The sequence below is a fragment of the Salvelinus namaycush genome, chromosome 12, assembly GCF_016432855.1.
Source record: "Salvelinus namaycush isolate Seneca chromosome 12, SaNama_1.0, whole genome shotgun sequence".
NCBI classification, from domain to species: domain Eukaryota; kingdom Metazoa; phylum Chordata; class Actinopteri; order Salmoniformes; family Salmonidae; genus Salvelinus; species Salvelinus namaycush.
This window is the reverse complement of record NC_052318.1, coordinates 42,371,627-42,443,715: the sequence shown is the minus strand read 5'-3', so window position 1 is coordinate 42,443,715 and position 72,089 is coordinate 42,371,627. Positions and strand designations below refer to the sequence as shown.

General features: G+C 43.6%; 3 protein-coding genes across 3 annotated transcripts in view; all 3 read left to right on the top strand.

The window, feature by feature from the left end:
• LOC120056603 (LRRN4 C-terminal-like protein) overlaps positions 1-1,602 on the top strand; it is a 5,169-nt gene extending 3,567 nt beyond the window's left edge. Inside the window, exon 2 of the mRNA XM_039004802.1 lies at positions 300-1,602. Within this exon, the coding sequence (XP_038860730.1) occupies positions 305-1,051 (747 nt within the window). The 5' untranslated portion in view covers positions 300-304 and the 3' untranslated portion in view covers positions 1,052-1,602. The remainder of the gene's footprint in view (positions 1-299) is intronic.
• Positions 1,603-30,595: 28,993 nt separating this feature from the next.
• LOC120057261 (zinc finger protein 316-like) lies at positions 30,596-33,671 on the top strand. The gene is made up of 2 exons (XM_039005811.1): positions 30,596-31,776; positions 31,937-33,671. Exons 1-2 carry the CDS (start codon positions 31,062-31,064, stop codon positions 32,908-32,910), a joined length of 1,689 nt encoding a protein of 562 aa, XP_038861739.1. The 5' UTR covers positions 30,596-31,061; the 3' UTR covers positions 32,911-33,671.
• Positions 33,672-37,446: 3,775 nt separating this feature from the next.
• Positions 37,447-71,295, top strand: LOC120057260 (latent-transforming growth factor beta-binding protein 3-like). Its single transcript, XM_039005810.1, has 29 exons — positions 37,447-38,089; positions 51,950-52,231; positions 52,497-52,660; positions 52,786-52,891; positions 55,336-55,425; positions 55,653-55,769; positions 56,222-56,383; positions 56,505-56,636; positions 57,146-57,159; positions 57,835-57,904; positions 58,051-58,137; positions 58,284-58,412; positions 59,804-59,935; positions 60,036-60,164; positions 60,296-60,415; positions 60,912-61,034; positions 61,596-61,718; positions 62,274-62,393; positions 64,089-64,217; positions 64,405-64,575; positions 65,120-65,203; positions 65,342-65,470; positions 65,596-65,733; positions 65,857-65,997; positions 66,515-66,643; positions 67,622-67,783; positions 68,314-68,403; positions 68,545-68,676; positions 70,227-71,295. The coding sequence occupies exons 1-29, from the start codon at positions 37,849-37,851 to the stop codon at positions 70,400-70,402; spliced, it is 3,822 nt and encodes a 1,273-aa protein (XP_038861738.1). The 5' UTR covers positions 37,447-37,848; the 3' UTR covers positions 70,403-71,295.
• Positions 71,296-72,089: the final 794 nt, after the last annotated feature.

The following is a 72,089-nucleotide window of genomic DNA, read 5'->3' as shown; positions in this document are numbered from 1 at the left end:
TCAAGGCAAAGGGTGGCTACTTTGAAAAATATTAAATATATTTTGATTTGTTTGACACTTTTTTGGTAACTACATGATTCCATATGTGTTATTTCATAGTTTTGATGTCTTCATTATTATTCTGCAATGTAGAAAATAGTAAAAATAAAGAAAAACCCTTGAATGAGTAGGTGTGTCCAAACTTTTGACTGGTACTGTACAGATATACATACAGATGTATGTCTCCATCCGAATACCTTTCATAAGCAGATCCTTTGTCAAACCCTCTCTAATGGAGTGTTATTTTCTATCATCTTCAGATACCATGTCCGCCAATAAGGATTGTCCACCTCCACTGATAATCCTCTTACTGGCCCTTCTTAATGGCTCCTCCTCCTTTGCCGCACCTTCTGACGTCTCATGGACCAACCACACAGCCACCCTGCCTCTGAGGCCAAACGGAGACACTTACGACCTGTTGCAGCTCCACTCAGACGACTACTACGATACATTTACGGATCCACCCAGTCACCCCCCACCTGCCCCCTCACAGGGCACCAATCCTCAACCCTGTGACTATGACCCCTGCCGGGAGCAACAGCCTCCCTGTTCCCAGCTAGCAGCCTCCAGCGGCTGCCTGTGTCCGGGGGTGAGTGGGCCCCATGCGGCCCCAGAGGCTCCCTACCTGAAGAGACTGTCTATGGACGGTTCAGGAGTTGTGGTTCAGTGGTGTGCACCATTGTCTTTCGTGACCCATTATAAGGTGGTGGTGGGTGCGCTGGAGCCCTTGGTGTTTGGTGTAGACCAGAGGAGTGGTACTGTGATGGGGATGGGGCAGGGGGCAGAGGTGTGTGTGGTGGCGGTGAATTATGTTGGAGTCAGTGAGCGTCAGGAGGGGTCCTGTACGATGTACGAGCCCCCTGGGGACAGCAGTGTGGCCCTCAAAGCTGGGCTGATCGGAGGGGCCCTGGGGCTCCTGTTGCTCCTCTCACTGGCTGTCCTGCTCTGGAGGCACAGGGCTCGGAGAAAAGCAGATGCCAGGATCACCCAGGCCACAGAGGAAACACTATGAGAGGACTGAGGGTGGGCTATGGTAGAGGTTGACTCAGGGGTGGCTATCTAGGGCTGAGAATAGAGACATTTTATTCCTACTCTTATGGTTAAAAATAAAAGCTATGCAGGAAGGCTCTTTAGTCATAAGTGTCACACCAAGTTGACAGATATTTAGGAGACCTCATGAGCTCTCCTAACCAGTTAAGAGTTACCAGCAGATGTCTTGATAATAGAACAATGCAGTGAGTCAGTGGTTCCTCCTGCGCCACATGCAATTGCTTTGGAGTTGTTAAAAGACTGTTTTGATATTTCTATATGATCAATCCATAAATAATCTAGACCTACATGCAACAATACCTCTCGCGCTTTTGACAATGATTTCACATGAGGCCAATTTCACAAATACTTAGGCTCATAAATAAACATGTTTTTCTTTCAATTATTTAACTACCTACATCATGTTATTTCAAGTTATCCATTTGGAGAGCAACATCACCTTGAATTTTAGGATTCCTTTAGGTATTAAAAAAATATCTATATAAAACATTGAATTCAGCCTTTACTACTCAAGCCCATAGAAAGGCATTGAATAACACATTCATGAATGTTAAAAAGACAATAAAAAAATATCTTATAAAGAATACAGTTTTGAAGTGTCTATCTAGGAGATATAAGAAAGCTCAGGAAATACACTACATGGTCAAAAGTATGTGGACACTCAATAAATCAGTCAATGAATCAAATGTATTTATAAAGCCCTTTTTACATCAGCAGATGTCACAAAGTGCAATACAGAAACCCAGCCTAAAACCCCAAACAGCAAACAATTCAAATGTAGAGGCACGGTGGCTCAGAAAAACTCTCTAGAAAGGCAGAAACCTAGCAAAAAATCTAGAGAGGAACCAGGCTATGGGGGTGGCCAGTCCTCTTCTGGCTGTGCCTGGTGGAGATTATAAGAGTACATGGCCATTTAAGGCCAGATTGTTCTTCAAGATGTTCAAATGTTCATAGATGACCAGCAGGGTCAAATAATAATCACAGTGGTTGTAGCGGGTGCAACAGGTCAGTACCTCAAGAGTAAATGTCAGTTGAGACAACTGTACAATCATCAAGATTAATTGTCAGATCCAACAGCAGATCTCTTTGTTTCTTGGGACCTAGAACTAGCATCTCTGTTTTGTCCAAGTTTAAAAGCAAAACATTTGCCACCATCCACTTCCTCATGTCTGAAACACAGGCTTCCAGGGTAGACAATTTTGAGGTTTCACCATGTTTCATCGAAATGTGCAGCTGTGTGTCGTCCGCATAGCAGTGAAAGTTGACATTGTGTTTCCGAATGAACTCACCAAGAGGTAGAATATATAGTGAAAACAATAGTGGTCCAAAAACGGAACCTTGAGGAACGCTGAAACTTACCATTGATTTGTCAGGGGGCAAACCATCCACAGAGACAAACTGATATCTTTCAAAGAGAGGCAAGAACATGTCCGTGTAGATCACTTAAGGTTTCTAATCTCTCCAAAAGAATGTGGTGATCGATGGTGTCAAAAGCAGCATTAAGGTCTTGGAGCACGAGGACAGATGCAGAGCCTTGGTCTGGCGCCATTAAAAGGTAATTTACCACCTTCACGAGTGCAGTCTCAGTGCTATGATGGGGTCTAAAACCAGACTGAAGCATTTCGTATATACATTATTTGTCTTCAGGAAGGCAGTGAGTTGCTGCACAACACCTTGTTCAAAACATTTTGAGAGGAATAGGAGATTCGAATAGGCCGATAGCGTTTTACATTTTCCAGGTCAAGGTTTGGCTTTTTCAAGAAAGGCTTTATTACTGACACTTTTAGTGAGTTTGGTACACATCCGTTGGATGTGTTATTATGTTCAACATAGGAGGGCCAAGCACAGGAAGTAGCTATTTCAGTAGTTTAGTTGGAATAGGGTCCAGTATGACGGTTTGATGGTTTAGAGGCCATGACTATTTTCATGAATATGTCAAGAGATACAGGATTAAAAAAACTTGAGTGTCTCCATTGATCCAGGTCCTGGGAGTTCTGTGCAGACTCAGGACAACTGAGCGTTGGAGAAATACACAGATCCAAAGTGGAGTCCGTAATGATCGTGATCTTTTCATCGAAGAAGTTAATGAATTTATCACTGCTGAAGTGAAAGCTAACCTCTTTTGTTGAATGCTGCTTTTTAGTTAGCTTTGCGACAGTATCAAAAATAAATTTAGGATTGTTCTTATTCTACTCAATTACGTTGGAAACATAGGATGATCGAGCAGCAGTGAGGGCTCTTCGATATTGCACAGTACTGTCTTACAAGCTAGTCGGAAGACTTCCAGTTTGGTGGCGCGCCATTTCCTTTCCAATTTTCTGGAAGCTTGCTTCAGGGCTCGGTATTTTCTGTATACCGGGAAGCAAATGTCTTGTGACAAATATTTTTTGTTCTTAGGGGATCGACTGCATCTAGGGTATTACGCAAAGTTAAATTAAGATCCTCAGTTAGGTGGTTAACCGATTTTTTGTACTCCGACGTCCTTGGGGATTAGGATATTGAATTTGAATTGAATATTTTTGAATTTGTAATGCACAAATTTAATCATTAAACTGGTCACAACATCTGGGTACTTTGACAGCCAGGAAAAGTAAAAGAACAATGATAAATCTTACTCCCTTCCAACAATGATAAATCTAACTCCCTCCACTCGGGCTCCCGAGTTCCGCAGCGGTCACATGCTGACCAGACTGGACACGTCGCGTGCACGAGCGTCGCAAAATAAGTTTCGAAATCCATCTTTTCAATTATTGCACACACACTGCTCGCGCCAGCCAACGAGCGTCTGCGATGCCAAGGGCTAACACGGAACCCAAACTGGCTGTGCGCGTGCGCCATCGTGCATACATTTATTTTGTCCCACTACACCAAACACACAGGTTAAAATATCAAAACAAGGGGCCTCCCGGGTGGCGCAGTGGTCTAGGGCACTGCATCGCAGTGCTAACTGCGCCACCAGAGTCTCTGGGTTCGCGCCCAGGCTCTGTCGCAGCCGGCCGCGACCGGGAGGTCCGTGGGGCGACGCACAATTGGGCTAGCGTCGTCCGGGTTAGGGTGGGTTTGGCCGGTAGGGATATCCTTGTCTCATCGCGCTCCAGCGACTCCTGTGGCGGGCCGGGCGCAGTGCGTGCTAACCAAGGGGGCCAGGTGCACGGTGTTTCCTCCGACACATTGGTGCGGCTGGCTTCCGGGTTGGAGGCGCGCTGTGTTAAAGAAGCAGTGCGGCTTGGTTGGGTTGTGCTTCGGAGGACGCATGGCTTTCGACCTTCGTCTCTCCCGAGCCCGTACGGGAGTTGTAGCGATGAGACAAGATAGTAATTACTAGCGATTGGATACCACGAAAATTGGGGAGAAAAGGGGATAAAAAAAAAAATGATAAAAAAAAAAAAAATATCAAAACAAATTTGGGGACAGGTCGAAAAGCATTAAACATGTAAGGAAATGTAGCTAGTTAGCTTGCACTTGCTAGCTAATTTGTCCTATTTAGCTAGCTTGCTGTTGCTAGCTAATTTGTCCTGGGATATAAACATTGAGTTGTTATTTTACCTGAACTGCACAAGGTCCTCTACTCCGACAAATTAATCCACACATAAAACGGCCAACCGAATCGTTTCTAGTCATCTCTCCTCCTTCCAGGCTTTTTAATCGTTGAACTTATATGGTGATCGCATCTAAACTTTCATAGTATTACCAGACTACCGGCAAAACAGTTTGTCTATTCAATCACCCACGTGGGTATAACCAATGAGGAGATGGCACTTCGGTACCTGCTTCTATAAACCAATGAGGAGATGGGAGAGGCAGGACTTTCAACTCGATCTGCGTCAGAAATAGAAAGGAGTTCTATTTTAGCCCTTGGCATCGCAGACGCTCGTTGGCGCGCGTGAGCAATAATTGAATAACATGGATTTCAAAAAAAGAATTGCGCCGCTTGCGCACGCGAAGTGTTCGGTCTGGTCAGCATGTAAAATAGAACTCCTTTCTATTTCTGACACAGATCGCGCTGAAAGTCCTGCCTCTCCCATCTCCCATTTTATGTTTAATTTAATTTCATCAGAGGAACCAAAACGGCACAAAACAGGCTTCTTATGAAGGTATGTAACTAGCTGTGCTAGCAACTGTTTACCCCATACCATGGCCTGGTTAGCCATATCCAGATGTTGAGATGTGTTAACATGTGGCCATACAGTAACATATGAACACTGTTTTTTTGCAACCAGGCTGTGCCCTGCCTCCTAGAGTTTGTTTAACAGACAAATAAAGATACACACTCCAACTCAGTTTAAAGTGGGGAAAAGTAGCACAAAGAAATGTGACATCCTCCAACAGCTACATAATTTGGGCAGCTGTAAAGACCAATAAGCTTGAAAATTTGCTGACACTTGTTAAATAATAGTCAGATGAATCTAACCAAGCCAACCCCCTATGTATGTTAATTTGGTTGCTGATCCAGCCTCTCCAACTAGTGTGTGTGTGTACATAAAATATTATAATTATATATTTTTTCTTCTCCTTCGCCACAGCTGCAGATGTAAAGGACAAATTTTGCGTCATGATTAATCTACAGCAGGCAAGTCAAGTAGATGGAGGTCTTTCGACGGTCAGACGCGGAGGCTGATGCTGCTTACACTCTACGATGGGTACACTTCACCCATCTGGACTTCCTGGGGGACACTTTTAGACCATGGTAAAGCTAGGACAATATGGCCACACCATCTCCAACTACAAGACCAGTAAGTGTTCCTTGTCAAAAATCCCAAGGTTTACACCAGTGTCTCAATCCATTCCAAAGGGACCAAATAACCAAGCAGCTGAACAGTCGGTCATTCCTTATCCTCTGCTTCCACCTTGTGGTGCATTTATTTATATATCATTTACGTCGCTTTACAATAAGATTGACAAGCTAAAATGGAGGCTTTGAGTTATGATTTCATTAAAGCTGAGATCTGCAAAAGGTGAAACAGCATCACTGGTCGCTTCAGGTACATTTCCTATTGTTATGTTCATCAAACAAAGGAGAGATACACCCGGTGTTGTGGTAAAAAAAAAAGTTATAGTACGTACTCTGCTGTTCTATCAGTGTGCAATGATGTACAATGATGTCCAGGTGGGGAAAAACAGGGTTTCTTTGTTTAAAGTAACATCTTTGTTATAATATCGCAAACGGAAATGGCAGTTTCACACCACAACTTATTTAAATCCGACCCTTGAAGTCCTCTAAGAATGTATTGACAAACACGGATTTAGATCATGTGATTAAACTACTGTTATAAGATGCCTTTAGAAAAAAAAGTATTTGACACAAACATCATTTGTTTTGCTTTTCAGGAACATGATAAAATGTACAATGAGCCCAGAAGACACCCCCCCTCAGTGCAACCATCAGTCCAAGCCCCAATGGACCAAGCACAAAGTGGGTCAAGTCCAGATGGAGAGACACCCCAGTCCTCCAGAAGGAGATTCCATCCCAGTGGGAATAATCAGGCAAAGAAGGAGGTATATGCCAAAGTTCTTGCTTACCTACGAGAACCAGCACCCACAGCCACAGAGTCTGATCCATCTGCAGTTTCTGGGATGCTACCAAGACTTCAATTGATGGCCAAAAGTAGACATCCAGCAACTGCTGCTAAAGTATCTTTTTCAAGATTTAAATAGCGAGTGAGAATTGAGAGAGCAGAGATATTGAAATGGTGAATTATGTTTGTATGTATTCATTGTGCATACATTATTAAATCGATTAACCTACAGTTCTGACTCATTACGCTATACTTTTTTATTTTAATGATAATGGATAAGTAACAATAAAATAATGCATGAGATGGAATTCAATAGATGATCAATATAGGCTACAAAAAGTTGACATGCTAGTTTCTGAAACAATTAGGGCTACAGCAAGATGGTGTTAAAGTGTGACAATGATTATCGGAAAAGGTTCCACTGCCAGCTGACTGCACCCTCATGCGAGTTGAAGTAGTCCTTGTTCTCGTCTCTGAAATTCTTGGCTTCACTGGTGTAGTTATTGCTGGAACCTACCCTGATATCCAACATGGACTCGGTAGGAGCCTTGGAGTGCCACTGGCTGGCACCACCACTCCACTGCCCACTTCTTCCCCGTACAACTGGAGGTGAGTTCAAATCCAATTATTTGTGGATTTTGATGTGTGCTTGGGGTTATTATCTTGCTGGAAGATAGACTTGCGGCCAAGTTTCAGCCTTGGCAGAGGCAACCAGATTGTTGGCTAAAATATCCATGTACTGGGTAAAGTTTGAGGGTGTACGATGTTGTAATTGTGATGGCAACCACGTTCCCAATTCCCCAGAGTGTCCGGTTTGGGTAAAGGAGTATGAAGTGGCAAAGGTCAGGGCTATACAGCAGGTCTCCTACACAGAGGCACGTGAAATAGTTGGAGTGAGTGGAGCTGAAGATGTGGCTGTGGATGCTCCGCAGACCGTGGAGATTCGGTGTTGTTCAACAGTTGAGGGAAACTAATATGCTGATTGTGAAGAAGGTGGGTGTTATGGTGTTTATTGCGCATGTGATTAATTGTACTGCACAAAGGAACAAAAAGTCTAACAAACGGGACATAATAGTATCTGCTGCTCAAAGGTTTTTGGGTTGTCAGGACTTCACTGCCAAAACATGGCAAAGAATACTGTCTGAAGATGCTCTTCTTTCTCAGGCCCCAGAGCCTGTAGGGATGGGCGTTGGCAGTTGAATCTGAAAAAAGGAGTACATTGGATTTAATTATTTGGGCTGGTATACAGCCAAAACAGTAGCTGGCGGCCAGGGTTGGGGAGTAACGGATTACATGTAAGGGATTACAAAAACGGGTAAATGTAATCCGTTACGTTACTAACAAAAATATTGTGAACTGATTACAGATACTTTTGAAAAACTAGATTACTTCGAAGATTACTTTTAAATTCAGAAAGGATGTTTGCGAAAAAACATATTTGACACTTCTGTTTTTTTATGACATTCAAATCAACATTGAGAAAAGGCGCAAATGTAAGTTTGTTCCACGTGATCGTGTCTGACCCCAAGTCAGATGACACACCAAATGTGTTTGATGGATCGCGGGAAAAGAGCAGGAAGAGGCTTTTGTAGGCTACAGACCAAGCTACGTCTTCCAATGGTGCGACTGCTGTCGGCGTCCAAAGATTATCCAATTTCAATAAACGCTTGGATGTAAGGATGAGAGCAGTGTAGCCCCGGAGATACGGATATCACTTATTGATATGTACATAGCGCATTGGTGTGACTCACACTGCTGCTCTCTCATTTAGCTATTTGCGCCTTACGGGTTGTTGTGGATGGCTGTTCAGAACTCGAAATGTGTATTTGAACTCGATGGTTAAATTCAAGAAGTTTAAGCTGCCTATCAATGCTTGTTTTTGAAACTAGTGGACAGCCAGTGAAAAATGCGCTCTTGCAACAGCTGTATAGTGCGGATCCCAGCCTGTGGAATAAAAGTGGGGCTTTTATTGCGCAATCTAATTCATTCTGATAACAAAAAAAATTCCGTAGGCCTAATGGACATGCTCAAACTCCCACACTTTTGAGAGATTTAAAGGGGCAATCTGCAGTTGCTCCATCCATTTTTGTATTTATAAATTATATATATTAATGTAAAGATAATTTAATCATATTATATGTAGTAGAAAGCGATGGGTTGGAAGAAGCCTACACAACCAACACATAAAGTAAAATGTAACATCCATATGGCCAGCTATGTAAACTTTATCCTGTAATAGATGTTGTTCAATTGGTAACGAACATTTTTGTCTTCTGACACGCTGCCCAAACCGGACGCGTGGCGTGCGCGAGCATTGCTAAATAAATGTACACATACATGTTATTCAATCATTGCACCCACACTGCTCGTGCACGCCAACGAGCGTCTGCGTTGCCATGCGCTAAAATAGAAGTTGCTTCTATTTGTGACGCAGAATGAGATGCAAGTCCTGCCTCTCCCATCTCCTCATTGGCTTTTAGAAGCATATATCCACGTGCCATCTCCTCATTGGTTATACCCATGTGGGTGATTGAAAGATGAACTGAGGTCGGTTGTGGTAATACACCTTATTATGAAAGTTAGTTGCCAATCGCCATATAAAGTCCAAAGAAGAAGCCTGGAAGGAGGAGAGATGACTAGACATGATTCGGTTGACCGTTTTTATGTGTGGATTAGTTGTTGGAGTAGAGGACCTTGTGCATTTCAGGTAAAATAACAACTCAATGTTTATATCCCAGGACAAATTAGCTAGAAACTGCAAGCTAGCTAGCTAAATTGCCATAAATGTTTCATGCTTTTCGACCTGTCCCCAAATTAATATAATTGGTTCAGAGTTTGTTTTGGATATTTCAACCTGCTTGTCGTGATCGTGTTTGGTGTGGGGGGACAATCAATTCGCGCGTGATGGCGCACGGTTTGGGCATGGTGTAATGCCTCTTAAAAGGGAAAGTAATCTAAAAGTCACAAGGTAATCAGATTACGTTACTGAGTTTGGGTAATCCAAATGTTACATTACTGATTACAATTTTGTACAGGTAACTAGTAACGAACGGGTTACATTTAGAAACCCTGGTGGCGGCTGGTGGCGGCATGCATCTACAGCATTTGTTTGCAGACCGCAATAATATAAAAAAAAGAAGACCCCGTACAGTCGGTGGCGGCAATACACCAATAGGTGTTGTCTGTCATAAAACTTTAAAGAAGAAGAAACTTGCCAGAAGTAAACATGGATAGTACAGTAGTAACCAGAATGCAAAGCTGAATCAATCAAATTTTATTGGTCACATACACATGGTTAGTAGATGTTAATGCGAGTGTAGCGAAATGCTTGTGCTTCTAGTTCCGACCGTCCCGTAATATTTAACAAGTAATCTAACAATTTCACAACAACTACCTTATACACACAAGTGTAAAGGAATGATTAAGAATATGTACATATAAATATGTGGATGTGCGATGGCCGAACGGCAAAGGCAAGATGCAGTAGATGGTATAGAGTACAGTATATACATATGAGATGAGTAATGTAGGGTATGTAAACATTATATAAAATGCCACTGTTTAAAGTGACTAGTGATACATTTATTACATCCAATTATTAAAGGGGCTAGAGATTGAGTCTGTATGTTGGCAGCAGCCACTCAATGTTAGTGATGGATGTTTAACAGTCTGATGGCCTTGAGATAGAAGTTGTTTTTCAGTCTCTCGGTCCCAGCTTTGATGCACCTGTACTGACCTCGCCTTCTGGATGGTAGCGGGGTGAACAGGCAGTGGCTCGGGTGGTTGTTGTCCTTGATGATCTTGGTCTTCCTGTGACATCGGGTGGTGTAGGTGTCCTGGAGGGCAGGTAGTTTGCCCCCGGTGATGCGTTGTGCAGACCTCACTACCCTCTGGAGAGCCTTACGGTTGTGGGAGGAGCAGTTGCCGTACCAGGCGGTGATACAGCCCGACAGGATGCTCTCGATTGTGCATCTGTAAAAGTTTGAGTGTTTTTGGTGACAAGCCAAATTTCTTCAGCCTCCTGAGGTTGAAGAGGCTCTGTTGCGCCTTCTTCACCACGCAGTCTCTGTGGGTGGACCATTTCAGTTTGTCCGTGATGTGTACGCCGGGCACCTTAACTTTCCTACCTTCTCCACTACTGTCCTGTAGATGTGGATAGGGGGGTGCTCCCTCTGCTGTTACCTGAAGTCCACGATCATCTCTTTTGTTTTGTTGACGTTGAGTGTGAGATTATTTTCCTGACACCACACTCCGAGGGCCCTCACCTCCTCCCTGTAGGCTGTCTCGTCGTTGTTGGTAATCAAGCCTACCACTGTAGTGTTGTCTGCAAACTTGGTGATTGAGTTGGAGGCATGCATGGCCACGCAGTCATGGGTGAACATAGAGTACAGGAGAGGGCTTAGAATGCACCCTTGTGGGACCCCAGTGTTGAGGATCAGCGGGGTGGAGATGTTGTTTCCTACCCTCACCACCTGGGGGCGGCCCGTCAGAAAGTCCAGGATCCAGTTGCACAGGGCGGGGTCGAGACCCAGGGTCTCGAGCTTAATGACGAGTTTGGAGGGTACTCTGGTGTTAAATGCTGAGCTGTAATCGATGAACAGCATTCTTACATAGGTATTCCTCTTGTCCAGATGGGTTAGGGCAGTGTGCAGTGTGATTGCGTTGTTTGTGGACCTATTGGGGCGGTAAGCAAATTGGAGCGGGTCTAGGTTGTCGGGTAGGGTGGAGGTGATATGATCCTTGACTAGTCTCTCAAAGCACTTCATGATGATGGAAGTGAGTGCTATGGGGCGATAGTCATTTAGCTCAGTTACCTTAGCTTTCTTGGGAACAGGAACAGTGGTGGCCCTGTTGAAGCATGTGGGAACAGTAGACTGGGATAGGGATTGATTGAATATGTCCGTAAACACACCAGCCAGCTGGTCTGTGTCTCTGAGGACGCAGCTAGGGATGCCGTCTGGGCCGGCAGCCTTGTGAGGGTTAAAACGTTTAAATGTTTTACTCACGTTGGCTGCGGTGAAGGAGAGCCCACAGTCTTTGGTAGCGGCAAGTGTCAGTGGCATTGTATTGTCCTCAAAGCGAGCAAAGAAGTTGTTTAGTTTGTCTGGGTGCAAGACATCAGTGTCTGCGATGGGGCTGGTTTTCTTTTTGTAATCCGTGATTGATTTTAGACCCTGCCACATACGTCTCGTGTCTGAGCCGTTGAATTGCGACTACTTTGTCTCTATACTGATGCTTAGCTTGTTTGATTGCCTTGCAGAGGGAATAGCTACACTGTTTGTATTCGGTCATGTTTCCGGTCACCTTGCCATGATTAAAAGCAGTGGTTCGCGCTGAATGCTGCCATCAATCTGCGGTTTCTGGTTAGGAAAGGTTTTAATAGTCACCGTGGGTACAACAACACCAATGCACTTGCTAATAAACTCGCTCACCGAATCAGCGTATACATCAATGTTGTTGTCCGATGCTATCCGGAACATTTCCTGTTTAAGTTTCTGTCTATAGGCTGGGAGCAACAAAATGGAGCCGTGGTCAGATTTGCCGAAAGGAGGGCAAGGGAGGGCTTTGTATGCGTCGCGGAAATTAGAGTAGCAATGATCCAGAATTGTGCAAGCCCGGGTCGCGCATTCAATATGCTGATATTGTTAAAATCCCCAGCTACAATAAATGCAGCCTCAGGATATGTGGTTTCCAGTTTACATAGTCCAATGAAGTTATTTCAGGGCCGTCAAGGTGTCTGCTTGGGGGGGATATACACGGCTGTGATTATAATCGAAGAGAATTCTCTTGGTAGATAATACGGTCGGCATTTGATTGTAAGGAATTCTAGGTCAGGTGAACAAAAGGACTTGAGTTCCTGTATGTTGTTATGATCCCACCACAACTCGTTAATCATAAGTCATACACCACCACCCTTCTTCTTACCAGAGAGATGTTTGTTTCTGTCTGCGCGATGCGTGAAGAAACCGGGTGGCTGTACCGACTCGTATCCCGAGTGAGCCATGTTTCTGTGAAACAATTTTTTTTACAATCTCTGATGTCTCTCTGGAAGCCATCCATTGCTCAAATTTCATCTACCTTGTTGTCAAGAGACTGGACGTTGGCGAGTAGTATACTCGGGAGCGGTGAGCGATGTGCTCGTCTACGGAGCCTGACCAGAAGACCGCTCCGTCTGCCCCTTCTGCGGCGCCGTTGTTTTGGGTCGCCTACTGGGATCTGATCCATTGTCTTGGGTGGTGGTCCAAACAGAGGATACGCTTCGGGAAAGTCGTATTTCTGGTCGTAATGTTGGTAAGTTGAGTAAGGAAATGTTCAGCCTATAATTAGCTAATTGGTAAATGTATAACTAAACCATACATTTGATTAGGTAGCCGATTTTGGGTTGATAGCAAGCAAATGTTATTAGCGGGCTAGTTTTGGGATGAAAATTGCTAGTTAGCTATGCTAACTGACATTAGTTGATACTTGCAAGCCATTATATCATTATGTTTTACAGGTTGCATTTGTCTAATATGTCACTCGTTTAAATGTAGAAGGGTTGTATTAACATTTTAAAATGTGTGTAATGATTTATCCGTCCTATTCATGTTAAGCGCAAACAATGTCCAAAGTTTTGCGCTAGTTAGACTTCAAGACAGCACCCTACGCTGGTTGGATAGCCCCGTTTCGAATTGAACGAATCCTGATCTATTGTTTTACATAGGACCGTCCCAGCATTTCTGTTTCATCAAGCCAGCCAGTCAGCTCTTCTGGGTTCAGAAACACAGGACCTACCTTGCTGAGGGAACAGCCTCTTTATTAACGGTGCTTTGTGCGAGCAAAACAAAACAGCTTTTCCAGTCCTTTTCCAGGACTTGAGAGCTGGTGTCAGCCAGACTAATTTATTGGGGGACTAAGTCTAGCCGAGGGAGCACCCTGAAAAATCTGAATTGTATATGTATATACTGGACAAAACTATAAACGCAACATGTAAAGTGTTAGTTTCATGAGCTGAAAACAAAGGTCCAAGAAATTTTCATTTGCACAAAAAGCTTATTTCTCTCAAATTGTGTGCATAAATTTGTTTACATCCCTGTTATTAAGCATTTCTCATTTTTCCAAGATAATCCAAGAAGCTGATTTAAACAGCATGACCATTACACAGGTGCACCTTCAAATCAAATTTGATTTGTTATGTGCGCCGAATACAACAGGTGTAGTCCTTATCGTGAAATGCTTACTTACAAGTCCTTAACCAACAATGCAGAATTTATTTTTTTAAGTAAGTAAATATTTGCTAATAAAATAAACTAAAGTAAAACAATAAAATAATAACGAGGCTATATATAGGAGGTATCGGTATCGAGTCAATGTGCGGGGGTACAGGTTAATTGAGGTAACATGTCGGTAGGCGTAAAGTGACTATGCATAAATAATAAACAGTGAGTAGTAGCAGCATAAAAAAGGGGGTCAATGAAAATAGTCCGGGTAGACATTTGATTAACTGTTTAGCAGTCTAATGGCTTGGGGGTAGAAGCTGTTAAAAAGCCCTTTGGACCTAGACGTGGCGCTCCGGTACGTCTTGCTATGTGGTAGCAGAGAGAACAGTCTATGACTAGGGTAGCTGGAGTCCATTTTTAGGGCCTTCCCCTGACACCGCCTGGTATAGAGGTCCTGGATGGTAGAAAGCTTGGGCCCCAGTCATGTACTGGGCTTGACGCACTACCTGGGGTGCAACTTTGGTTTTAGAACTAGGGGGGGACATAACTTGGCGGGGGGTCCTCCCATTTTTGGGGGCATCTAAAGCTAATTTCCTGCATTTCTACACAATCTAATATAACCCTTCCAGCCGTCTATTTAGAACAACAAAAAGTAAGCAAAAATGCCCACAGTCATCAAGCTAAAAAATCCTTATTATCAAATCAAGTTTCAAATCAAGTTTATTTTATATAGCCCTTCGTACATCAGCTAATATCTCGAAGTGCTGTACAGAAACCCAGCCTAAAACCCCAAACAGCAAGCAATGCAGGTGTAGAAGCACCATAAATATGTGTAAGTGATTGATAAGACTGAACTATATTTTTGTTCACTATAATTCATATCATAGGCCTAATAGTACTGTAGAGCTCTTTTTACTTGCAAACAATATAGTTGGGTCACCCTGTCCTGCCCCTGTCCTGTCCACGGCCCTGCAGCACCCCAACCCAACACACCCCACTCAGCTTTAGGATCTTCGTGAAACATTCATTATTGGTTTCATGGGGTTTAGGCCAAGGCCGGAGTGACAACCAACAGTACGGCAGACCCCCGGGGCCAGGACTGAGCAGCCCAGCAGCTAGGGATTGCCTAATAGGTATCTCCTCTGACGTGGGCATGTTTTCAATACAGACTGCTTTTGTCGTATATGGCATCCGTACCTTTTGAAAGTTGCACATTATACCCTTAATCTTGTAATAAATCGAGTGATGCATAACTTGACATTTCTTCCAGTCATTGTGGGAGGATAACCAACCTTCCAGTTAATGGCACTCCATTTCTTAGTCACTATAAATGCTTGGTTACACAGTTTCTTCTGATAAGTCTCCAGTAACCACATTTCCAAGCAAACAAAAACAGGGAGAAGGGAAAATCTGTAGAGATGCTGAGATAAAATAACATACTCTGCCAAAATTCAGCCAGCCTTCACAAGACCATGACATATGCAAATATGTCCCCTTTTGTGTTTTACACCTCCAGCAGAATAATACCATTTCTGAGTGCATGATATTCAGTTTCACTGGCATATAGTATGTTCTATGGATGGTCTTAAACTGCAGTAATTTATGTCTGAGATGATATGAACGTGACTGGACATTTAACATATCTGTAGCCATCCATTCATCATCATCAATAGCGTCTCCCAGGTCTTCCTTACGTTTTTGTTGTACATGTTTTGTGTCATCGGGAAAATCATTTGTCAACCCTTGATACAGTTTGGAAATCACCTTTAGAGGTTTGTCAGACTGGCTTAAAAATTGTTTCAATCTTTAAAGCTTCTTGCTGGTCCAGTGTTTGCTGCACATAGAGAGTAAAATGCTGTATCAGCAAAATGTCACTTCTACGCCGTCACAGACTGGTCTTCCCTGGCTGCCTGACCCTGAAGAGACCCCTGTCACAGACTGGTCTTCCCTGGCTGCCTGACCCTGAAGAGACCCCTGTCACAGACTGTCTTCCCTGGCTGCCTGACCCTGAAGAGACCCCTGTCACAGACTGTCTTCCCTGGCTGCCTGACCCTGAATAGACCCCTGTCACAGACTGTCTTCCCTGGCTGCCTGACCCTGAATAGACCCCTGTCACAGACTGTCTTCCCTGGCTGCCTGACCCTGAAGAGACCCCTGTCACAGACTGTCTTCCCTGGCTGCCTGACCCTGAAGAGACCCCTGTCACAGACTGTCTTCCCTGGCTGCCTGACCCTGAAGAGACCCCTGTCACAGACTGTCTTCCCTGGCTGCCTGACCCTGAAGAGACCCCTGTCACAGACTGTCTTCCCTGGCTGCCTGACCCTGAAGAGACCCCTGTCACAGACTGTCTTCCCTGGCTGCCTGACCCTGAAGAGACCCCTGTCACAGACTGTCTTCCCTGGCTGCCTGACCCTGAAGAGACCCCTGTCACAGGCTGGTCTTCCCTGGCTGCCTGACCCTGAAGAGACCCCTGTCACAGGCTGCTCTTCCCTGGCTGCCTGACCCTGAAGAGAACCCTGTCACAGGCTGGTCTTCCCTGGCTGCCTGACCCTGAATAGAACCTTGTCACAGATTGGTCTTCCCTGGCTGCCTGACCCTGAAGAGACCCCTGTCACAGGCTGGTCTTCCCTGGCTGCCTGACCCTGAAGAGACCCCTGTCACAGGCTGCTCTTCCCTGGCTGCCTGACCCTGAAGAGAACCCTGTCACAGGCTGGTCTTCCCTGGCTGCCTGACCCTGAATAGAACCTTGTCACAGATTGGTCTTCCCTGGCTGCCTGACCCTGAATAGAACCTTGTCACAGACTGGTCTTCCCTGGCTGCTTGACCCTGAAGAGACCCCTGTCACCATCTGATCCTGCTCAGATGAGGCATTACAAAGAATTACCTTGGTGTACATTTATACATTGATTCTATTCATGTATAATATAATGGTTCATTCATTGAAATTACCATTATTCCCAGATCCCAGACTGTAGCCTACCCATTAACTCAAGATGGAACTTTGTATGAATTCACTGATTGTTATAATATACTGCAAAATACACCTGAGCTCCATAGACTGGTCTTCCCTGCAGGAACAGCTGTCACCATCTGATCCTGCTAAGACATGATGAGCACTGGCATTGCACCATGACAGTGAAGGCTGTAGAGCTGTTTATACCAGTTCAGTGTGAAAAGTAGGATACCTAATCAGTTGTACAACTGAATGCATTCAACTGAAATGTGTCTTCTGTATTTAACCCAACCTCAGAGAGGTGCGGGGGGCTGCCATAATCAACATCCACATCTTCGGCACCCAGGGAACAGTGGGTTAACTGCCTTGCTCAGTACAACAGATTTTTACCTTGTCAGGAATTCAATCCAGCAACCTTTCAGTTACTGGCCCAACGCTCTAACCACTAGGCTACCAATTAGCTAGGGAAACTGACAGATCAATAACATTACATCGCTATACTGACCAATACAATCTCACATTGTGCTTAAAAAACGTAATAATATCAGTCTTGGTTTCATGGTTTGGTTCAGGTCTATTGTGGTTGAGGCAAAAATAATAGCTAAAGTTAGGGATCTAGCTAACATTAGCAAACTTTTGGCTAGCTCTAGCTAATGGTACATCATCAAATTTACTCATGTTGAAACGGGACAAAACAAAGGCATTTCCATACACTTAACAGCTGTTAGATACTGCTACCTGACAGATAGCTAGAGCTGAACTGGCTGTGGTAGCTACTAGCTAGCTAACTAGTTGCTAGTTCATTCACTTCAGTCAAAAGGGGATGAAACATTAGCTAACGTTGCATGTCAGTTACACTACTAGCTCAGCACAGGGAATAAAAACTTTTTTTCTGTCAGCAGTTACCTTGCCAGCTAGATCAGTCAACAAAAGACTAGCCAGTTTCTGCTCTGCTTGCTTTTACAACTCAGAGAAAAAAGCGCAACACAGACAACAGCTGCCTCGGTTCATCTCTCCTGTGCTGGTCCTATACACCAGCCTTTCAGAAGCTTTGCCTTCACGCAGCCAGGCCGCACGCTCTATGGTGTCCATGTGGTCCTAAATTCTGCCGGCTGGAACTGGAAAACAGCCTACCAGCTCTGAAGCGTCCACATGGTCCTAAAGCACACCGGTGCCGCGTTGTACATCACAGTGCAATGATAAAACTGGGGGCGACAAATATGCAATTTCAGAATGGGGGGCATGCCCCCGTCCCTAGTGAAAGTTGCGCCCCTGCACACTACCCTCTGTAGCGCCTTGCGGTTGGATACTGAGCAGTTGCCATACCAAGCGGTGATGCAACCAGTCAGGATGCTCTCGATGGTGCAGCTGTAGAACTTTTTGAGGATCTGAGGACCCATGCCAAATCTTTCAGTCTCTCTTTTCAGTCTCTCTTCACGATTGTCTTGGTGTGTTTACGCCATGATAGTTTGTTAGTGATGTGGAAAGGAACTTCAAGCTCTCGACCCGCTCCATGACAACGCTGTCAATGTGAATGGTGGCGTGCTCGGCCCCGCTTTTCCTGTCGCCCACGATATGCTGGGGAAAATAAATGGCCACTCTAAAATGTGCCATTTTGTGTCACAACACAATGCCCCAGTTGGCATGCTGACTGCAAGAATGTCCACCAGAGCTGTTGCCAGAGAATGGAATGTTACTTTCTTTACAAGGACTAAAATTTACTTTATGTTCCACCAGCCACTGTGGCAGGTAGATGAAAAAATCTATTTTGTTTGCCATAATTACATAAAAAACAAATGGATGACCATGCTTTGTAATGTTTCTTAAACAATAAATGTATTACTAATATGGTATTTTGCTCAATTTCATTGAATATTTTGTGACTAATCTTTTAACCAAAATATCAGATGAGACCATGTTCAGCTGCCCTTTAAGGATGGGAGGTTACTGTGGTAATGAGGCCACTCAAGTCTGTCATGTGTATGTGTGAGATTTGGGATCTCTTCGCTATCAGCTGAAGCAGCAGACTCAAACTAATGTTGAAAAACCGCTGAGCTTGTGAACAAAACCATGTAAATAGCCAAGAAACACTAGGACAACTCCTCACTTTGTACACTTTTGAGTAAATAAGACCAACAACTTTTATGCCTGTGCGTAGCACCTCCAAAAATGAATCTATCAGCATTTCACTCAGAGCGCACAGATCTCCTGCCAGGCAGTGTAGCTGCATGATGTGGGATATGGGATTCATATTTCTTTGTGCGATTAGAAGCTATGAAACAAAACAGCAGACATACTTTGAAAAGAGCTACTGCAGCATTGTTCTACAATAAATCGCAACTCGCATATGCTCATATTTGACTTGACTATTTTTATTTGTAAATGTAATGCACTGTAGAGCCCTGCAATTCACCACCTGCCAACATGGCTGGTGAAATAGACATTCTTACCCACCAGTACCTAAATCTACCTGCATTTGGAGGGTGTTCAATTTAAGCCCTGTTTCTCTACCATAAGCCACCTCCAACGTCAAGCCAGGACTTGAACCTGATCGAACATCTCTGGAGAGATCTAAAAATAGCTGTGCAGCGACGATCCCCATCCAACCTAACAGAGCTTGAGTGGATTTGCATAGAAGAATGGGAGAAACTCCCCAAATACAGGTGTGCCAAGCTTGTAGTGTCATACCCAAGACTCGAGGCTGTAATCGCTGCCAAAGGTGCTTCAACAAAGTACTGAGTAAATGGTCTGAATACTTGTGTAAATGTAATATTTCAGTTCTGTTTTTAAGAAATTAGCAAAAATGTGTAAAAACCTGTTTTCGCTTTGTCATTATGGGGTATTTTGTGTAGGTTGATGAGAAAAATATATATTTCATCAATTTTAGAATAAGGCTGTAACCTAATAAATTGTGGGAAAAGTCAAGGGGTCTGAAAACTTTCCCAGTGCACTGTATTGTGGATTAGGTACAATGTTGTTGATCCATCGTCAGTTATTTCCTATCACAGCCATTAAACTCTATAACTATTTTAAAATCACCATTGGCCACATGGTAAAATCCCTGAGCGGTTTCTTTCCTCTCCGGCAACTGAGTTAGAGAGGGCGCCTGTAGCTTTGTAGTGACTGGGTGTATTGATACACCATCCAAAGTGTTAATTAATAACCATGCTCAAAGAGATATTCAATGTCTGTTTTTTTACCCATCTACCAATAGGTTCCCTTCTTTGCAAACCATTGGAAAACCTCCCTGGTCTTTCTTGTTGAATCTGTGCTTGAAATTCACTGCTTGACTGAGGGACCTTACAGATAATTATATGTGTCAGGTACAGAGAGGGGGTAGTCATTTAAAAATCATGTTAAACATGATTATTGCACACAGAGTGAGTCCATGCAATTTATTATGTGACTTGTTAAGCACATTTTTACTCCTGAACTTATTTAGGCTTGCTATAACAGAATGGTTGAATTCTTATTGCCTGAAGACATTTCAGCTTTTCATTTTTTATTAATTAACAAAATTATTCCACTTTGACATTATGGGGTATTGTGTGTAGATCAGTGACACAAAATCTCAATTGAATCCATTTTAAATTTGGGCTGTAACACAATAAAATGTGGAAAAAGGTGTGTGAATAGTTTCTGAAAATTTGAAAATTATGTTTAATATAGCTATAATGTGATCCATTTTAGTCCAATGAATATTGTAATGCAACATATTGTGGTTGAGCAACATTGCAATATTGACGCATGGTTCATTTTCATAAATTTCAAACCTATAGCATTAGTTATTCAAATCAACACAAACAAAAGTATGGCTGATAGTTCCTTTGTTGAAACTAACAAGCATTACAAACCATGCAATACTCTGCCATCAGCATAATGCAACAGGAACCAGGATTTGTTGAACCAGGCAATGTTTTTCTACTCCTCAATTTTCCAGTGTTGGTGATCACATGCCCACTGGAGGCACTTCTTCTTGTTTTTAGCTGGTAGGATCCCGGTGTGTTCGTCTGTTGCAATAGCTCATCCGACAAGGACCGATGAGTTGGGCATTTCGAGATGCGGTTCTGCACAAAACTGTTGTACTGCACCATTATTTGCCTGTTTGTGGCCCACCTGTTAGCTTGACGATTCTTGCCATTCTCCTTTGGCTGCTTTCATCACGGGGGGTATGTATGGGAATTGTGACTTGTTACAAATTTAGCAGTTCATAAAATTTGCCTGAGCAGACAGTGTTGAAATATATTTTTGAAATGTGGAAGGATTTATAGTGCCAAGAAATGTTATAGTCATCATAAGAATGTTATACTGTCATATTAAAAAAAATCTGCTAATCTTTCGGTTGGGATCGATCAACTTCGGCCCACCACCTAGTGCGGATATAGCCTGAATGGGCAGCAGATAGCCTAGCAGTTAGAGCGCTGGGCTAGTAAGCGAAAGGTTGCTAGTTCGAGTTCCTGAGCAGATAAGGTGAACAATCTGTCGTTTAGCAAGGCACTTAACCCTAATGTAAAATCGTTTTCACCGCCATTTCTCGCATAATTCCTTTTCTTGAACAATATAACTTCTAAATGCCACATGAGTTTTGCTCAACATTTTTACTACATTGTTTATAAACAATGTAATGCTAAACAAACACTGTAGTGCCTAAAAACATGAGGCCCAACCCCATTCCTCAGCTGCTAACTAAAACTGTGGTGGGGTGGCTGCTTTGTTGTTGTTTGAACTGCAGATTGACCCTTTAATAATGATTTATCTCACTTAGCAGGTAAGCACACTGCTGTGAGGACCAGAATGATATCTCTGGAGGAGGTGATTCCCATTAGGAAGTACAAATGGACCACCTTGGACATCCTCTCTTTCCTTCAAGCACTGGGACATTTAACATTAGATGAGCGTCTAGGTGTGTCTCTGGGTGTATAGGAATTCCTTGACTACTGGAGACTGGACCCTGTTTGCAGCCCTGGAGGTTCAATGAGCTGGTGGGTTAGAGAAGGAGGTGGATCCAGAGACAGTTTACCACCTAACAAGACACCGGCAGCCATAATGGGGGTTGTTCCTCTGTTTCCTCTAGCCTGACAGGATCCTCAACTTTCATCTCTTATCTGGGAGTACACTATATATGCAAAAGTATGTAGACACCCCTTCTAATGAGTGGATTCGGCTATTTCAGCCACACCTGTTGCTGACAGGTGTATAAAATCGAGGACACAGCCATGCAATCTCCACAGACAAAAATTGGCAGTAGAACTGTTCAGTGACTTTCAACGTGGCACCGTCATAGGATGCCAACTTTCCAACAAGTAAGTTGGTAAAATTTCTGCCCAGCTAGAGCTGTCCCGGTCAACTGTAAGTGCTGTGAAGTGGAAACGTCTAGGAGCAACAATGGCTCAGCCGAGAAATGGTAGGCCACACAAGCTCACAGAACGGGACCGCCGAGTGTTGAAGCGCGTAGCGTGTAACAATCGTCTGTTCTCGGTTGCAGCATTCACTACTGAGTTCCAAACTGCCTCTGGAAGCAACGTCAGCACAATAACTGTTCGTCGGGAGCTTCATGAAATGGGTTTCCAAGGCCGAGCAGCCGCACACAAGCCTAAGATTGCCAAGCATCGGCTGGAGTGGTGTAAAGCTTGCCACCATTAGACTCTGGAGCAGTGGAAATGCGTTCTCTGGAGTGATGAATCACACTTCACCATCTGGCAGTCCGACGGACAAATCTGGGTTTGGCGGATGCCAGGAGAACGCTACCTGCTCGAATGCATAGTGCCAACTGTAAAGTTTGGTGGAAGAGGAATAATGGTCTTGGGCTGTTTTTCATGGTTCGGGCTAGGCCCTTTTAATTCCAGTGAAGGGAAATCAACACTACAGCATACAATGACATTCTAGACGATTCTGTGCTTCCAACTTTGTGGCAACAGTTTGAGGAAGGCCCGTTCCTGTTTCAGCATGACAATACCCCCGAGCACAAAGCGAGGTCCATACAGAAATAGTTTGTCGAGATTGGTGTGGAAGAACTTAGACTGGCCTGCACAGAGCCCTGACCTCAACCCCATCGACCACCTTTAGGATGAATTGGAATGCCGACTGCAAGCCAGGCCAATCGCACGACCTCACTAAAGCTCTTGTGGCTGAATTGAAGCAAGTCCCCGCAGCAATGTTCCAACATCTAGTGGACAGCCTTCCCAGAAGAGTGGAGGCTGTTGTAACAGTAAAGGGGAGACCAACTCTATATTAATGCCCATGATTTTGGAATGAGATGTTCAACTTACAGGTGTCCACATACTTTTGGTCACATAGTGTATGATTTTCAGATTGAATCAGGCATGACTCAAGTTTAAACACCATCCCAGTCAAAAATGAGTCCTTAGAAAATGCTACTGAGGGTGTCAATAATAAAAAATCCCCATTAAGGTTTCACCCATAGCATAGGCCTACTGTGAGTCCACAACACTGTTGATAAAAAATAATGGATTAACCAGTGTGTGTTTTTGTGTTAACAACATGAGTCTTTCTCTTTTGTTCATAAATTAACCTTTTAATTCTATTGTATTTTAACATTAAAATTGATTACAAAGTGTAATTGAATGTGCTTTTTGTTCGGCTTACAAACTCTATATTAATCTGACCATCTTTGGCATCAGGCCACACACGACTAAGCGTGGCCTACCTACCTTATTCCTAACTATGTTTCTGTTGAGAAACGCCAGAGAAAAAAAGCATTTACTGGGTCAGCACAGTTCCATTTCCATCCCTACTCAGCCCCTAGGAACATAAAGAGATTTCTGAGATCTCTTTTATGTTCCTAGCCCAGCCCCTGCCTCCTACCTGCTTTTAGGCCTTTAGGCCCTAGCCGCCCTACAACTTTGATGTGTGGATCTGAAATAGTAGGACAGATGTTCATTCAATGTCCACGTTGGTTCAGTGTAATGTCATTGAAATGACATGGAAACAACGTTGATTCAACCAGTGGGTTCTTGATATCTGGACGCATGACTTGGGGAAATGGCTCGATCCCGAATAAGGACATTGACATTGCTGATTACAACATCTCAGGTGTGACTGAAAGGGGGGGAGTTGTGGCTACATATGTGAAATCAACTCTTGTGGCATCATGTTTAACTATCACTATCCCCCAGAATGTGAGGTTTTGGTTATAGATGTGGCCATAAGTCAAAATACATTAACTGTTGCACTGCCGGATGCTGCTTGTACTATTTGTAAGTATGCAAAACCATTTCTGTCATCTGAATTAGTCATTTTAGGGGATTTTAACTTAGAGTGGCTTACCCCGGCATCAGACCATTTTAATAATATTTGTCTTGACTTTAACCATGCTCAACTAAGCCTGTTGCCACTCCTATTTGCCACATCTTCAATTTAAGCCTACTAGAGAGCGTGTGCCCTCAGGCCTGGAGGGAAGCTAAAGTCATTCCGCTACCCAAGAATAAATAGTAAAGACCCCTTTACTGGCTCAAATAGCCGACCAATCAGCCTGTTACCAACCCTTAGTGAACTTCTGGGGGGAAAATGGTGTTTGACCAGATACAATGCTATTTTACATTAAACAAATTGACAACAGAATTTCAGCATGCTCATAGGGAAGGACACTCAACAAGCACAGCACTTACACAAATGACTGATGATTGGCTGAGAGAAATTTATGATAAAATGATTGTGGGGTGCATGCCACTGACTTTGAGTAAAGCCAGAGTGTCTATGTATGCGGATGACTCAACACTATACACGTCAGCTACTACAGTGACTGAAATGACTGCAACACTCAACAAAGAGCTGCAGTTAGTTTCAGAGTGGGTGGCAAGGAATAAGTTAGCCCTAAATATTTCTAAAACTAAAAGAATTGTATTTGGAACAAAACACTCACTAAACCCTAAACCTCAACTAAATCTTAAATAATAATAAATAAATAATGTGGAAATTGAGATGACTAAACTGCTTGGAGTAACCCTAGATTGTAAACTGTCATGGTCAAAACATATTGATGCAGTAGTAGCTAAGATGAGGAGAAGTCTGTCTATAATAAAGTGATGCTCTGCCTTCTTAACAACACTATCAACAAGGCAGGTCCTACAGGCCCTAGTTTTGTCACACCTTGACTACTGTTCAGTTGTGTGGTCAGGTGCCACAAAAAAGTACTTAGGAAAATTGCAATTGGCTCAGAACCGGGCAGCAAGACTGGCCCTTGGATGTACACAGAGAGATAATATTAATAATATGCATGTCAGTCTCTCCTGGCTGAAAGTGGAGAGATTGACTTCATCACTACTTTTATTTATGAGAGGTACTGACATATTGAATGCACCGAGCTGTCTGTCTCAACTACTGGCACACAGCTCGGACACCCATGCATACCCCACAAGACATGCCACAAGAGGTCTCTCAACAGTCCCCAAGTCCAGAACAGACTATTGGAGGCACACAGTACTACAGAGAGCCATGACTACATGGAACTCTATTCCACATCAAGTAACTGACACAAGCAGTAAACTTGGATAAAAAAAAACAAATAAAAAAACATCTTATGGAACAGCGGGGACTGTGAAGCAACACAAACATTGGCACAGACACATGCATACACACACATACGCACTATACATACACATGGATTTAGTACTGTAGATATGTGGTAGTGGTGGTGTAGGGGCCTGAGGGCACACAGTGTGTTGTGAAATCTGTGAATGTATTGTAATGTTTTAAAATTGGATAAGCTGCCTTAATTTTTCTGGACCCCAGGAAGAGTAACGGGGATCCATAATAAATACAAATACAAAACTGATTGCAAAACCCACACTGATTAATGTTAAAAATCCAGCAAACTCCTCACTGACTGACATAATTCTGACAAATAGCCCCCACAAGTACTTGTCCAGTGGTGTCTTTGCTAATGATCTAAGTAATCACTGTCCTATTGAATGTATTAGAGATACCAAACAGATTAGCATTGATCCTTGTATAACTTTTTTGTTTTTTTCCCTTACAAGCTTTTCTTCATGATATGTATTACTTTGACCCTTCCTCCATCAGCTGAATGCCTGACTCTGAATCAGCTCTAGATTTGGTCTAATCTATTTCTCTCTCTCAGACAAACACCTCCCTTTAAACAAATCCTTTGTTCTCTCGTGAACTTTGAGATCCTGTTATGATGAGAAATCAGGCCTGTGTCAAGGCTGGAAAAACGGACCCTGTAGCTGATTAGCAGTTTTTAATGCAATTGAGAAATAGATGCACTTCAATCAAGAAAGCTACATCAAGCTACTTTCTCAGTTCTATCTCAGGCTCTGCTGGTGATAAGTCTAAAGTTTTGAAAAAAGTTAATGCACTGAAGCGTGGAAATTCCTCTCCTTCCCTGCCTAAGCAAGTTGTGTCATACTCTGGCATCATTACTGAGAAAAATTAGGTAAGTGTTGCTTTTAATCAGCATTTTATCTCAACGGGCTTTTTGAAAGAAATGGTAGTTTAATTTACCCTGGTCAGCCGGTCGACTGACTGCCCCTCTCCCAGCCTCTAGTTAGCTCGATTGGAGTTCTGTCAACTTCTATTGAAACTTTATTTTCATTTCAACAACTTTATATTTGTGATGTTCTAGACGCCTTGCGCAAGATTGATGTAAAAAAAAATCCACTGGGGCTGAGTTGCTTGATCCTTTCTTACTGTAGCTTTCTGCTCCTCTGATCGCAGAATCTTTCACACATATGTTTAACCTTACAATTGATTCTGGTACCATCCTCAGGGTCTGGAAAGTAGCCTATATACTCACTCTTCACAAAGGTGGTGAGCCGTGAGACCTAAATAAATAAAAAAATCTAGAATCCTAAAATACTCAACTTAGATCCTTTTTAACTAGGAAACGTATTCTAAATGTACACTAGTCAGGTTTCAGACCAGGTCATAGCATCATCTCTGCTACTTCTTTGGTTTTCATTGATTTTCCCAATCCTTTTTTCTTAATTTAAGATTTTATTTATGATTTTTTTTTTTACAATACAAAACATACACATACAAATGACAACATACAGACACAAACAAACATCCACAACATCACCCCAGTCCAGACTCACCTGCTCACACCCCCATCTCCAGCACCCATATTACTCTCCGTCACATGGCCTCAAACTGCACCATTTTGTTTCTCAGTCACCCATGCACTTTCAACATTTAGACAATAAAGCATTTGACCTTTCCATTGTGTTAACGATGGAGGATTGGTTGATTTCCAGTTTTTAAGTATACATTTTTTCAAAATGATTGATGAGAAAAGTATTGTCCAACCCATCGATATCTCAGTATACCCTCATATTCCATGTCTTGAAATTATGTTCTTAATTGATTGGATAAGAAGAAACACTGTCTGGACATTTTTATTGACCTGTCTAAAGCCTTCGATACTGTGGATCACTCAGTAATTATTCAGAGGCTTTGACTAATTGGTCTGGACCAGGCTATGTGTAGCTGGTTTGAAAATGATTTAAAAGACACAACACAGTGTGTACAATTCAACATCAATTCCACGTTGGTTCAATGTCATTTCATTGAAAGGACTTGGAAACAACAATGATTCAACCAGTGTTTTCACTGAGTTAGGTAAATCTGCTTTTAGTTGTTTTGCGCCTCATGGAATAATCTCCAAAACTCCTTAAAGGGGCAATCTGGAGTTGCTACATCCATTTTTGGACTTATAAATTAATTATATATAGGCCTACCCATTGATCCTTTAAGAATATAACTTATAAATGCCCCAATGAGCTAAGTTCAACTGTAGTACCCTATCAAAACCCAAAATATAAAGTATTTTTTTCTCCAATGCTTGTCAACAAAGTAAATGTAAACAAACAATATATTGCCTCAAAACATGGTTTAAACTATAATTTTGATATCATGGATGGTCAGTCCTTGCATCCATAGCTCTGTCTATGAATTTGAGAGTGGTTGCATTTCTCCAGCCACATTCCTCAGCGTTTTACAGAAACAGGGGCGGGGATGGACTTTCTTATTGTTTCTAATGCTAATTGCTGCTTTAATGCTGGTGGAGTTGGTGCCTGTAGGGCACTGCAGGTGGATGTTGAAGGGCCTTTTTTACTGAAGATTTGTTTGTTTCCTATGATTGTGTTTTGGTTTTCGTGTTTTGTGCAATTGATGTGTATATTATACACCGAACAAAAATACAAATATACAAATAATACGCAACATGCAACAATTTCTACGATTTTACTGAGTTACAATTCATATAAGCAAATCAGTCAGTAGAAATAAATTCATTAGGCCCTAATCTATTTATTTCACATGACTAGGCAGGGGCGCAGCTATGGGTGAGTCTGAGAGGGCATTGGCCTGGGGAGCCAGGCCCAGCCAATCAGAATGAGTTTTTCACCGCAAAAGGGTGTTATTACAGACATAAATACTCCTCAGCCCCATTACACGTGGTCTGCGGTTGTGAGGCCACTTGGAAGTACTGCCAAAATCTCTAAAATGATGTTGGAGGCAGAGCATGTGAGCGGAGTTGCATGGTAGGAAATCCAGCTCTTCGCTCATGGAGTGCTCCATGTCCTTTCCAACAGCTCCGCTAAAACCGCTTGGGCTCACAGGAAAAAAAACTGCTGATCCAAATTTGCTCCATTCATTAAAATCCCAATTTAAACCAACACTCATCTATTTTAGTGACTACCTGGACCTACCATTTGGTTTTGAAGTATTGAAACCAAACCATATGGATTTCAATGAAAAGTATTTGAATAAAGATACATTTTATTTTATTTGAAATTGTGCATATAGGCTGTGACTTACTTAGAATTAAATACAAATTAAATAAAAAATGTCTTATTAGTGCCTTTGAATTAATTTTTAGAAACAGTAGTTTGGCCAGTCTGTGGCTTCAGGCTCATGCGATGGTGCCTGGAGAGCAGGCCAGCAGCGGAGAATATCCTCTTCTCACTTGCAGAGCCACTGGGGATGCGTAACACCCTTTTGGCCTGTCTTGCCAGGCTGGGCAGAGATGCAGTTGTTTTTTACTTTTCTATAGGTAGGCCTAAAGGTTTTTAGGCAAAATAACCCAAATTTAAAACGGAAAGCTCCTTGAACATACATGGGAATATGACAGGCTTATTGGGCCAAAATCAATTATTGCATATTGTATAGATAATAGAACAAAAATGAACAAAATGTTTAAGAGATCTGATTTTTAGTTTATAAATAGTTTGCTACAACGACACACTTAGTTATTTACCCACCTCAGTCCTTTCTTTTAGGATGTGCACATAGTAAGTACACCGTCATGCTTTTGGGATATGTCTTTTCAGATTCCACAATGATTCTTTAGTTGTGGACACTACATCACCACACTGCCTCTCTTGCTCTTGGTCCTCATCTTTGTAAGTCACCTTGATTTTGCACCTGTGTGTTTTATCAGTTTCTTTATGAAAATATTTGGTGAACTCCATGACAGTAGCTAAAGCAAGGGGCTATAGCAGCACACAAGATGACTACAAATGCATGCTGGGCCAGGCATGCCCTGAGCTAGTGAAGTGAGCACTACTGGAGCTAATAATTGGAGCGGGTGAGAAGGCCAACGCTCCAGCCTTTGGGAATCTTACTCTGTGCTCCAGTCAAATTGGGCACACTCCACTCCAGCTCTGCTCACATATTATAGTTGGAGGTGACTTATGGTAGAGAAATGAAAATGAAATGCTCTGGCAACAGCTCTGGTGGACATTCCTGCAGTCAGCATGGCAATTGCACACTCCCTCAAAACTTGAGACATTTGTGGCATTTGGTTGTGTGACAAAACTACACATTTTAGAGTGGCCTTTTATTGTCCCCATCACAAGGTGCACCTGTGTAATGATCATGCTGTTTAATTAGCTTCTTGATATGCCACACCTGTCAGGTGGATGGATTATCTTGGCAAAGGAGAAATTCTCACTAACAGGGACAAGCTTTTTGTGCATATGGAACATTTCTGTGATCTTATATTTCAGCTCATGAAACATGGGTTCAACACTTTACATGTTGCGTTTATATTTTTGCTCAGTATAGATAGCCTATGTATAGTATGGGCTCCTGAGTGGCGTAGCAGTCTAAGGCACTGCATCTCAGTGCTAGAGGTGTCACTACAGAACCTGGTTCGATTCCAGGCTGTATCACAACTGGCTGTGATTGGCGAGTCCAATAGGACGGTGCACAATTGGCCCAGCAATGTCTGGGTTAGGGTTTGGACGGGGTAGGCCGTCATTGTAAAATAATAATTTGTTCTTAACTGCATTGTTAAATAAAGGTTAAAAATAATAAATAGTGTAATTGTTGTTTATTGATGTGTTCATGCAGGTCTCATCTGCGAAAGAGACCGTGGTCTCAGCATGACTCCCTGCTGAAATAAAGGCTTCATAAAAATACATATTATAACGTCTATTCACGAAGCTGTCTGATGCCTGCTCCCCGACAAGTGCTCCGTCTAAACGAAAATACGCCTTGGGTGCGATACAATGTTCGAAACATTTGGAACTGACTTTCATATCAGCAAGAAATGCAGGGGTGTATTCATTACGGAAACGATTTACCGTTTAATAACCAAACGGGACGAAACGGGGAGGGACCTACTATAGAAATATGAATATTCGTATTTATAGTATTCTTATTTCTATGGGACCTACCTTATATTTGTCTAATAGAAACTCTCGTTTGCGTTTTCCGTTTGGAGTAAACGGTTTCTGTTCAAAACGTTTTGCAACAGACGAAACGTTTTGCAACAGAATCGGCATAATGACTACACCCCAGAACAGTGGTACGTCATTCATGTGCGACGGTGAAACGCCCCTACACTACCTAGAAGATGGACGTCGAGCCGCTCTAGGCATTGCGACGAGGATAACTATCTTTTATATAACAGTGCAAGTTTACTTCAGACACGCTTTTAATATAACGTTATAGTAATAACAAACTTATGTTGCTGAATTTTCCAGAACATTTTTATTCATCACTGTCAGTATATTTTGCTTTCTAGCTAGCATTACGGATACAATTGACGTTAGTTTGCCTGCTAACGTGGCTAGCCAGCTAACGTTAGTTAATTTTTTCCGCCTTAACTAACGTCAGTGAGCTAGCTAGCTAACTTGTCAATAACTAAGTTGACGCATTGTTATCACTATTATAGTAACAAGTAAGTAGGATTGCTAAAGGCTCGCTACTTCTCTTTCACGTTTGACTAACTAATAGCTAGTTCAAAGAATTTGTTAGCTACTGAAGTTGCGTTATTCTCAGGCGGCGCTAGCTGGTCACCGTAGTAACTACCTAGCTATGGCATCCAGGCGAGGAAATTGTAATAGCGGCGTGGATTCTCCGTTGAGTGTCAATAGCACAACCGGTGGTCCTAATCGTAAACAAAGTATAATCAACGCCCCAAACAGATCTGGGACTACTCCTTGTTATGATCGTAAAGTAGGGAAGGCTGAGTATGGGCACCAAGCATGCCAGGGCAACATGACTGTATCCTCACTGAAGACACGTCTAGCCCCGACCATTCAAACCACGTTAACCGCTGCTGTGGATACCCTCTTGGGCGAGGTAGTACTTGTACTCAACGAGACCCAACAAGAGCTGGTTAACAAGGAGCAGGAGAACGAAAGACTCAAAGTGGAATTGAGGACGTTACAGGAATGTCTTAGCAGCGCCCAAAAGTTAATCGACCAGTTGCAAATTCCCTTCCCTGGTGCACAGACCATGGGTCAGTCGGTTTTCGCCCCGTCTCTCACATCTATTGGCTCTATGAACACAGCTATGGACAGGGACCGCCAGAGCAATCGTAATGTGAACGGTGCGGACGGCCGGTGTGTTTCCGGGGTTGACCTAGAGATGGGTGGCTCTCTCAGTGAGTCTCTGCATGCTTATGACTCCAGGGATGACTATAAAATGTGTCAGCTCTCAATCCAATCAGACGGCTCTGTGACCAACCATTCTATGGACTCCTATGCTGCCAACACACCTAACATCTGCTCTGACCCCAGCCGGCCAGGTAAATTATTCCTATTTGTCATAAGGCATTCAAATGTTTATATGTTAATATAAAGAGGGAGAATATCATTACCAATTTGTTGTAGCTCATTTGGAATGAATGGAAACATGCAGTGTCTATGTGCTTCTGACATCCCTTTCTGTTATTTTGTACTAAACAGATGAGAGGCGGCAGCAGCAGGGGACCCAAGCAGTAGGACCAAGGTTTGAGATCAAAGAAGAGCAAGGGCCTGGTCCAAGTTCAGGTCCAGGGCAGACCTGCAGTAGAGGGGCAGGGCTGAGGAGCGCCGGGGGTGCTGGTGGTGGTGACCAGACTGCCCCGAATGTGGATGATCTGGGATACATCCATGTGGTGGAGCAGGAGGGGTCATCACGCTCCAGCAGCTACTCTCTCCGCCAACCAAAACCCATGCGGCCACGTGCTGCTACCTTTGGTCCGGCTCAGGGGGGACTGGCAGGACAGAAAGCGGTGTTGAGGTCCCCTGGAGCAGTAGGAAGTGACAGCATGTCCCCAGGTAGGGCAGGAGGGACAGCAGGACCATCCACCTCTCCAGGAGACCCAGACGCAGATCGCCCCCACCACTGTCTAGAGTGTGGGAAGACCTTCCGCCTCATCTCCAGCCTGAAGAAGCACATCCGCATCCACACGGGAGAGAAGCCCTACCCATGTGGGGTGTGTGGCCGCCGCTTCCGGGAGTCCGGGGCCCTGAAAACCCACCTTCGGATTCATACCGGCGAGAAGCCCTACTCCTGCTCTGATTGCCCTAAAATCTTCCGCCACCTAGACGGCCTGCGCAAGCACCAGCGCACCCACACTGGTGACAAGCCCTACGTGTGTGCCATCTGTGGCAAGCGTCTGAGCCGACTGCAACACCTGAAGCACCACCAGCGCATCCACACCGGAGAGAAACCCTGCAGCTGCCCTTTCTGCAACCGCACCTTCAAGGAGCCAGCGGCGTTGCGCAAGCATGTCCGCACTCACCGTGAAGAGTCTGGCCACATGGAGGCAGGCGTGGGAGACGACCCGGACCCAGAAGCCCTGGACAACATCAACAGCCTCCACCCTGCTGCCCCCTCCCCTCAGATGAGGTTTGATGAGTGGGGAGCCGAAGGGGATGATGTGGACTGTGTGTAGGATGGGCTCATCCTTCTGTCTACTGCCTACAGCATTAGAACATGACATTGAAAGAGTCTTCCTATTCCATTACTGTACTGTGTGAGAAAGCCTCCATTCCTTTCCTGAGAAACAGGCTGTCTATCTACATCCTTAGTGTTGTCCAGTGACCAGGGTAGCCTATTATTTTCAGAGACACTTCATTTGCCTGTCTGACCCTCTGACACATCTATCCTTTTAGTGCTTTATAATCTTAGAAATGTGAAAGTATTTTATACAATATGAAATGTACCTATGTATCATGTCCCCCTTTCTCTCGTTGCTAATGACCTTCCTATACAACTCCCAACAACCTACCTAAACTGTGTTCGAATACTCATGCTAAACATACTATTTGTGACATAAATTGAGTATGTATTATGCTTATTGTTCATAGTATGGATATAATTAGTATACCTAAAGTTCCCGAATGTCGTACTACATTTGCCAAAATATGAGGTATACAAGCTGTGGACACTATTTCCATGCTTATAGGGCCCACAATGCAATTTTTTAGAAAATGGGTGTGGCTTCACAACATTTTCACCTTTATTTAACTATGCAATTCAGTTAAGAACAAATTCTTATTTTCAATGACGGCCTAGGAACCGTGTGTTAATTGCTTTCTTCAGGTGCTTCGATCTTTCAACCTTTTGGTTACTAGTCCAACGCTCTAACCACTAGGCTACCTGCCGCCCCAGATTTGAAGAAAATGGCGGAAAATATGCAGCCAAGTCCAACGAGAGCGGATACAAATTCATTGCTTTAACTAATTATGAAAAATGTTAAGAAAATGTTGACCAATGTAATATGGTAATGACTTTTCAAATAAGTTACGTTTCATGTTATATTGGCTGACAATTTGTTAGCTACGCTAGCCTTACAAACCGCATAGCATTACAGCAGTTGCTTGAATGTTCCACTATGTTAGCTACCTAACTAAAGTTAGTTGGTAATAATACATAGAACTTGCCAGTATATTAACTGTATGTTATCTAACTAACTACCCAACGTTTATTGACTTGATTATTCATGTCATTCATAGCATAGCTAAGTGGTAGTAATTGTGCGTTCTCAATGGACATTGTTAAGGAAGTCTTAAGATGTCAAGTTAGCAATTTGTTATGCTAGCAAGCAGCAACGTCTGGTAGACAGGAGAAGCACTAGTACGCTCAACTGAATGGATACCGTTCGGTTACAGTATACTAAAATGAACTTGTAGTGTACAGTATGTTAGTATTGGTATTCGAACACAGCTTTAGTGTATAACAGCCATGTGGCTGCTGGAAATACAAATCCTTTAAGGGGCTCGTCGTATGTATTTTGAGACGGAATGGAGTTGTATGCAGGTGGCCTAGTGGTTAGAGCGTTGGGCCAGTAACCGAAAGGTTGCTGGATCGAATCCCCGAGCTGACAAAGTAAAAATCTGTCGTTCTGCCCGCTGTTCCCCGGTAAGCCGTCATTGTAAATAAGCATTTGTTCTTAACTGACTTGCCTAGTTAAATAAAGGTTAAATAAATAAAAAACATGTCCAAATGAACAGTTAACTACTATTAGTGCCACCGCCATGGTGACGTTAAACTGAGATTCATCATTGTGACGTTACCATAAACAACTGCAACTTCAGAGAGAGTGGAAGGCCTTACTAGCACCTACCCCACACATACTGATAAACAACTGCATATATGTACCAGTTGGGAAATCCCTCCTCTTTCATGCAACGTGATAGCTGTGTCCTACTCTCTTTGTCAGAAGTTGCTGATTATAGTCATGTCATATTGCTGAATGTTCCTTTAACTATTAATGCCACTATGTAATGTAAATATGTAATCACTTGCAATTGTTCCCAATTCTTTCTGGTATTGATTGGCCCATTCAGATAGAAAAGGGGAACCATCTTTATCTGAAGGGGTGTCTGTCTGATCAGAGCACACTTCTAGTTTCTGCCTTTTAAAGCTGTCAATCTCTTTCCCAGTGTATGATCCTTGTGAACCAGACTTGGTCCATCTGCAATTATGGAAAATGTACATTACCGTTGATAATATTGAAAATATTCTTTAAAATGCTGGAGTTACATCCAGCATGCATAGTGGGTTCTCTGGACCCAAGGTAACAGGGTCATGTACCGCATTCAGTGGTTATTTTTGCACGTCAATATTGAACAAATTGTTATATTTTTCTTCCTGCTAAGAATTTGGTATGAAATGTTAAAGAACATGATTTTGTTATTACTTGTCCTCCTGTGTTGAAAATGTATTTTGACCCATCTGATGCATAAAGTTACTTTGTCTTAATGTTACCTATTAAAGGGCCTTTGTTGATATTGTCACCTTTTTAGTTATTGTATGTAATCAATAAGATAATATTTATTGATCTTGCTGTGAGGGCTTGAGCTTGCAATATACTCTGTTTTCCACAATGTTTATGAGGATTAGTGGTGGAACAATTTCAAGTCAACAGTGGAGCTCGGGCACATTAAATGTAAGATGTTCCTGGTTAACAGAGGCAGACTTGAACACAGCGTCCTGTGGTCTCTCTGGTGTGGTCAGACTGGTGTTGTGGTGGCGGGCGGCCCTGTATTTCTGATCCACTCTCGTTTTCCACACATGCAACTAAAGTGGTGACCCTGCTCCCCTCCCTGACGGATATGACCGGGCTGACACACCCTCACCCACAGACTACTTACAATGACACACACACACATCCCCCCCCCCCCGTCTCCCCTATGGATTGATTATATTGACGGTCTCATGCACACAAAAAACAGCCACACACTCCCTGCTTTTTCCAAAGGGCCCTCGTCATAAACGTTGATGACATGCTAGTAGACTGGGTCACAGGATATGACTGGAGAAGCACCATATTTAACATAATCAGGCCCATGGAAAACCAGTAGCATATAAAGGTTAGATAAATAGAAAATCACAGCCAAACACTTCCATGCCTCCTCAGACTTAGGCTCAGCAGTCCCTCCTTGTTTACCCAGTCCCACTGAAATGCCAGTGCTGACCTCAGTGATGTCTGTAAGCCCACAGCCTCCACCTTGCCACAGCCCTGTGGTCTTACAGTCTGTCCCACTGGTACCACTGACCCAGTCTGGTGGTGTTCTGGCATTCACTGCTATCTTACGCGATGAATATGGGTTGTAATGACAGTCACAATTGCCTTACTACTTGGTCTGTAAGTAATAAATAACCAATGAGTTTACAAAGGGGGCAATTTATAATATCTGGAATTCCTTTGTCCTCCATGGGGCTAAAGACATTAGGCAATGACATACCCCCCCACCCCTTCTTTCTATAGCTGTGACTCCCTCAGTCTTGTCATGGGTGGCAGTCAGAAATCAGACCTTTGATAGTCTTCTGTCCGCTCTACGTGCAGGTGGCAGTATCCTGATTGTGTTATTGTATTCCTGACTCTCCATTTCTCATCAGTCTAGTCTGTAAGTACCTCTCCTGTTCTAATGTAAAAAGCAGGACTGGGCTCTGAGTTGGGTATTAGTTTAGTTGGGGAGGGAGGCAGTGGACAACAGCTGTCTTTGTCTAGTTTGTGTGTTTGCGGTGTGAGTGAATGTGCTTGAGTAGGTGTGCTACAGCTCGACTGGCTTCTATTTTTGTACGCTTCTGTGAGTGGTTGTTTTATTCGATTGTGAGTTTGCATGTGAGTGTGTTTTGTGCAAGTGTCTGTCTTGGCAGTGGATGTCACTGTGAGGGAGAGAAGCACAGGCAGAGAAATGTAAGTGCAGCCTGTGAACTCTCCAGGCCCATGCAGTCATTTCCTTAGCGACTGAAAGTAAATATTCATACTTTTTGTAGAGGAAGTGACTCAACCCTCTCTGCAACTCTCACTTTCTCTTTCTGGCCCATCACATGAACTCACCGGATGACATTCCTGACCCCAACTGTACAGATTTGACTGATTGTGAAGGTCAGCTAATGGTGTGGGTGTGGTCTGTAAGTGAAGGGGAGAATGTGGTAATGCTCTGTTATGTCATACTGTCTTTATATTTCACTACTGAATACAGTAACAAGCGATATACTTTGATTGGATAGCTGGATTTGGTGCTGTTACTTTCTCACCCAGTCGTTGTGTGGTGTCACATCTATACCAATATTGGTCATTTATTTAATAGTCTAGATTTGAGATAGGCTTAAATTAGGAGAGCTAAGGATTGTTTTTTTGTAAATTGAGTTTTGTCAACAGGCACCTCTTTTCCTCCCACAACTGTAACTGTAAGCCATATGATGCTCTACATTCCTCTGACTGGAGAGCTGTTTCGCACAGTTGGCATTCACACTTGATTTGGAGGTGTTTTCCAGAGCGTGTCGCACAGCTGTGCCATTATCGTTCCTTGGTTAGGGGGTGTTAGGAGAAATAACCAACAACGAAACCACTTTCAGCTTAGCTCCTGCGCTGCCTGGCCTGCTGCCAGCTCTTTCTGGAGAGGATTGGCTTGGCTCCCTCTCCCTCTCTCCTCCCTTCTTTCCCAAACCCAGATACGCACACAGTAACCATCCAAGCAACAGCAGGGAGAAAGGAGAGCGAGAAAGCGGGTAGGGAAATGAGAAAGTTCTCTCGGTAACTTTTGGGTCCTGTATTTTAGTTAAAATAAAAATGCCATACATTTTACTGTTCGGAATTAATCATTTTTATATGCGGGGAGACTGAAATTGACTGTTTTAAAGGGCAGGAAGGAAGCAGTACACCACTGAAGTTTTCTCAGCACTTTTTTCGTTGTATGAGGCACCTTTATAATCAACATTTTGGAATACCTCCGGGAGTTAGTCGGCTGTTGTCAGGGTTCGCGTGAAAGGAATAAAGAGTCCCTTGGTGTTTTGTTCTGAACAGTCTTTAACAGCATTACGTTTTGCCACCGTGGATGCCCCCTTCTCTTTGCGCACGGCGGTGAAGGATGCCAGGATGCATTCTCTGATCATTTCCCATCTGCTCGTAATCTGGCTGGGTGTCCAGAGGCTGGCCTGGTGCGCAGAGCGCGCATCCACCCGGGAGCGCTTCAAAGTGGTCATCGCCCCTCTCATCTGCAAGAGGATTTGTTTAAAAGGCCAGTGCCAGGACACTTGTGAGCAGGGCAACAATACCACACTGATAGGCGAGAACGGACAGTCAGCGGATACTCTCACAGGGCCTGGATTCAGAGTGGGTGAGTGGTGATGCGATGATAAACAATAATGCTTTTATTTTCTTTACAGAAATAAAGATGATGTTGTTTACCCTGACCTAATTATGCTGCTTTTAAAATTCTAATCCATGAACAATATCAGTCCTTGTAGGGAAGAAAATACACATGGACCCATAGTCCTTAATCATCAGAATCCAAATTACCATTGCATTGCTCAATGGCTCATTGGCATATTTCAGATTTCCCCCCTTCTCTAATCTCTTGTCCACATTGTCTGGCTGGCATGAGTTTAGTCGTTCTGAACAGTGTCAGATAAAATGTGGTAAACCACGGCTCCTGGGCCTATACCGTTTACATTCCGGAGCCTACACCGGAGTTTACTTAGCCAACTAAACTCAACTCCACGATTTACGACTAGTGTGGGCGGACTGGAGTTCCAACATCACATAAAATGAAAGTTGAGTTTTATCTGCTAGAGTTTACTGTTCCCTCTCACACTGCCCAGTATAAAGCTGCGACCAGCAGCCGTTCAGTCAACACACTCTCACAATGCTAACAATTTTACCAGTATTGTGTTTTAAAAGCACCCTTGCCAGTTTACATTTGAATTATCTACTGTGATGGATCACAGGCTAGCAGCAGTTGTCAGACACAATAAATACACTGAGTGTACAAAAAATTAGGAACATCTGCTCTTTCTGTGACATAGACTGACCAGGTTAAAGCTATGAGCCCTTATTGATGTCAGCTGTTAAATACACTTCAATCAGTGTAGATGAAGGGGAGGAGACAGGTTAAATAATATGTTTTAAGCTTTGAGACAATAGGGCCCCACAGTGGAGGTTTCATAATACCCATAAAACCTAGCGGTCCAACAGGAGAATGGTTCCAATCGTTTTTCCATCATTCATTTTTCCCATAGGGGATTTTAAAAACAGTCAAAATAAGGGCTGTGTTTCGTGTAGGCTTACCCTGGCGTGACGTTTTGATAACCTTGTAAATCTCTCGGACAAGGTGACTTTTATCAATATATTTGGCTCTATTTACTCTCAGATTCGAACATGCTAATTAGCATCAAAGTAGACGTCATGCAAGACTACAAATCCCTGCAAGCTCCTGCACGTCAGCTCTACCTGGCACTTTTGCTAACAGGTACATTTAAAGAAAGCCATTTTATTAATTAATACATTTAGCTAACATTAGATAGTTCATTCAGAAATTCTTACCTTTACCTTGATTTGGCAGTCACGTCCATATCATCATGGCCTTTGTAGTTCTTTATCATAGCCACATTAGCAGCTAATTAGCATTTCATTTGCTGGGGGTAAATACAGGCGAATATATTGATAAGAGTCACCTTGTCCTAGAGAGATGTACACGGTTGTCAAAACGTCATGCCAGGGTAAGCCTACATGAAACACAGCCCTTATTTTAAATGTTTCTAAAATCCCCTATGGGAAAATGAATGATTGAACAACAATTGGAACCATTTCCCTGTTTGATCGTGCCTTTGAACGGGGTATGGTAGTAGGTGCCATGCGCACCGGTTTGAGTGTGTCAAGAACCGCAATGCTGCTGGGTTTTTCACGCTCGACAATTTCCTGTGTGTATCAAGAATGGTCCACCACCCAAAGGACATCCAGTCAACTTGACACAACTGTAGGAAGCATTGGAGTCAACATGGTGCCATCATCCCTGTGGAACGCTTCGACACCTTGTAGAGTCCATGCCCCGAATAATTGAGGCTGTTCTGAGGGGAACAGGGGTGCAACTCAATATTAGGAAGGTGTTCCTCTTTGTTTTGTACACTCAGTGTATTTAATGAGGCTGACAACTGCTGCTATCCTGTGATCCATCACAGTAGATCATTAAAATGTAAACTATCAAGTGTGCTTTTAAAACACAATACTGGTAAAAAAAAAAAAATAGATGTAAAAAAATATTGCCTCTGTTTTGAGAGAGCTCTGTAGTTATTTTGCTCTGTTTTTTCCTTAGTTGTGATGAGGGGATGTCCACTTCTATGTTGATCTGTGTGGAGCCCAGGGTTATTTTAGTGTGATTTGATTTCCCCTCAAACCCCTTATTAAGGCAGACTAAGATTTGCTTTAGAATGCGAACAGGAACCCAAAAATAAACTGCAGTAATAAACGAGGGAACTGATTCAGTCACTGTGAGAGCTACATTTATGGAAATGCATGCAGAGGCCGTCCTTAAAGTGTCGGCTGTGGGGCTCTGTGGTCAAGGGAGTTCGAGCAACATTCACATTCACTTAGGCCCACACATGTCCTATACATTTACACATATTTTCCCAATGTTTAGATTTTTCTTGAACACCTAATTACTGTAATGCCAATTTACTGTCGTAAGGTTGTCGTACAGATTTTGTTTTGGAACTTCTTGTGAAATGTGAAGTCCCTACGCTTTTTCTCCCACCAGCCCTTCATTACAGAACTACAGCATATTCATAAATGACCTAATGCGTTTTTGTCATAAGAAACTCTCTTCCTCTGCACTGTGAATGAACTTGCTCACCCTTTGATCACAAAACCATCAAAATGTCCCTCCTTACATACTCCAGCTGTAATTACAGTGCAACACAGGATTGTTCATTTTGTGTAATCTGAACATTTGGTCTGGAGAATCAAACTAGCGTAGAAACGGCCCTGTGTCTGGTATTGTACGTACTGTAAGCTGCATTTAACCAGGCTTTAGTGCAGTTGTTTGGGTTTGTCTGGCAGGGGCTACAGAGTGCAACTTGAGCCAGTGTCAGCTTTTGGCAAACCAGAAGTGTGTGTGGACAGTGTACTCTATGGACATGTGGAATTTTCTCTCTAGCATGTTAAAATGGCCGCGGTCAACGACAGCAATATTAACACTTTTCCATATATGAGTGGCGGTGACGTCAGCACCACAGCAAGGCTGAGGCCTAGACTGAGCAGACATGCCAGAACCTTGCCGTGAAGCAGTTCACTTCCAAATGCCGTCATTTTCTGCCTAATGATTCAAGCTTGCCTTTCTTAAACTCTTCACAAGAGCAATGTTGTTAAAGCTGTTGTAGGATATTTTGAGAAAATTAATGAATAAGGCTTGGTGAGTTTCAGGGAAATCTACTGGGCCTCAGCGGGTTTGCCAGGTTGGCCTCACAGCTATTACATAGCTATTGCTATATATTACAGTAGGTACATTTCCATCCTGGATTTTTTTGTTCAGTTGAAGATTTGGAATAGTATTGAACAGATTCTGACATGGTAACATAAACAGATATTTTGAAGCAGGATTACATTTTTTGTAATCTCTGCTAAATGAGAATTGACACAATCCAGTCAACCGCAACAGTGGTTTATTATATAAACAAGCGACCCTTTTCCATCCTCATTCTGTGCTCATTCTCTTAATACTTCTGTTACGCTACTGTCTGAAGTGTATGACTAAGATGTCATGTTCAGGAAGTCCAGTGGTTTGGTCACTTCTCCTCTCGTCACCAGGTGATCTGAGGTGAGACTGGACGTTCCTCCTTAAGGGGAGGATTTATGCTTAGAAATAGAATCACCAGGACGTCTTCATTCTGTTCTGTGGATTCTATGTATCTATCCCTGGTAAAGCAGGACTGGCTACCCTCCCAGCCCTCTGACAGACAGCGTGGGGAATCCTGCAGGGCTAGAGAGGGATTAGCTACTGCTACTGTTACTGCTACTTTTGCTGTTACTGCTAAACTTACTGTTCCAGGGATAAATCAGCTGAGAGACAGCTAGGTTACACAGACTCCCATCTGCACTGGATGATGGCCTCTGGATTTACAATCTGTAGTATGTGAAAATAAACTAGAATGGCAGAGTTGCCAAATAAACCTAGCTAAATAAATTTAAGCTTGTATTTCTCAGCATTATCTCTTGTCATACTCAAATTACATATGAAAGATAAATCCTATATTCATATCAGAGATGGCATGTGCTGTATGTTGAGATACTGTTATATGTTTAGTTTCCGGCAGGTTCTACAGATGAAAAGAGTCAGTCGGCAGTTGGTCTTTGGATCAGGCAGGCATTGTTCTGTGTTGGGCTCCCGAGTAGCGCAGTGGTCTAAGGCACTGCATCTCAATGCTTGAGGTGTCACTACAAACACCCGGGTTCAAATCCAGGCTGTATCACAACTGGCTGTGATTGGGAGTCCCATAGGGCGGCGCACAATTGGCCCAGTGCTGTCCGGGTTTGGCTGGTGTAGGCCGCCATTGTAAATAAGAATTTGTTGTTAATGTACTTGCCTAGTTAAATAACGGTTATTATAAAAATATTATAATTTTTAATTTTAAATGTCTCAACACAGTTGAGCTGGGTTGAGCTGGGGTTGAGCTGGGTTGTGCAGGTCAGACTGAAGCAGCACTCTGGATGTATGACTTAAGAGACTGGGAATGGGAATCTTGATAGACATTCCTCCCACCCCCACCGTCCCTGCAGTATTTACCCACGGTAGTTTTGAGCCTGTTCCCCCAGTTTGACTGCACACAGCTCTGTTTGGGTGAGGGACGGAGGACTCAGCCTTTCTTCTCCTCAAAGGTTGTTACCGCGCAGGCTTTCCACCCATCAACCTCAGCAGACCGGCAGCAGCTGCTCTCCAACTCTTCTGGACCTGCTTCTGCTTCTCAGTCACTCTCACTCTGTATCTGTCTGTATCCTAAACTAAACCTGCTGTCTCATTCAGCCCAATCACTCTGTATCTCTCTGTATCTGGGACTCAGGTTTCCTCCAACTTTGGTATGCAGGGAAGTGGTGGACCCTCTAACCTCAGCAACATTCCCATCCTTACTGTTGAGGCTGAGCTGACTTCTGTCTCTCTAGAATGTCCTATGTGTTCCCCCTGTGTTCAGTTCCTGATGGCCTTCTCCCTCCATCCTACTGCAGTACATCTGGCTCATGTCTATCTCTCCGTGACTCAGGACAGAGGTCATGTGAGAATGTGAAATGACCAATGCGATCATGCACAACATATGAGTTGAATGAGTCATTCAAACCCAATCATTATTGCAGTGATTTATTTGGGGTTTCCCTGGGTACGGGTCAGAGGTACGGGTCAGAGGAGAATGAAAGGTAAAAGAGAAGTCAGCAAAACAAGACGAACTGGAGCTACCCAGGGCTTGTTGTTCCTGTTTAGAGACACACTTTAGTTTCCCTCTAAGAGTCCTTCCCCACACTCACTCACTTCCTCCTCTGATGCCAAGTTATGGGTGCTGTAGTAAACATGGGCAACCCAGAAACCTGCACCACTCCACAGTGTGCCGCAGGCTTGGCTTTGCCCAGAGGTGAGTCTAAGCAGAGCTTTACTCACACACACTCTCTGTCAGTCTCTCCCAAGGCCACAGAGAGGGGGATTCACACTTTGTGTGTGTATGTGTGTGTGTTTGGTGCCATGTCATCAGCCTTCCCTCAAGGCTGTGTTGTAATGTTTCTGCGTGCATGGTTTAGGCTGCTCTCGTATGGAGGGCAAATATCTCAGGTTAGTTAAGGTCACAGGCAATGTAGATCGACAGTCCAGTTTATTTGGGGATCTTAACTGGGATTTTTAATGGAATCAGGTTCCTCCTCTGAGGGCTATTCCTGTCCTGTCACTGGCTCTATTCAAGTCAACACTTCGGTGCAGGTTGAGAAGAAGGAAAAACAGTGCGAGGCAAGTTGTTTTTGGCAGCTGAAGCTCCAAAAACAAAACACCAATTAGAGGTCATTTTTGAAAGTGATGAGGGAACACAGTGTGTGTGTCAGGAAGGAGGCCGTCTCACATTTGAGGCTAATATAGGAGGAGCTAGCCTGGCCTGCCATGTTTAACACGCTTTCCTCCCATTTGCTTAGGGTGGGGGAGAAAGGGAGCAGTTATTTAAAGCTGGCTAGTGGAATGTGAGCACTGTGAGACTGTGTAACTGCACCCCCCGACCAGATCTCTGGAGCCACACAGCCATTAGCCAAGGTAAATACAGAATAACAGTGCTGCTGCCAGGACAGGGGGAGAAGGCCCTGAGACGCCCTGAGCCACTACAGACCCATACCTCCCCTGAGGGGTGTGCCATCGCATCGTCACCGGGCCTGGGCAGATAGCTCACATCAGCTCTGCTGGGTGTACTGTCAGCGTTCCTCCCTCTACCTGGCCTGCTGATATACTACAGGACAGATTAGACCAGTGATTACATGACATCACTTACCCAAAGCTGGTGCCAACATTCTGTCTCCCTCTCTCTCTGTCCACAGACGTTAAATAGCTCTGGTGCAGGGGGGTGCCAGGTTACACTGGGTTCATGCCTACCTCTGGCCTTAGAAACAACCTTACATACCTCCATGACATGTCATAATATGCCCATTGAGCAGGGATTGGAGTGAATGGTTTGGGCAATTATACATAATCAGACAGACAGTGCAATATCGTAGTCTCACACCAGATTAATGCTAATGATATGTCACGTTAGAAGTGATCTGCGTAGATATTGTTTATTTTTACATCAAAATAAGCGTTCTAGATCATTTTGCTTTACAAAAAAAGGGGGTGGGGTTAATGAAGTGGACTAAAATGAAAGTTGATCAAACCCCAGCGTCTTATTCAGGCAAGATTTCTGCTAGATCATTTTGTGCCAGTCGACCGTTAAAGACAGCAATCATTTAGTGACTGCAAATGTTCTATGTGTGTTGAGCGTTGGAACATGCACTGTTTGGAGGGCTGCATCCCTCCTTGCCAAGCGATCTGGGGTGGATGTAGGGGGTTGAGGGGATGCAGGGGTACAATATGAGTATCTAGAGTCCGTTCAGTATGCAGAGGCCCTTACTCCCAGGCGGCCTGCTAGTCGGCAGGAGGAAGCAGAGGAGACTTTCTCAGGCCTGTGTTTTTAAAAAGCCAGTGATTATGTCATTTACTCTGGGCTATGGGCATGGCTACAGAAGTCTGGCCCAGTCCATAGTCCACTCTGTGTATGTGGTATGCGGTCTCACAGCGCCAGTTTAAAGCAGGCATATTTGGGGATGTGGTTTCTTGCTTTTTCTACTGACCGTGAAGGCAAGAGCGTCATAAGACCCATTATTGTAATCATGCCCTTTTAATAGTGGTGGTAGTGGTAGTGGTGGTAGTGGTAGTGGTGGTGATTGTTATTGTGGTGTGATGTTGTTTTTGTCATTGTCCTTTTGATGGTATTTTTTGTGTGGGAATGAAGAGATGAAAATGGATTGATTTGACGTGGGTTGTGTAGCTTACCGGCTTACTGTAACAGCAGTATAATACTGTAATACTAGCTTAATACTGTAATACTAGCCTAATACTGTAATAGTAATACCGAAGGAAAAAATGTACTTAATATCATTTTCTGATGGTTTGGCAAATACTCCCTCCTCTATAACGCCATACTTTTTAAGGCATATAATCACAATCTCATGATCACTTTAAATATTTGTTAAGCCATGAGAAGCTGGCAGCTGGCAGGCCGTCACTGACCCACTGACATATTCAGAATGATCTTCTAAGAAATGTAAGATATCAGACGAACAGCTCGCCGTACGTAGACTAGCTGTTGAACTGGAGCGTTAAACTATAATTTGATCATTTGAGCGGGGAATATTTGAGTTGGGAGGGAGCGGCTGTGGTTGGATGGGAGGCTGTAGGGGGAGGTAACCAGGCTGCTGCATCATCTCTAGACAGACAGAAGTGGGTGGGTGGCCACAGTCAGAGCAAAACCCCAGGGGCACGCAGAGGGCGCCCCTGAAACACACACACCCTCCCCCACCTCCCTCTGCCCACAGTGCACAGACAGGCAGGAGATTCCCCCCACTAAAGTTACTGTTGAGGTCTGGGGGAAGTATGAGTCTTGCTGGTTTTAGATGTGCTGTATGAACTGTGATGCAGTGATAGTAGAGAGCTGTGAGGTGTCATCTCTTCAGCTAGGTTTGATTTGAACGGGGACTTAGTTGAACCTATTGTTGCTCCTGGGGCTTTGGATTACTGAAAATGAAATAGAATGGTCCTTGTTCAACCTGGAGTGTAGAAACGTGAGTCTAGGTTTGGCATTGGACATAGGTCAGATCATTGCTCAAGTCTTGAGTTAGTAAGGCCTATTGTTGAAATATTATCCTTGGATTAAACTCTTCCACCCTGTCGCTCTCAAACATGGGTGGTTGTAATAAAACCTAGCAGCCAGTAGTTGGTCTGAAATAATAACATAATTAAACATTCCAAAGTGTGTGTGTTGGTGTGTCAGACTTTCTGTATATGTACAGCATGGTATGTATAGCTCTGTGTTTTTGTGCCAAATCTGTGGTAATGTGTCAGTGTGTGTAAAGCACATGTGTGTGTATAGTTGTCTCAGCTTGCCCACGCTACAGTTGAAGAATGACAGGTATGTATTTCTGAAAAAAAGTCCCTCTGAATCTGAAGAAAAAATAACAGATTAATTTGGATCCCTCTGATGCTTTTTCCATTGCACCTTCTCCATTGCACCTTCTCTATTCTACTTCTCTTTCTTACACACTCTCCCCCTCTCTCCACTCCTCCCTACCTCTCCTCTTCTCTCTCGTGCTCTCTCACCCCCCCACTCTCTCTTTCTCTCCCTATCGATCTTTCTCTCTCTCTGTTTTTGTTGTGCCTCCATTGGCCTGTCTATCTCCTACACACTGTCGGTTTCAGTCAAAATCAACTTTTTCAGTGGAGACCCCATTTTTTTCTGCCAGAATTTCTGGGGACACCATTTCTTCCCCAATAATTTCTTGGGACCTCACCCCACCCCAAATCTAATGACAAAACCGTAAAATTGGTAAATTTAGATTTTTACATCAATAAATACATATATATATTTAGTGCATTCGGAAAGTATGCAGACCCCTTGACTTTTTCCAAATTTTATTACGTTCCAGCCTTATGGATTAAATTGATTAAATAGTTTTTTCCCCCTCATCAATCTACACACAATACCCCATAATGACAAAGCAAAAACTGTTTTTTAGAAATGTTTGAAAATGTATAAAATAAACTGAAATATCACATTTACATAAGTATTCAGACCCTTTACTCAGCACTTTGTTAAAGCACCTTTGCCAGCGATTATAGCCTCAAGTTTTCTTGGGTATGACGCTATAAGCTTGGCACACCTGTATTTGGGGAGTTTCTCCGATTCTTCTCTGCAGATCCTCTCAAGCTGTCAGGTTGGATGGGGAGCGTCGCTGTTTCTCATGGTCTGAGAGTCTTTTAGGTGCCAAGCAGGCTATCATGTGCCTTTTACTGAGGAGTGGCTTCTGTCTGGCCCCTCTACCATAAAGGCCTGATTGGTGGAGTGCTGCAGAGATGGTTGTCCTTCTGTAAGGTTCTCCCATCTCCACAGAGGAACTCTGGATCTCTGTCAGAGTGACCATTGGGTTCTTGGTCACCTCCCTGACCAAGGCCCTTCTCCGATTGCTCAGAGAAGGGCCTTGGCCAGGCGGCCAGCTGGCCAGGCGGCCAGCTCTAGGAAGAGTCTTGGTGGTTCCAAACTTCTTCCATTTAATGATGGAGGCCACTATGTTCTTGAGGATCTTCAATGCTGCAGAAATGTTTTGGTACCCTTCCCCAGATCTGTGCCTCAACACAATCCTGTCTCGGAGCTCTACGGACAATTCCTGGTTTTGCCTCTGACATGCAATTTCAACTGTGGGACCTTATATAAGCTGGTGTGTACCTTTCCAAATCATGTCCAATCAATTTAATTTACCACAGGTGGACCCAAGTTGTAGAAACATCTCTGAATACTTTCCGAATACACAGTATATAAAAAACAATTTTGGAGACCCCACCGCAATTACCCCGATTTTGAATACCACTGGTCTAAATCATGGCATTATGAGGAACGAGCTCTCACTCCTCACATAAATCACTATGTCGAGAAGAGCTTTAAAGCCAACATTTGTTCCTTTCTTCCTCCCTCTCTCCCTCTCTCTTTTCTCTCTTTCGGTTCCAGCACATGCTGGATAGGAAAAATATTTCCCCTTTGACTACGGTTTGGAACACATGTGACCCAATTTTGAGTATGAAATCTATTTCTTAAGACATGCCAATAAAATTGTATAATGTGAAAGTGAGATGTGAGCATAATTACATTTTGGGCATCAGTATTAATGGTGGTGACTGAGAATTGATATCCATATTGGGATCATGGGTTTCATAGAAGTGCTTTATAATATATAGCACTGTATAATATAGCCTAGATTGCACCAAGCATTTGTTGGAGTGATTCTATAGCTGGGTGGCTTTAGTGTTTCAAATTATCTATTCTAGGCCATTCTGACGGCCTGCTACCGACTCAACAGAGTGGGAGAATTTCCCATCGGCAGACTTTTTGTGCCCAGTTGGGTTTCATAATTCAAGGATGCAGTAGAACACATATTATCATGACTGGATCATAACAGTCCCATGATCATCTCACTCACTCAAGCACAGTCTGCAGAAAGCATTAGTCCATGTGCATTACACCCAGGTCTCTCAAACTGCCCTGTCCTGGGTTTAGATAGAGGAAGCAGATGTGGAGGAGAGTCGAGTTTAAATCCCTCCTATTGACTGTCAGAGAAGCATTCTGAGAACTGGCCGCCTGGTCCAGTCAGTGTGGTGTAGTCTGATTAGTGGACTTGGAGGTCCACCCTCTCTACCTCATAAGATATGTGTTTAGCCTGTCATGCTAAGCACCAGTACTCCACCCAACTAGCTAATCTGTGGGGAAGGGATGAACGTTGTAAATACAAGCACACAGCAAGAGGTGTGCTAGAAATGGCAGACAGCTATGTGCTGTAGTCTCTGTTGTGAAGCCCCATGCTGGGGTTAATTCGAAACATCAAAAGAAAGGCGCATTCACCAGATTTTATTTTATCCACAGTTTATGTACAGTCTGCTTCAAGGCATGTGTGCAACATGTTCACGTTGACAAAGGTATCATTTTGACTAACTGTACCTAAGGGCTGTGTTATTTTCTTCTTCATAGAACCCCATCCTGTTGTTGGCCATGGAGTTTGTGTGTGTGTGAATGCAGTGAGCTCCAGTTCCCCGTCAGAGGGTCTGCTCTGCTCTCTCTGAGACTGCTTCTCTGCCAGACGGGCCCTCTCCCCAAGCCTTACCAGACTTTTCCTATGTTGTCTCTATGGTCTCTGTGGGTTGAAGTTGTATAATCGGGGTTGGAAGGAGGCTACGCCCCTGTCTTTCTTTCTCCGTCTCTTTCTCTGTGTTCTCATCCCAATTCTCCATTCCCAACAGCTTTCTCCGCTTTCTCTCTCCGTCTTTCCAGCTTTCTCTACTGAGACAAAAAGTCATCAGACACAATAGATGTCTGGAGAGCTGTGCATGGGGAAGGGAAGTCCTTCTCCAGCTGGATTTGCTATACAGGTTTTCCCCTGCTATCTGTGAGCCTCCCCATTAACCTGCTGCTGCGTGTAGCTGCCTGTTTTGGGTGTATGGTTAAAGACCACTGTCAAGTTTAATTATGGTGCAGGCAGTGCAGGCTGCGTCAGAACAGCCCAGCCTATCCCACTACACATTTAAACATAAGCTGCACAGCCTCGTGTCATTTCATTATGGCTGTGATTTCTCCAGTTGCTCTTTTCCTTGACTCTCATTGGTTTAAAGATGTCCCCGCTGTGTTTGAGGTGATCTAGTCCCGTCATTACACAGCGGCCTAGACTCCGAGGCAGTCCAGGCCTAATTGCTTCAGTGTGCGGAGCTCTGCTCCGCGGGGCGGGTAACACGAAGAGGCCTCTTCTCAACCACTGGGTGGGTCTCCGTGTCAGTCAGACGTGCCGAGTCGTCTCTCTCTCTCTCTCTCTCTATCTCTCTCTCTTCCTGCCGTGGGACTCCCACTGCCGTGATACTGCTATGCTAGACTGCAGGGCAAGACATCCAAACCACTGAGCTTCAACTTCTGCTTCATTTCATGGCCCCATTATGGGACAGAGAAAGTACACAACATATTAGTCATTGATTAATACGTTTCAACATTTTATTGCGCACTTTGTTGTATGTCTATTGAACTATGTGTGTTATTACGGCATGTATTGCAGCATATCTTAGCACAGCATATCTTGAATTAAGTTTTGATTGCATTCTTTATGCTGAACGTCTCAGTCTGGTATGTACTCCTAGCTCCCAGATCTTGGCTCCCACTGTTTCATCTGATTCTCCTTTTTAGGGAGAAAAGTGGCTACTATAAAAGTAAACACAAAGGGAAACCTACAGAGCGGTATATATGGCATGAAGCTCTTTCTTTAAGCAGAGCTCTTGTGGTTTAAAATATTTTCCAAATCCCAGTAAAAAGCCATCATTTGTATCAGTGTTCTGCTCTGGCCTGCTCTGGATCTGTCTCCGTCCGTTAGGACATTCATACGGTAGTCACGTGCGATATCTCAGACAACACTGGCCTGATTTTGACGAAACTTGGGTGAATGATGTGTCTTGCCATACAGGTCTGGCATTTACAAAAATACACTGATTGGCCAGATGGTGGCGCTATATTAAGAGATTGAAAATGCACACTTTGAAAGGTCACGCCTCTCACCCCGTTTGACCTAAAGTCATGAAATTCAGTACATACTGTAGGTCCCTCTCCTCACAAGGAACCCATTTGCCTCAGGGACCCATAAGGTCTGCCATGATGGATTGTCTGCCATTTTGAATATTGTGAAAAAAACTTTAAATGCTACTCTTCTGGCATCGAATGACCAATCTGTACGGAACCTGATACGTGGCATCTATGGACAAAGCTCTCTCAAAGCAATCTTTTCCAGAGTAGTACCTAAAACAATATGGCCAGTATTGACCAATAAACATTCACGTGGGTGTGGTCTGGCACATAAATGCATATAAATCTAAATTTGGTACACATGTTGCAAGCACTGCCAAGACTCAACTTATGCAAGAACATTCATATCGACCACACATTGACATTATAATGGGCACATGTTTATATCTCTTGATTTGTTTTACTCAGAGTCCTGAGATTTGGCACACATGCTCAGGGATGTGAGTCTAGCTAATCCATGCAATATCTCAGACACCACTGGTCTGATTTTGACAAAAATGATGTGTGAATTGTGCGTCTTGATGCGTCTTTCCATAAAAATCCTTCATTTGGAAAATTACACTGATTGGCCCAAGGGAGGTGCTATAGTAATCAACTGTACATACATTAATTATACGTAATATCTCTGACACCACTGGTGCTATTTATTATTTTTTATCCTCTTTTTCTCCCCAATTCCGTGATATACAATTATGTATATCAATTCCGTGATATACAAATATACAACAATATACAGTCATCGCCGAGATTCCCCAATGGGCTTGGGATAGGCAAAGGTTGAGTCATGCGTCCTTCGAAACATGGCACGCCAAACCGCGCTTCTTAACACCCGGCCACTTAACCCGGAAGCCAGCCGCACCGACGTGTCGGAGGAAACACTGTCCAACTGACGACCAAAGTCAGCCTGCAGGCGCCCGGCCCACCACAAGGAGTCGCTAGAGCGCTATGAGCCAAGTAAAGCCCGCCCCGGCCAAACCCTTCCCGAACCCGGACGACGCTGGGACAATTGTGCGCCACCCTCACTGGTCCGATTTTTACGAAACTTGGGTGAATGATGCGTCTTGCCATAGAGATCTGCATTTACAAAATTGCACTGATTGTCCAAAGGGGGCGCTCCATCATTTGTGGGGGATGACATGTTTATTTTCTACAGGAACTATGGTACTGCTATTATAAAAGTCCCAACTGTTCTCTGTTTAAAATAATGTTCCAAATGAAAAAAAGCACAACATTACATTATGTTGATGATGTTCACCATGTGTACATGTTTTTCCTCTCCTCATGTCTTGGTGATGTGTTTTACGCCTCTTTCTCTCTCCCTGTCTCTTTAGTTGTATGTCCACTGACCTGCATGAATGGAGGGGTGTGCAGCTCGCGGACCCACTGCCTGTGCCCGCCAGGTTTTACTGGTCGCCTGTGCCAGTTCCCGCTCCGGCAGATGCCTGAGGCCCAGGCGGCGCGGGGCAACAAGCAACCCGTCTACACGCTGTCAGTGCTGCCAGACGGCCAGAGCCAGGGCGAGCAGGCGGCCATGGGGCGACCACAGCTGACACAGACCCACTCTGTGTTCACCCTTCCCCTGGCACAGGGGGCAGGCCACCACTCATCAGAAGGTACCCATCATGGCAAACTGTGGGCACTGAAACCACAGTCATATTGCTGTATATATCAATGCCTGTGCCCATATAGCAGTTTGTTTTGGGTGGCATGGTAAAGAACTGGAACCATATTCATGTAATCTCCCATGTGTTTGTCTCTCCCTGTCTTTCTTGGCGTCTCCCTTCTCTCTGCTACTCTCTCTCACTCGCTCGCGGCACTCTTTCTCTTTCTCTCTCTCTCTCTCTCCCTCCCTCTCGCTCTATCGTTCTCTCTTTTCAGTGCAGTTCAATGTCCGTGTCCACCATGCACACGACACATCCGTTGTCATCCATCCTCTCGACCAATCGGATTCAAAGCCACCTCATAAAACCGTGACACGCTTGACCCCCCAGACTCACAAACCCAGGGGGCGGTGCTTCCAGGAGACCACGCCCAAACAAGCTGTGAGTTACACCACCGTATCAACATAGTGATTGTCACTTTACATACAATAAGTGTATTATGGTTTTTCAAACGCCATTGTGTGCATTTCCCTCTTTCCGTCTCTCTCTCACGCCATGTGCTTCAGTGTAGCAGTACCCCTCTCCCTGTACTGACCAATCAGGAGGACTGCTGTGGAAGTGTCGGGAACTCTTGGGGACAAAACAAATGTTATAAATGTCCCAAGCTACCATGTGAGTAACAAATGCCTCAGAATGGAATTCTTGACTTGCTTAAGTGTAAGTGTGTGTGTGTGTGTGTGTGTCCTTTCTAGACTACTGGTGATCTGCCATTTCTTCATTTGTGATCTTCTATCCTACATCTCTAACTGCATATCTGTCATGTATAGTGATTATTATCTGTCATGTATAGTGATTATTATCTGTCATGTAGAGTGATTATCTGTCACGTAGAGTGATTATCTGTCATGTAGAGTGATTATCTGTCATGTATAGTGATTATTATCTGTCATGTAGAGTGATTATTATCTGTCATGTATAGTGATTATTATCTGTCATGTAGAGTGATTATCTGTCATGTATAGTGATTATTATCTGCCAGGTGTGACAACTGAGCTTCCATTGTTTATAATCTAACTCCTTGGCAGATGTCCATCTGATCTCGATCTCTGCTGTTATACGCATTAAGTCATTTGTTTATGGAGCCAAAAACACCAAGCGTCCACGCCAATAATTCATTCCCAGCTTATGAAATAATGAGCCTGCATTAACGCAAGCAATTTGTGTATGTCTATGTTTGTGTAAGTGTGTACGCAGGTGTGTGTATATGTGTGAGTTTGTGTGTGTGTCTGTGTGCGTGTGTGTATGTGTGCAAGTGAGTGCGAGAGAGCGAGAGAGAAAAGAACTCTGCAGTTACGTGTCTTCCCCTGTGCCAGGCCAGTGGAATACTGTCATCGAATTGCCGAGAATTGAATTTCAAGCTGCGCCCCATGAAAATCTTTTTTACCTTTTTCCATTTTTCTATTACTCCATTCCTCAGTTGTGAGTCAGACAAAGAAACCTTTGTAAGAAAAGGATAGTTATGGTTCATCTTTAAACGTGGGGCAGCAGGATCCCTGTCTGGCATGCTTCTCGTCTCTTTTCTAGTAACGTTGAAGGAACGTTGTATTGTTTTCATGAGACATGTCATCTGCGAATGAACAGACAAAAGCAACAAGTGGAAAATATGATTCTGGGCTTTTCTTGGGAAGCATGAACTTTTTTAAAAGTTGTACTTTTCTTCCATCTATTTTTGAAAGGTATTCTGGAACGCGATGCTCCCACAGTTTCCCACAAAAGCATTCTTTCAATTTTTCTGCCTGGAGGAAAAATCACTCAGAGGCCACTATTTGTTCTATCATTTGATTCCTTCTGTTGAATCTCTCTTTCTCCCAGATGAAGAGGAGTTTCACTTGGTCGCTCACCGCTCTTTTATTTCCCCTCTCTTAGTACTCCTTGGTTCATACTCATGCTTGGATACCTGTAATCTCTCAAACCCAGGCTCTGATCCAACGTGTCTCATCTATACACATATCTCTGTCCCGTGGAATCCCACACATTTACTGTCACGCTGCCTATACTGACAGTGTGTTCAGACTGAACAAGGAACAGCTAAATTAGCTATTTAGTCCAGGGCAGCAGGTAGCCTAGCAGTTAAGAGCATTGGGCCAGTAGCCGAAGGGTCGCTGGTTTGAATCCTTGAGATGGTAAAGTGGAAAAAAATCTGATATTCTGCCCTTGAGCAAGGCAGATAACCCCCAACAACAACTGCCCCCCGGTTGCCGACGACTTGGATGTGGATTAAGGCAGCTGTAACGGTTTTCCGAGCAGGGATTAAACCAAAATGCAGCGTCTTGAGTTGACATAATTTATTTAAAGAAAAGACAAAAACACGAACTTCACTATAAACTAACAAAACAACAAACGGAGTAGACAGACCTGGACGACGAACTTACATTAAACACGAAGAACGCATGAACAGGAAAACTGACTACATAAAAGAACGAACGTACAAACAAACCTAGACAGTCCCGTATGGTGCAACACACACTGACACAGGAAACAACCACCCACAAACAAACAGTGTGAAAACACCTACCTTAATATGACTCTCAATCAGAGGAAATGAAAAACACCTGCCTCTAATTGAGAGCCATATTAGGTCACCCTTTAAACCAACATAGAAACAGAAAACATAGACTGCCCACCCAAACTCACGTCCTGACCAACTAACACATACAAAACTAACAGAAAACAGGTCAGGAACGTGACAGCAGCCCCCCGCACCTCTCTGATTCAGAGGAGTTGAGTTAATGCGGAACACACATTTTTGGTTGAATGCATTCAGTTGTGCAACTGACTAGGTATTCCCTTTCACTAGTGTATGACTAACTGGAAGCAATGACCACAGATGCTACTGCTATTAGAAACAGAATAGGATCATTCTGACGTAGGCCTGATCCATTACTTAATGGTTTAGTTTAGGCCTGTCTTTCTTCTCAGATTCTCAGACATTTTATGAGACATTATTTTATTTTCGTTGATGAGCTGTGTGTAGTCTCCCCTTCCTCTCTCATTCTTCCATTCTCTCCCCTTTTCACCCCCCCCCCCCCCCCCCCCCTTCTCTGCCTTACCCTCAGATCCTGGGGTGAAGCTGCAGACCATCATAGAAGACTATGGTTCCACCTGCCCTCAGGGCTATAAGAGACTCAACAGCACCCACTGTCAAGGTAGCATGAACATACTGCCTCTCCCCTGACTGATTCGACGCACATCAGGAGGATGTATCAAACAATAGATCATTTACACAAGTTTCACCACATTTTGTTTGGTACGCATTTGGTATGCCCGGTATGAGTGTAAATCTTTGCCCATTTGCTTCACTGATGTGAGGAGAAAAAAGCCACTCCTCACGTTCTCTCTGTCCCCCACTCTTTCTTTGTCTCTCACCCTTAAGACATCAACGAGTGCACCATGCATGGGGTGTGTCAGAACGGAGAATGCCTGAACACCCAGGGTAGTTTCCTGTGTGCCTGTAAGCCTGGCTTCACCCTGGACAGGACCAGATGTGTGGGTGAGACTCAGAACCTCCTCCAGGCAGACCTGCTCTCCACACAACTCTGCATTCACTCAGCACAGCCATATCGCTTTCAGTAGCAGCAGCACTATACACTATACATCCTCTCCTCACATGTATGTGAAGATGAATTGTTGTGGGGTTTTCATTTGTTGGCAGTGGAGAGGTCAAGATGTGACCTCAGCGCCTGATAGGTAGACGAGCTGAATATGTTTCACATCCACAAAGCTGTCACCAAAGCTAGCCTTTTCTGTCCCAATAGTTAGTCCAGTATTTTCACACATCCCTTATGTCCATTATATAAATTGCCACATCTGAAATAACCGAAATGTCATATGATTTTCCCTTCAAGAAACAGCACTACCCTTAGTGACCTCTTCTGTAAGCCTAATGTCCTAACTCCAACCTCTGTTGTGTTTTGCTCTCTTCTGATTGATCCTGGCTGTCAGAGTCTCCTTCTCCGGTGGAGCAGGGCCAGTGCTTCCTCATAGCAACAGAGGCGGGTCGCTGTGAGCACGCCCTACCCACGTCCCTGTCCCAGGAGATGTGCTGCTGCACCGTGGGCAAGGCCTGGGGCTCCAACTGTGAGAGGTGTCCCCAAGACGGCACGGGTCAGTGGGATGCTAGAGTAGGAGAGTGGGGCTCGGTTTCTAATATTTGACAGGTCAGATGCTGTATCATCTCATCCCCTCTTGTTTTTCCACCTCCATTCCTCTCTCCCTGGTCCGTTAGCCTCCTTCAGTAAGATTTGTCCAGCAGGGAAGGGCTACTTCCTCCATAGTGTCCGGGAGACGGTGGCGTTCCCACCTCAGATCCACTCCAGCCTGGAGCAGGTCCCCCTCAAGCCTGACAAGAAGAAAGACAGTGAGTCACTGTGGCTTCCCCCAGAAAGTAGAGGAAGGGTGGACATGATTACCTTTGTCCGCCTGCCAACAGATGTACTTCATTCTGGATTCACTTAGTCGCTTAGAACGATGCTATTGCTAAGATTTTTTGAGAGTGCAGTCGGGCTATTGGGGATGCCTCCAAATTACTGGGACTTTAGAGTGCTTAAAAATCGAATCAAATGTTATTTGTCACATGTGCCGAATACAACAGGTGTAGACCTTACCGTGAAATGCTTACTTACAAGCCCTTAACCAACAGTGCAATTTTAAGAAAATATTTACTAAAGTAAAAAAAGTGACACAATAACAAAAACGAGGCTCTGCAGTATATACAGCGGGTACCAGTACCAAATCAATGTGCTGCGGTACAGGTTACTCAAGGGAATTGAGGTAATATGTACATATAGGGGTAAAGTGACTAAATTCATCATCTGTAAATAATTATTCAGCATTTTGACCTGTTTTTCTCTGTGTTCTCTTTTTCAGAAGTCAAGCACCCGGTAAGAAACTGTTTTTCTTTAGGCACCATTCATTGTGTGAGAGACTGTGTGTTTGCAGCTCCTCTTAGACAGGCCTGTGTCTCTACAGTGGCGGAAAAAATAACAAACTGTCATTTTTGAGTAAAAATAAAGATACCTTAATAGAAAATGACTCAAGTAAAAGTCACACAGTAAAATTCTCTTTGAGTAAAAGTCTAAAAGTATTTGATTTAAAATATACCTAAGTATAAAAAGTAAAAGTTTAAATAATAAAAAAATCCTTATATTAAGATAACCAGATGGAACCATTTTCTTGTTTTTTTAATTTACGGAATCCACCAGCACTCCAACATTCAGACATAATTTTACAAATGAAGCATGTGTGTTTAGTGAGTCCGCTTGATCAGAGGCAGTAGGGATGACCAGGGATGTTCGTTTGACAACTGTGTGAATTTGACTGTTTTCCTGTCCTGCTAAGCATTCAAAATGTAACGAGTACTTTTGGGTGTCAAGGAAAATGTATGGAGTAAAAAGTACAATATTTTCATAAGGAATGTAGTCAAGTAAAAGTAAAAGTAGTCAAAAATATAAATAGTGAAGTAAAGTACAGATACCCCCAAAAAACTATTTAAGTAGTACTTTAAAGTATTTTTACTCAAGTACTTTACACCACTGTGTCTCTGCCCTGTCCTGTAGGAGGAGCCTCCAGAGACAACCACACCCATGCAGCTGTCTCCCATCAGCACCCATGGCCCCCGTGTACCTGGTATGCCTCTCATTCCTTTATTCTTTATTCATTCAGGAAGTCCTACTAAGGTCAAGAGAGACCTTTTTGTTAGGGAAACCTGTTGATATCCAGGGAGACATGGGGCCTTGATTTGGGTCTGTCTGTTTCTCTGGTTGGTCCCAAAGTGATCATCACCAAGCCCACCCCTCCGCCCATCATCAGGTTGAACCCAGGCAGTGACCCCCTGGAGGTGGCACAGACGCAGGTCTCACGTGAGTTCCACTACACAATCCAATCAAAACTATTATCAGCCTATTAACTCTCAGCCTACAGCTGCAATGTTGTTGTCTCCATGATGGGATGTACAGTACAGAGATCAACTGTCTTAGGTAGATTACTGTGTGCCCCCTCCCCACAGCAGAGACAGATGAGTGCAGGCTGAACAGGAACCTCTGTGGCCATGGGGAGTGTGTCAACGTGCACACTGGCTACAAATGTGAGTGTTATGCTGGCTACCGGCTCCACCCTCAGAGGAACGCCTGTGTGGGTAAGTCAAGGGACAGGACAGGGGAATGGCCAAAGGGATGGGAGGGATTTACTGGGTAAAGATTTTGACCAGAGCCATGTAGGCACTCTGTATCCAAATAGTTCAATTGTGACCGATGGGCTCGATTCGGTCTTATGTAGCAAAATTGTGTTTTTTACTTTGGATAAAGGTAGAGACTCAGACTCATACACTACAGTTGAGGAACAATGGGAAAGTACAGTACCAGTCAAAAGTTTGGACACACCTACACACTCCAGGGTTTTTCTTAATTTTGAAAAATGTTCTACATTGTAGAATAATAGTGAAGACATCAGAACAATGAAATAACACATATGGAATCATGTAGTAAACATGGTGAAAATATGCGGTTGTGTGTTTGGCTATTGTGGTTAGCTAATAGAAATACATATTGTGTTTTCGCTGTAAAACATTGTAAAAATCGTAAATGATGGCTGGATTCACAAGATGTTTATCTTTCATTTGCTGTATTGGACTTGTGATTTCATGAAAATTCTATTATATGATATCCCTGTCCCGTTAGGCTAGGCTAGGCTAGTCAGCTTTTTTGATGAGGAGGATCCCGGATCCGGGATGGATATTAAGTAAAGGTTAATAACTTGCAATGAAAATGACTTTCTGACAAAATTAGAAATGTATATTATCTGAAAATGTAGTTAGCTAGACTCTTTTACCCATATACATGGATGAACGCTTCTCCCTCTCTGTTACGGATGCCATCGTTGCCCTTAGTTTGAAGATGTAATCTGGAGACAAGTGTTTTATACAACAGCCTTTTGTGTGTTCTCTTTTCGACTCCCTCCACATATTTGCAATCAAACGGCAGAATTTTCTCCATCTCCTTAGCTATCATACTCTGCTTCCACCGGGCATTCCACTGATTTCCACAGTTTTGCAGTAATTCGTTATCTTAAAAAAAAAAACAGGGTTAGAAAGGATTACCTACACATACTGAGCAGCCCTTTGTTATAGACAGAAGCGTTCTACATGGTAGACCAATCCAAACTCATCTCTCGGCATGTCCAGCCCATCCATTATCTCAGTCAATCATGGCTAGCGGGAAAGTTCCAGCCTTTTTCCGTGGCTAAACCAACTAGGCTTGTAATTTAACAATTTTATTCATATTTACAGATGGCATACAAGTTTGTTATTAAGGCACATGAAAGTTCACATGTTCCAGAAGGCATTTCTGCCAATAAACACATTTTGATCAAAAATAAATGTTTACGTTCAAATGCCTCTCTTGTGAAGTAGTGATGTGTGACATATGCCTAGTTTTAAGAAATGAGTCACAATTGAACTTGGGTGTTAATTCTCTAATGGAGTTGTAATCTCTGAATTCCCTAAACTTCTAAGTTATCCCTCTCTGCCAGATGATGATGAATGTGACGCTGAGCCATGTGGCCACAGCAGAGGAATCTGCATCAACACAGAAGGCTCCTACCGCTGCCGCTGTCTCCATGGCTACAAGCTCCTGGTGTACCATGGGAAGCTCAGGTGTATAGGTGAGTGGTGTGGTGTGGGTTCAATTGTTCAAATGTTATCTTTTAGTCATCACGTTGTCACTTGGGATTTTGCATGAGTGTGTTTTGATCTTATCTTTAGATGCGAATGAGTGCTCCAAGCCGGACATCTGTGGGCAGGGGGGTCAGTGTGTTAATCTGCCAGGGTCCTACAAGTGTGAGTGTCACAAAGGCTTCAGGAGCAAGTCACAACGCCAGCCAGCATGTGAAGGTAAGAGCGGCATCTGCTGCCCTCATATTTCTTTGTGTGTGCAGTGTTGGTACGTATATGTATGTGTGTCCGCATTGGTTTAATAATGTTTATGGGTGTCTGTGTTTGTCTCATGTCTTCTAATGCCTCAGATATAAATGAGTGTCTGGACCCCAACAGTTGTCCCAATGACCAGTGTGAGAACACACCAGGCTCCTACGAGTGTGTTCCCTGCTTACCTGGTCACCAGGCCCAGGGTGGGGTCTGCTACGGTGAGACCCAGTAACTCCACGTATGCATACTGAAGAGAACGCACACCAATCAACTCTTTTCATTACCTAGAACTGTCTATCTCACTGTTGTTATACCTTTTCTAACTTGCGCCATTATGTTTGCTGATGTGTTGCCCCCTAGTGGCCAATCCACCATAGTTGGCTTTACTAAAGAGGATAGTCTAATGGAAACAGGGAAAGCAAGTCAAATCAACAATTAGAATATTGAATCTGTACATTCAATATGTTGATCTTCCCCAGTTAGTTTTGTCTGAACCATGACATTGAAGGCATTCACTATTCAGAGCTGTGTGTGATGTAGAGAATGGATTTGATCAGTCATAGTCAATAAATCAGCCATAGGGAGTCTGTCCCAGACACACAGGGCCAGCAGGCAGGATGACAACAGGCACTGGGCCAGTCCAGAGCTGGTATTCCTCTGTATGACTGATTGTTTCCACCCCTACCCCATGCAACCCCTCCACCTCTCCACTAGATGTCAATGAGTGCCAGAAGCGCGGTGTGTGTCCCAACGGGCGCTGTGAGAACCTCCCAGGAACCTACCGCTGCCTCTGTAACGAGGGCTTCCTCCCAGCAGCAGACAGCAAAGGCTGCAGAGGTCAGTGCACCGATTAATGTTAAATATAATATCTCTTAATGCTGCACAGACACTATTTTATGCTTGCAGACTTGCAGTGCTGTAGTGGTTACCAGTATTTCTGCACAATATTGAAAAAAGAGAACTAGGTAGCCTAGCGGTTAGTGAGGCGAGCCAGCAACCAGACGGTTGCCAGTTGGCCAGCAACCAGACGGTTGCCAGTTGGCCAGCAACCAGACGGTTGCCAGTTCGATATCCGTGAATGGCGGGAAAAATCTGTTGGGAAGTGAGCTCGCAACCGTAGGGTTGCTGGTATCAAATCCTAGATGCAATTTCCTGCCGTTGTGCCATTGAACAAGGCACTTAACTCCAACAGCTCCTCGGGCTCCCCTGCACCTCTCCCAAACCTGTGTATGTACTGCATGTGAATGCATGTGTCTTTCGGATGGGTCGGGTTAAAAGCGGAAGTCAAATTTCAGTTGGACCTTGTGTGCAATTGACCAGTAACATGATCTTATTATCTGAATGGGTATGCGGGTTCTATTGACAGGCTGCATGTGTCTCCTCCTCTCTCCCCTCCAGACATTGACGAGTGTGAGGATGACAGACTGTGTGCCAACGGGCGCTGTGTCAACACGGAAGGCTCCTTCCAGTGCCAGTGCTACCCAGGATACCAGCGTACTCAGGAGGGCAGCCATTGTGAAGGCAGGAGCTACTTGTTACTACTCACTACAGCGTCATGGAAACGTTAACAACATTATTACACTACCAGTGAAGTATAAGTAATATGCTCACTGCGTGAGTTTCCGATTTGCAGAAGCTATTTGTTTACCATGAACCTTTTCCTTTATGATAATGCATTGCATGCATCTATCATCACATTTGCAGACGAAAGCAAGATATTCCTAGTGTGATAAGTACATAGATTGGGTAGTCATAAGGTAAGGTTAGGTTATTAATATAACTCAATCGTATAACCCTCCCAAATTGCGGGCTTCTTGACTATAGGCTATGCCCTTGTGATTTAAAACATTTTAAAGAAACAAATCTTCTTTGGCTAAATCATACTCTCTGGTGTAGTATTTTGAATGGTTTTATTGATTTCTGTATGGACAGGAGTAATTATATATTTTGGGCTAATTTAATTCAATTTACTTTAAAGGGAGCTTTGCCTATTGGGTATGCTGCCTATGGTCCACTGTATAGAGCTGGTGATCAAACACATGGCCGCTGTTTGATTGTCGTCTTTTCCTCCCTCAGATATAAATGAATGTGAGCGTCCCTCTAACTGCCAGAGGGGGCGCTGTATCAACAGCATGGGATCCTACCGCTGTGAATGTCAGAAGGGTTACATGCTGGTCGGAGGTCGGAGGTGCCAAGGTCAGTCCGTCTCCATTAGTTTCAGGGAGATAAAGTAGCAGTCAAAAGTCTGGACTCATTCAAGGGTTTTCTTTTTTTTAAACTATTTTCTACATTGTAGAATAATAGTGATATCAAAACTATGAAATAACACATATGGAATCATGTAGTAAATAAAAAAGTGTTAATCAAATCAAAATATATTTTAGATTTTAGATTCTTCAAAGTAGCCACCTTTTGCCTTGATGACAGCTTTGCACACTCTTGGCATTCTCTCAACCAGTTTCACCTGGAATGCTTTTCCATACAGTCTTGAAGGAGTTCATACATATGCTGAGCACTTGTTGGCTGCTTTTACTTCCCTCTGCGGTCTAACTCATCCCAAACCATCTCAATTGGGTTGAGGTCAGGTGATTGTGGAGGCCAGGTCATCTGATGCAGAACTCCATCAATCTCCTTCTTGGTCAAATAGCTTTTACACAATCCTAGATGTGTGTTGGGTGATTGTCCTGTTGGAAACAAATGATAGTCCCACTAAGCGCAAACCAGATGGGATGGTGCATCACTGCAGAATGCTGTGCCTTGAATTCTAAATAAATCACTGACAGTGTCACCAGCAAAGCACCCCCACACCATCACACCTCCTCCTCCATGCTTCACGGTGGGAACCACACATCCATTCACCTACTCTGTGTCTCACAATGCGGTTGGAACCAAAAATCTCAAATTTGGACTCATCAGACCAAAGGACAGATTTCCACCGGTTCAATGTAGCTCGTATTTCTTGGCCCAAGCAAGTCTCTTATTATTATTGGGGTCCTTTAGTAGTGGTTTATTTGTAGCAATTCAACCATTAAGGCCTGATTCACGCAGTCTCCTCTGAACAGTTGATGTTGAGATGTCTGTTATTGAACTTTGTGAAGCATTTATTTGGGCTGCAATCTGAGGTGCAGTTAACTCTAATGAACTTACCCTCTGCAGCAGAGGTGACTCTGGGTCTTTTGAGCCAGTTTCATCATAGCACTTGATGGTTCTTGCACGTGAAGAAACTTTAAAAGTTCCTGAAATTTTCCGCATTGACTGACCTTCATGTCTCAATTTAATGATGGACTGTCATTTCTTATTGCTTATTTGAGCTGTTCTTGCCATAGTAGAGACTTGGTCTTTTACCAAATAGGGCTATCTTCTCTATACCACCCCTAATGTGTCACAACACAACCGATTGGCTCAAATGCATTAAGAAGGAAAGAAATTCCACAAATTAATTTTTAACAAAGCACACCTGTTAACAAAGCACACCTGTTAATTGAATTACATTCCAGGTGACTACCTCATGAAGCTGGTTGAGAGAATACCAAGAGTGTGCAAAGCTGTCATCAAGGCAAAGGGTGGCTACTTTGAAATATATCAAATATAAAATATATTTTGATTTGTTTAACACTTTTTTGGTTACCGCATGATTCCATATGTGTTATTTCATAGTTTTGATGTCTTCACTATTATTCTACAATGTAGAAAGTAAAAATTTTAATAAATTTAAAAAAAACTTGAATGAGTAGGTGTGTCCAAACCTTTGAATGGTACTGTAAATCATTAGTGTTAACCATTCTGGCAGTTGAGCTTTGTAACCAGTGGAAACTGTCATAAGTCAAACTCATGAGGATTGTAACAGATGTTTTGTAACACATTCTCCCTCTCTCTCTCTCTCCCACCCAGACATAGATGAGTGTGCGACAGACAGGGGTCTGTGTCAGCCGCATGGTGTGTGTGAGAACAGACAGGGCTCCTATGTGTGTGTGTGCAAAGACGGCTTCATCCTGTCTGAGGACAAGCACAGCTGTGAGGGTAAGATTACTGATATCTTCTCACCCCTCTCTCTCTTTAGCTATATTCTACACACACACACACACACACACACACACACACACACACACACACACACACACACACACACACACACACACACACACACACACACACACACACAGTCAAACACTCCAATCTATTTCCTCTCTGCCCCCTTCCCCTCCAGAGATTGAGGTGGCCGTGGAAGATAAGAAGGAGTGTTACCTGAACCTGGATGACACAGTGTTCTGTGACAGTGTCCTGGCCACCAACGTTACCAAGCAGGAGTGCTGCTGCTCCATCGGCGTGGGCTGGGGAGACCACTGTGAGATCTACCCCTGCCCTGTCTACCACTCATGTACGTACCTCAGGCCCAACACAGGGGTTAAAGGAGCTGAGATGACATAGTCTAATACAGACAGAATCATGTCTTATCTACAAAATATATTCCCAAATAAATATATTCTCAAATATTTTCTTTTCTTTGTTAGCTGTGTGCACTGAACTGACATACATGATTGTTGATGACACTCCGATGTTCCGATGAAGGGAATGAAATAGTCTATAATGAGCACCACAGCAGCGCTCAATTCAGACAGCGGTGTGAGGCCTACTGTAGCTGCTGGAAAAGTCATTCATGAAAGGGGAGGTTAACTTGGCCCCCAGACAATCGATCTGAGATCGCGTGAAGTTTCAGTCATCTGATTTTCCTTAGGCTTTAACCCCTGGCCCAACAACATTCACACTAGTTTAACAGACCATCAAGTGGGCTGGGGGGTCAGTTCACTTATTTGAGCTGTTCAATGTCATTCATTGATCACCTTAAAGCAGGCAAATTAAGTGAATAGGTCAAGTGTGATAGGTACATTGTTTAATTGACTTCCTGTTTTTCCCTCAAGCAGCTGAGTTCCACTCCCTGTGTCCAGTGGGCCGAGGTTTCTACCATGAGGAGGGAGTGACTGAGTACGGCCTGTCTGTCCATAGAGGTGAGTAGCTACACAACCTCAACCCAACACTGTAAGTTTGCTGTTGTCTGATTTACAGCATTCCTTTATATGACAGTATTTGTTCTCCGGGGGAGTTTGTTTGTGTTGAGATCTGTGTTCCTGTCCCTCTGTGTACAGATATCGATGAGTGTGTGCTGTTCTCCAATGAGATCTGTAAGGAGGGCCGCTGTATGAACACACAGCCTGGCTATGAATGTTACTGCCAACAGGGCTTCTACTACGACAGCAACCTACTGGAGTGCATCGGTAACCACAGGGACCCACCCCTCGCAGGCCTGCACCAAAACACACCTCTGTATTATTACATATTAATACACATCAGATATCCCATTTAGTCACAGATCCTCTATGGTAATGTGTCTCCTCCTCAGATGTGAATGAGTGCCACGACGAGTCTCTGTGTACCAACGGTCAGTGTAAGAACACCAGAGGCTCCTACTACTGCACCTGTAAGTCCCCCTGGATCTATGAAGCCTCCAATAAGAAGTGTATCATCCCCACTGTGGCAGGTGAGATCTGGCTACAGCCCTCTACTGTACATACTGTACCCGCATCCACACACACAGGGAGGTGCAGGACAGGCCATAGAAGAGGACTGGTGATAAGTCAGCAGTGTGTTTGTGTTGTTGCAGGTGTGGATGAGTGCCAGGACTCATTGAACTGTAAGAATGGCCACTGTGTGGACACCCCTGGGTCCTACTACTGCATCTGCTCTCCCCCCTGGATCCTGGCCACGGACCGCAACAGCTGTGTGACCCCAGAGGAGCAGGCTGGTGAGTGGAGGAGAGGGTACTGCTGTCCTTAGCAGGGCAGGAGGTGGGCTCAGGAATCTCGGGATGGATGATTGCGAGATGGGGGTGGTGTGAGAGAGGCTGGGTAGCCTAGTTCAGAGTGGGTTGGTTCTCAGTGGTGTGTCTGAAGGTTGAATGAGAGAATGTTTTTTAATGTTAGTTCCAGTCTAACACTACTAATCAGCCAGACCTGCCCCTTCAGCCTCACCCGCTCTGACATTTACATAACCTCATGTCTGTCACATACATCAGAGATAAACTCAAACACAACCCTGGTCCTATAGCCACTTCCTGGCCCGTGTTCACTGGAAGGATCAGTGTTCACTGTTGTACCTATAGACACCCAAATACTCTGCATGCTCTCAGGAAGCAGTGTAACGTAGCGATCTGCCTGCAGGCCTGTTCAACGTCACTTTAAGCTGTGAGCTGGCCCCAGGCTGGTGTCCGTCCGTCCGTAGGTTGTGTAACCGTGTCTGTGGTGTCTGTGGTGCCCTTGCAGATATCAATGAGTGCCAGGACCCCTCGTACTGTAAGAATGGGAGGTGTGTGAACACGCCCGGCTCCTTTCACTGTATATGTACCCAGCCCCTCACCTTCAGCGCAGCGCTCAAACAGTGTGTCTATGACGGTGGGTATAACCAATCGGCGCTCAGCTCACCTGAGCCTGACCAATCAGTGCTTAGCTCACCTGAGTTTTGGCTTACCTGTACACCTGCCACTCCTGCTACTCTTTTTTAACTCCTCCCCCTTTGAGCCCCCTCTCCCCAATAATGACCCTATGCACAGGCTCACCACTCCCCCTCTTGCTTGTTTCTATAGAAACACACTCTCAGTTTAGTGAGGGAGATCACGAGACTTGAGTTAGTCAACGTGATCTCAGTTCTATAGATGCAGTGTGATCTCTGTTGTACATTTCTCCGTTTCCGTGGTTGTCCCACTAAGCTTGCATAGTCACAGGAAAACACTTCATCGCTTCATCCTTCATTGTGTGCACTTGCTTGTGTGTCTGAGAAGCAGTGAGGGAGTAGACATGAAAGGGAGGCAAATGAGATGGCTTGTGGCATTTTCTGCACCTTCCTTTCTCCAAAGCAATGTTTCTCCTTTTAACCAAACCGTTTACTATTGTGATACATGTGATGTTGTAACATGTTGGAGACGTTGTTGTGACATTACTCTTGTGATTGTGTTACTTTCTTTCAATCATTTTGCTGTAAACTCCCACAAGTTCGAGTTGACAATACAGCTTTTACGTCATTGTATCTAGCTGATCTTTATGGCTCCATCCTCGTGTGTGACGTGTGACCGTAAATGAATGTGCCGAGCAGAGGTCTGGTATAGCTCTGAGCCCTACCACCTCAAGCTAGGCCTCATCACATATTCATATCTACCTGCTGGCTGTTAACATACTGAGCAATTACTTGCTTAATCATAGAAGTCATGAGAAGCTTCAGGATCTGGCCTGCTTGTATAATGCAGGAGAAAAGATTGGCTTCTTTATTTGATTAAATAGTACTTAAGATTCCGCTCTTTCTTTGTTTTTTCTCTCTCTCTCTCTCTCTCGCTCTCCCCTCTCCCCTCCCCCCTCCCTCTTCCTTCCCTACCTCAGACCGCACAGCGGCCCATAAGGACGTGTGTTTCCTGCAGGTGGATGAGGACCTGATCTGCAGCCAACCCAGGAACGGTTTGGTTGTCACCTACTCTGAGTGCTGCTGTCACTATGGCCGTGGCTGGGGCCCTGAGTGTAGGACCTGTCCCCAGAGAAACTCCGGTGGGCACCAGCACCATTTCTTTCACTGGTTTTTGGTCTGCTGGTCACTCCAGTTTCGGCTTTGCCCATATCAGCATAAATAGTCTAATACTAATAAATTAAAGGGCAAATGCATCTGTTTTAATATCAATATCAAATCATTTCTGGGTAACAATTAAGTACATTACTGTAACAGATTTCCACAAAAAGGGCTGTCTGGGAATGGTCTGAGTTGGGATAGGCAAATTGAAAACTATTTGTTATTGACAGAGATGTTTGGAACTCTCTTTGTTATTGGTCTATTAACCAATTTACCGCATGGGGATGTTACCATGGAAAGCCGAAACTACCGCCCATGCAAACATGCTGATTAGAAGGTCCTGTGTAGATTGTACTTTCAACCAGCAACTATCAGGAAATAACATACATAATTTTCATACGTTTCCAGTGTTAGTTTTGTCAGCTGTTGTACAATATGATATAAAACACAGAAAAACTGAATTTTGACTGCACTGGGCCTTTAAGAAAACTTAATTCTTCCTCTCATTCAGGGATCTTTAACCGGCTGTGTGAGATGCACTTGGAGACAGAGTCTGATGGTGAGGGAGATTTCCTGGCAGCTTTCGCCAACTACAACCCAGGTATTGGTAAGGCCTGTAATATATTTGATTACACTCTGAATTTCTTTTGAAATTTACCTCAGAGCACACCCTCTACTGTTACACCACTTGAATAATATTTTCTCTGTATCTTTCATTCTCTCTCTTTCTGTTTTGGCTCAGAAGGGGACAGCTCAGAAGAGGACTCAGATGAGTGTAGTTGTGCCAATGGTCGCTGTGTGCGTTCCTACCTGGGCACTATGTGTGAGTGTAACACAGGTTTTAGACTGGACCACTCCCGCACCCGCTGCACAGGTATGTTGACAATCCACCTGTTCTGTCTGCTTCCCTTTAACTTTGTGTTGGATTATAGAGTGAAGGCGAATGCTTGGATTTTAGCTTCAGTTCAGTCGTCTCAATCTTTAGGTGGATGCCAATTTGGATGTTCATCAATTCTGCCGAACAGAAGTGTCTCTGTATAATTTGTAGCTGTTGTCCTTTGTTCAAGTGTTTTAACAGACATGCCTGCAATTTTATTTAGCATTGAAAAGAACATCTGGTTGTTGATTTTATATGCAATGTTCCCTCTAAACTGCGTGCGTTTGTGCGCGGGCGCCAGCGCCCAGGACTGCAGCGCAGAAGAAATATCAGTCCGAGCAGAGAAGCATGAGACTGAACTTTACTCAACTTTCTAGTTTTCCCCTTTAGTTAGCACTATAAACGATTCCCTCTACTGTGGGAATTGACAATATTAGCCACATTCAATGCAACATACCGAAACAAAACAAACTATCCAAGACTTAGTATGCAAAACTAACTATGCAAGAGATTTTCTTGTAGGCAGTACGCACCAGAGTAGGATTCTATTGCATTGACAGGCACAACTCAGCCTGTACTCTACAGACCAATCAGAACTGCAGTATCCCTATATGCAAATAGACAATTGCCATATATGGATCTGTGCCATTCACTTTGAACTGGACTGTGTTTACAGCATGAGTGGTCACGAGTAGATACACTTGTTTTGAGATCAAAGTCGAGAGCTGCATGTAGCCACGTGTACACATTTCTTCATATTCTTTGCTAGTTAGTAAGTTATTAGCCCTGTTATAGATAATCAGTAATGGGGGAGTGGTTGCTTCGTACAAGAGCACAAAACGTGTACATTTCTAGCCATCTTTGAAAAACGAGTCAGGTAAAGAGCATTTTTTCTCTCTTAAAGGGGCAGTGTTGTATTTTGAGACTGGCTTGAATAAGCTAAGTAGCCAATAGGCAGAGGGTAGGATAATTTGTCTGATTCTCGAATGGTATGGGAATAATAATAAACTTTATTTTGTAAAGTGGTTTCTTGCATTAAACAACACGTTTTCAGTCACCTCCTTGTCTGAAGGCCTAGTGGAAAACAGGTTAATGTCAAGCCATGCATATTTTTTTCAAACAGTCTCATAGAATGTAGGCCTACATTGAACACCACACATTGGCTGCTACTATAGGCTGAAAGATAGAACAGCTATTTGAAACAGCTAGTTAAAATGTTATGGGATGCATTTTCTCCGTTGTTTTTTATGGTAGGCCTCTGAATGGCCTACATTATGATCAAGTAGTCACAGTAGCCTACTTGGCCACTGTTATAACTGTAACGTAAAGCAGGTACAGCCTTAGTGTTCACAGTAAACGTGCGCCAAACGTTGCACAGAACTTTCACAAGTTCAAGTTTGCACGCAGCAGACCTAACATTTGCCCTGTTCCTAATTTTTTTTGGAGGGAACATTGTTTATATGTAAATAGATATGCAGCCAGATGGCAAGCTCTCTGTTTTGTTTCAAACCACCTTCCTCTTTCTCTCTCCCTCTCTGTCTTTTCAGATATTGATGAGTGTGCTGAACCAGGGGTCCGAGTTAATCCATGCAAGAATGCCCGGTGCGTCAACACCATAGGCTCGTTCAAGTGCTACTGCAAAAATGGCTTTGTCCCTGCACGAAGGCCCAACATATGTGTACCAGGCACGAAGGCCCAACATACCCGTACCAGGGCTCTATAACAGATTTATCTCTGTCAAACATACACAAATACACACAAGCAACCCCTCTGTCTTATAAGTTCAATATTCAGTATGTTGTGGTGCCTTCAAAGGGCTTTGAAATGTTTGAAATGTAGAAAATGTGTTGATGTTGGCTCCTCCTTCACTGAACTTAGATGCAGCATAGGCTTCCAGTTTGGTTCTTAGCAATTATTTTCCTTATAACTAATTAAGATAATGCTTTGGGAAAAAAATAGAAAAAGGTAACACATTGGTTTATTTTTTATGTATTTTTGTAATTATTATTTTTTTAACTGTTTGTGTCCTTTGACTGTTAAACTTGTGTTTTTGTTTATTTGTTGAGTTGTTTCCTTGTTTCCTTGTTGCATTGATCTCATACATCCATGAATCTTAAGCCCTCCTGCAGGCAGTTTGATGAGGAAGTTCCTGTCAAACCCACTCCCTTCCTGTGTGTCTAAACTCCTGTATGAGTAGAAGACCCTTATTGTACAGTTTGGGATATTAGACTCTTCATTGTCCAGTTTTGTAAAGTATGTGAAGTGGAGACGACTTTGTTGCCTGTTGGATCGTTGCTTGTCAAGCTCCTGTAATCATTTGTTTTACGGGATGTTTTGGAAATAAATTGTACTTCATTGGAAACCATTTAAGTGCCTTGTAGATTGTTGACATGTGGATACTGAGTGCAAATGAAGTTAGACTATAGGTAAAAGGTAATATTCAGACCTAACTCGTGCATCCAGAGGAAATCCTCCGAAGTACGATGGAAAATCAACCCCAAAGCAAATGGAATGGCATGCTTACTGACTTCTCTTAACAAAATGACAGTTTGTTTGCCAATGCATTGTAAGGAACCAAAGTGGCTTTGAGAGAAAGAAATTAAACATCAGAAGTCAACCGCCAAATGTGTGTTTGTGAGTGTATTCTTTATAAAGCGGATTCGTTCTTTCTTTGGGATTAGACATTTTTTCCCGTCCATATCCTGTTCTGTCCATGAGAGGAAAATCAACACAGGCTCATGCACTATAGAACAGATCGCTTCATAAATTAATCACGTTACATGTACTCAGTGAGATGACGAGCCTCTGCCAAACAAATACATTATAATCAATATACAGTTTGTTTTAATATTCATTGTCATTGATTGGTGTGAAATTCTAATCTATTAAGACTGGCTATGAAACTGATACAAAGTATGACATTAAAGAAGGAATATCTGACAAAGATGTATTCAACGGGTGGAGAAATGGGGTTTCTTCTGCCTGCCATGGTCGATGGAGAAGAAATAAGACTTCAAAGTACTTCAGAGCGAATGGCTGAGAGAACTCTATTGTGATCCACATACTGTAGACCCTTAGTACACCAAACATCAACATGCCCAACGGGGCATGGACTCTACATGTTGACTCCAATGCTTCCCACAGTTGTGTCAAGTTGGTTGGATGTCCTTTGGGTGGTGGACCATTCTTGATACACACGGGAAACTGAGTGTGAAAAACCCAGCAGCGGTGCAGTTCTTGACACAAACCGGTGCGCCTGGCACCTACTACCATAGCCCGTTCAAAGGCACTTAAATTTGTTGTCTTGTCCATTCACACTCTGAATGGCACAAATACACAAACCATGTCTAAAAGCGTAAAAATCCTTCTTTAACCTGTCTCCTCCCCTTCATCTACACTGACTGAGGTGG

What these genes read in the sequence shown, in the direction of transcription:
- LOC120057261 (XM_039005811.1), top strand. Translation starts at nt 31,062, where the DNA reads ATGGCATCCAGGCGAGGAAATTGTAATAGCGGCGTGGATTCTCCGTTG. An exon ending in CTCTGACCCCAGCCGGCCAG is followed by an intron (nt 31,777 to 31,936) that starts GTAAATTATTCC and finishes TGTACTAAACAG; the next exon opens with ATGAGAGGCGGCAGCAGCAG.
- LOC120057260 (XM_039005810.1), top strand. Translation starts at nt 37,849, where the DNA reads ATGCATTCTCTGATCATTTCCCATCTGCTCGTAATCTGGCTGGGTGTC. An exon ending in TAAATGTCCCAAGCTACCAT is followed by an intron (nt 52,892 to 55,335) that starts GTGAGTAACAAA and finishes CCTTACCCTCAG; the next exon opens with ATCCTGGGGTGAAGCTGCAG. An exon ending in TGGGAAGCTCAGGTGTATAG is followed by an intron (nt 59,936 to 60,035) that starts GTGAGTGGTGTG and finishes TCTTATCTTTAG; the next exon opens with ATGCGAATGAGTGCTCCAAG.